Source organism: Magallana gigas, chromosome 8, assembly GCF_963853765.1.
Source record: "Magallana gigas chromosome 8, xbMagGiga1.1, whole genome shotgun sequence".
Lineage (NCBI taxonomy): Eukaryota > Metazoa > Mollusca > Bivalvia > Ostreida > Ostreidae > Magallana > Magallana gigas.
The window spans coordinates 35170617-35242705 of record NC_088860.1 but is presented as its reverse complement, the minus strand read 5'-3'; the positions used below and the strand labels follow the sequence as shown (position 1 = coordinate 35242705).

The window sequence follows — 72089 nt, the reverse complement described above, 5'->3', positions numbered from 1 at the left end:
TGCAAATGATTCAACATCTTCTGCTTCCGTGACGTAAAAAATGACGTATGATTGCAAACGACAAAATTAAAGCCAATCGAGATATAACTCCGGAATTGGTTAACAAATAAATTTTTCTGTAAGTCAGTCGGCAAAGGTTTGTTAAATAAATTTTATTTTTACAAGTATTTACTAATAAATGCATAAATATAGGTGAAAGTCATGAAAATGAATAATAAATTAAACATTTTTTTTTCGTGAATGTGTTCTTTTAAACATGTATTGAACATATATTATTTTACATATGTGTTAAACATATGTAAAAAACTCAACCTCTCTCGCCCAAAAATTCTTTGTTATGATCACAACGTTGACAATGGTGCAAGATATAATATGTGTAATTCTTGCTGCGCTTGCCCCAACGAAAGCACCGTAAAATAAAATTTCTTGTTTGTGTAAAGGGATTGATCTTTAATATTTTATGTGTTTAAATATTGTTAAGACTGTAAACATTGCAACATTTTAAATAACCCCCTACCAAAACTAAAGGAAAAAGGCAAGTTATATGAAATAACACACACCAAATATCACACAAATTCATAACAAATGACTTTGTTGAATCAAAGTTGAATAACGTTTACTAGATACATTTTTTGGTATCCGTTTTAGTTACTTGTTAAACTGACCGGAAATGTAATGTTTAGCATGCCTTGCCTTAACCAAGAACACATCCTTGTCTTTTCCTGTACAAGCATTTCAATAAACAAACTTTTAACATTTATATACATGTATACTATGTAACGTCTCTCTATTAACTACAAACTTTTCACCCAAGCAGTAGTGTCCAACAAAGGTAAGTTTCTTCACATTTCTTTTGTTTAAAAAAATATCTCCCCAAATGCATTATATACAAGTTTCAAAATTAAATATCTATATAATAAATATTTTCAAGCTAAAACCATTCAATTCATTTAGTGACACTCAACAAAGTGAATGTAAATAAAGTTGATCATGAAAGAAATGGTCTTTACCAGCTTGGTTTTCTCTTTGGTTCAGGCACGTAGCATCAGGGGGGGGGGGCAGGGGGGCCTGGCCCCCCCACTTTTTCTCGCAGCAACAAATTGTTGTTTTCTCTTTTCAAATTGTTTTGATTATCCCCAGCAAGAGAAATCCAAGTTAACAGCAACAATATTGGTTATCTAATATGTTACAGACTCACTGTGTCATGAACTGTATTTTTTCAAGCACAAACTATTGTATGTTTCACGGTGATAACGAATGAACGACCGTGTTAGGCTTCAGCGTTTGGAATCAAAGGCAGAAAATCAAATCTTAGAATAATACCAGTACTGGCGTAGACTAGACTTTCTTATTATCTGTTTGTTAAAAATTGTTTGGATACAATTTTCCACGAGTATATTGATTACTGATACGTAATACATCGTCGAGCTTGATTGCGTTATTTCTATCCTTCAACATGATTCATATGGGCTTTCATTACCGTATATAGCTCTTACTTCTTGTCGTAGAGGTCCAATAATTCAGATTAGAATAAAAATGTGCGTTATTATTCAAATACAGCTAAGAAAATACTTGCCAAGCTAATTTTTATCTCGTTGATATTAAAATAGATAAAGAATAAGTAATCATTCTTTGAGTATTATGAGGTCATCATTTGAGTTGGGGCGTGGTCAAATCCAATAAAGCCTGAAGGGCCTTATGAAAGATTTGACCACGCTCCGACCGAAATTATTATTTCATAATATTCAAAGAATGATTCCTTATTTCTTATATTCATAAAATTTCCAATTTCTTCACTTTAAAACAACATAAATTATAGCCACTATTTTTTAATGCAGCACATGCTATGTATTACTATGCGGCGCAGCTAATACCGTTTTTCGGCTATGCTTTAAGACACGCCCATTTTGTGGCACTCATCTTTTATGAAATTATTGGGTTTTCTGCTTCAAAATTAAATCGTAATGTTATCACAAACAAAGAAAGTGGAAGATGTAAATATTATTTACTAAAACCAACTCCCGTCAGTACTTCAGTACCTTGATAATTATTTACGACTACTTAGTCGTCCACTAATGATACAGTTTCAGAATTAAATCATTAAGGGTTAACATCCACATTCACTAATGAAATAAGAGAAAAAATTCAAAAGAAGTTTACATTTAATGATATAGTTTCTATAATTGCATTGGGATGAACTTCAACCAATAATGATACAATTAAGTATAAAATGGTACTTTTTAAAAAATTTACAGTTTTTTCATGTACCTCTTTATACATACATGTAATTGTATTATCAATAGTTGAAGTCCGACCATTAGGCAAGACCATACAAAAAAAAGATCTGTTCAAAACTCGTAAAAAACTTTACTGTATAATGCATAATTGTTTTATAAATGGATTTAATTCAATAATAATCGCAAACATATAACACAACTAGATATTAAGGATCAAAGTTAGCGTCTAAAAGAAAACAAATAAAAAAACAAAACAAGAAATCTGATGATTCTTCAGAATAATAGTAAGGTCTTCTGTTTCGAAACGGAAGACCTTAATATATTTCTGATGAAGAGGAATAACCAGCAAACTATTATATTACAAGCTTATCTTTTAAAAAAAAATGGTGAGCTAGCACTGTAGTCATAATATAACACAAAATTAGATTTCTTAGCCATTGGTTAAATTTTCTGAATCTATTTATTACTAATAGAAAGGCACAGTGGTGAACTGGAATTTTGTTGAGGATGGGAGTGGGAGGGGGAGGGTGTCTCAAATCATAATGGTGAATCTAGGAAAGCTTCACATCGGATCGGTAATGACATAACTCATTAACTGAGCTTAAATCATTCTGCATTTACAGTAACTTCAATTTTGAGATGGAAAAAAGACCAGTAGTACCAATGGTACTGTTTGATAACAAAATTTGTATCTTCTCGGACCTTTCCGGCAAGCTCGGAAAACATATCTGTGATTGTTTTACTAGCTTGAAGGTAGTTAAGAAAACTAGCTATTCATTATAATTTTAAAAATAACTTGGCATATAAGACTTAAACTACTGTTGTAGATGTAAAAGGAAATTGACATGGTACAGTTTATCTACAGTTACTGAAGTATTCCCAGAATCCCCAACCGTGAAGTCGAGCATGCGTATTCCAGTAAAAAAGGGCTAACGTAGTTGCTAGCGCTCGGAAGTGCAAGAAAAATGGACTTTAGATTCAGTATAACTAAAATGATTTAAGAGTTTTTTTCTGTTTTATTAAGTACAATTGAGAATGAGCAATGTCACAGATTACAACGAGGTTTCCAAGTCCTACGATACCGGAAGGAAGGCCGCTGATGCCCACGTGATCAAAAGCTTGATGGAACATTTTACAGGAAAGGATGTCAAGGTAGTTATGTTTTAAAATTATTACTTCCACAATGGACAAATATAAATGGGATATAAAAAATGCGCAAGTTGAGAAACCTTTGAGTTGATAAAACGCCATTTCCGGTGAAGTTATTAAATATAATCAAGGAATAAGGAATCATTTTTTGAGTATTATGATGTGATATGTTTTGGTCGGGGCGTGATCAAATCCAGTGGGCTTTATGATAGATTTGATCATGCACCGACTGAAATTATCACCTTATAATATTCATAGAATTATTCCTTATTACATATATTTATATAACTTTTGGCAATAGTACAATTAAATATTTAAATGTAATTGAGTAAACCCAGCTTGCATTTATTGGACTGTATTGTACAAAATTAATACGTAGTGTAAACATAGGTAAAGACACTGAAAACTCTAAAAAAAATTGTAAATTAAAGTTTTTCAAAACTTATCTTTGTATACATTATATCATTCATATTCTTTTACATCATCACGAATTTTTCATTTCCCCCCACGTTTGAGGCAACTCGTATTTGATACTAAATTTCATAATATCTAGGATATGGATCTCGTTGATATTGGCTGCGGGACAGGGAATTACTCGGAATACTTCATGCAGTTTGAACCGAATAGCTTGACTTTGTTTGACGCCAGTGAAGGTATGCTGAACAAGGCCAAAGGAAAGGTGACGACATCGGCATCATCTAAAACAAAGCTTTCCTTCCGTCACGTCGTCTTACCGGATATGCCTTTCCCTGAGAACTCTTTCGATGCTGGCATGATTAACTTGGTCAGTATCTTTGATTCTTAAAGACATAGACGTTTTTTCCCTTAATTCCAAATAAATTTTGTCATTAAAGTACAATTTTCATATGATGATTAGGTTTTACATCATTTGGAAGAAAATCCAGATGGAAAATCCTTCCCAAATGCAGCAAAAACCTTGAAAGAAGCATTCAGAGTCCTGAGGCCGGGTGGGGTATTGACTATCACTACCGAGACACCGGAAAATCTGGAAGGGAACTGGTTCGTGCACCTTGTCCCAGAAGCTACAAAGAGGTGGTACAAAAGGCTACCAACGCATGCGCACATTAAGAACATGCTCGAAGACGCAGGATTTTCGATGAAGTCGTCGTATAAAACATTAATGGCTTCATATTTCCCAGAACAGAGGGACCTTGAAGGTCCTTTGCATGAATCTTGGAGAAATTTAAATTCGTTTTGGGCAATTTGTACGCAGTCTGAAATTCAAGACATGGTTGAAAAAGTTACTCAGATGAAAAACGAGAACTCTCTTCGGGAATTCTTTCAAAAACACGACACAACATACAGCGTAGGCGCTCTTGAAATATTTGCAGCTCAAAAGTAACTTTCTTTTATTCCATCCGGAGCTCGAGGAACCAACGAGCTTGACATTTATTGATACATTTATAGTCTTGATAATTTCTTTTATTTTAGCATAGTGGTCAATTTTATTTATGTTTATTATATTATATCACTTGTTATTTCATTTATTGTAGTATTAAAAGTTGTTTAAAACAAACAATTGCTCCATTTTGACAGGTGAAATAAGTTATATTGTCTCTGGAAGATTGGCTATCGGAGAAGATATAAATTAGATATTAAGAAAATAAAAAATCGACGATATTAAGATTATTTTATTTATGATGTTCCTAGAAACCGAAGAAGGATTTTAAACATTAATAAACATAATAATATTAATCTTATCAGGAATTGGACAAACAAAATGTCTTCTAACATGCTACATATCTATTTTAGCATAATGTTATTAAAGAAATTGAACTCAAACGAGAAAAGAATTGCGAGAAAAGAGAGCAAATTGGGACAAAATATGGAATATCTTTTTTCCCACTGAAATTTTTTAGCAGCGCTATAATAAAAATACATGTAGTTCAATTTTAATCGATTAGCCTTCATGGTATCGTAGATTTAATTTTGTTTTATCTCACTTGCATGTTAAAAAATGTCTTATGCCATGCAGTTCAAAATAATTAAAAAAGCTGAAAACCATAATAAGGAACCTGTACAAAAATAAGTACCATTGACCTTATTTAAATGTCATGCCAGCATAAAAACCAATATAAGTGGTTTAAAATTATAAACTATTGTTTGTTGCCATCTTTAGGTTTTTTGATAATAATGATTTTATAAAAGAGAAAGTCTAGAAAATGGGTCGAGGTAATTCGATATCTTTTTTTTAAACATAACTCAAAACTTTCTAAAGATTTTGTTTAGCTACAATGCCCTTCCTAAACTGCGCTCCAATTTAAAAGTTTTATCATAAATTTATCATTCATTATAATAAATTTTCAATATGATGATAATCTGTCGAATTGTTTTGTGCTGTTATTTCTTTGGATAAAAGTGAATAAATAATCAAGGTATTGAAGAACTGACGGGATTTGAATATATAAATCACCATTTAAAAAAAACACCAAACGACGACATTTTATATTGATGGCAAATTGTTACATAGCTATATTTGAATAATTAAGCACACTTCTTCCAAATACAGACGGAAACTCCGTAAGAACTGCATGGTAAGGCGAGGCAAGCTACTGACAAACAAGTTGATAAAACAGTCTGGTTTGAAGTCATCCTTTCGTAAGATCTATGGTCGATACAAAGACCTTGTCAGCAAGTACAATCTTCCACCGGGTCGATTGCTGACTGACGTATTTCATATTACTTGTCAGTTTTTTCCCGATTACGACAAAGAGCACAAGGCAGGTGTGACCGGTCAGCAGAGGATGCTCATTCCTCCTAGGCATCTGATCCTACTGTGGTAGAACAGATTTATTACAATCTATTTCATATGTATTTATTCGTTTTTGGATTTTCGATTTTCGTTTTGTGCAGTATATTCTTAAATATTATTCATCTAAAGTTTTATTGCACGCGTATGGTTCTTTAATTTCATTAGTTCATAATATTATCCAATAAATTTGATTCTCTATTAGTATAAGTAACAGTTCAAACTAAGTAAAATTGGGCAGTATTTCATTTTCAACGACGTCGGACAATCCAGTGTATATCAGCTGCATCTTGTGGTATGTTAATATTATATTTAGTTACATAGTTCTTTCCTACCATGATAGTGATTGGGACATATTATTTTAATTGCAAGGTTTATACTTTATCGTATTTTTGCTGTAAACTTGCCATAGTAATTTCTGAAACTTGTTTGTAAGTTCTAATATTAAATTGTTACAAAACATGTTTTACAAATGAATACTGAAGTAACGGTTGCTTTTTATCAACGAAATATCGAAACTAAAACCTATTGAATGTACGTGCAAAATTGTATTTTGTCTGATGTATTTTTCTTTGTTTTTAGGTCAATGCTTTAAAACGTTTAATAAATATGTTAAACAAAACGGCTGTCTTTTGGATTTCCTTACTGCTCGGTTATGCTACCTCTGAGGTTTTCCAGAGGTGCGTGATTGCTTTTCTCTGGACTTTTGATTGAAAACCAAATTGTTCACGAATTTTTCTCCATTTTTTCCCGATCATGATATATTCCCCAAATAAAAACATTTTTCCAGATAATGATATTTTTACTGATATGACATTGGGCGCACGGCAGATATGACTTGTCAGCAGAAGATGCTTACTCCTCCTAAGCACATGATCCTACCTCTCTCTTTTTAGAGGTCGGTGTTGCTCTGCTTTGAATTTGTATTTCGTTTTATGGATTTTTGTGATGGTTGACAGTTTGTTATTGTTATTTTCTCATGATTTAATATTGAAGGATAGAATTTTACGCCCGCAATCACTGCGATACAATATGTATCAGTTATCAAAATATATCTGAAAATACTCTCGAAGCAATATTGAACTTTGGCGTAAGAATACATACATATTCGACCACAAAAATTATTCTCACCATTCAAGATAGTTGTAATTAGTTTTGAGATATTTATAAAGTAATACAATGTTTCTTAATATATTACATCGAATTTATAAATTATTTTCCAATATACTGATCGTTTGAGTATTGTTTCAATATCTGTTTCACTTCCGTTTTGCCAGAGTTACTGTATAGGAAAGTTGATTGAATTCAACTCACAAAAATGCAAATTTATCTGAAGTTTGCAATTTCGGTGCAGAGAAGTAATTTAAAATACACCATAGCCTCGAAAAACGCATATTTTGCTATTAAATGTTGATTTTACGTTAAACATTGATAAATATATGAAAAACACTTTGTAAAAAACAAATTACAATCCCCAAACATCTACCAACATCAGAACAGAGTCTTCAGATTGCAGGAATCAGCATCTCCTTTTTAAAACACTTTTCTTCTACTACTGGTCAAAGTAACTCATCAACATTTTACAGGCGAAAGAAGAAATCTATCTATCTATCTATCGATCTCTCGATCTCTCCATCTCTCTCTCTCTCTATCTATCTATCTATCTATCTATCTATCTATCTATCTATCTATCTATCTATCTATCTATCTATCTATCTATCTATCTATCTATCTATCTATCTATCTATCTATCTATCTATCTATCTATCTGTCTATCTATCTATCTATCTATCTATCTATCTATCTATCTATCTATCTCAAAGTGGGTAATGACACTAACAATTAATATTGTAAAAACTGTGTTATAGTATGCCTCCCTTGTAAGCAGCATATGAGCAACTTCGTACACCCAGTGTGTTCCTACAACGTGAAAGCGTTGAATCTAATAGATTACACCTTTTTAAATCTCTTGAAATTATATTTGTTTGTTATTTGACTTTTACAATCTATAATAATAAATGAAAATTTTGGACTCAACTTTAAGTGCTTTGACACTTTTGAATTTAAAATAAATATATTGAATAATTGACCTTGAGATAAAAGATAGGTCAAGAAAAATATTGAGAGACGTGTACTCCTTCTCAATATCATATCGTTTGAAGTCTTAATTTTAACGCTATTTAAGTTACGGCACTGAAGAAAAATGAAAAGGGAGACATAAGGTTAAAGGTCATTAAACTGAAAGTTTTAAAATCCGATTTTGTTCCTTTTTTCTTTTTTTCTTTTTTTTCTTTTTTTTTTCTTTTTTTTTTTATTGAGTTTTTCACTTTCACGACATATATACATACATACATGACTTATCTTGTACATGTATTTATATAATTATCTTGAAAAGCTTCTAAGCATATGATTATTCTATATTATACAGTTCTTATGTAGTGAAAGTAAATTTTGAGAGAGAGAGAGTGAGAGAGAGAGAGAGAGAATAAATGAAGGGGAGAGAGCAAGGAAAAGGTTTGGGGCATTGTTCATATACGAATATAAAACTTAAACCATAATCATGTGATAGATCCCTGTTCTACAGGGATACTTAAGAGAGGAAAAAAGGATAAAACACGAAAAAAGGACATCACAGTTCAAAACAAGATTGAGATGAGACACATTAAGAGACAATTTAACTATATATAGTACAGTGCTATAGCTTATCACATATATTTTGCCGATGGCTTTCATACTCCTTATATCTACAATTTTTCATTAGCATATATTTTTCAGTCAAGAGCCTTTCTATTACAACATTTTTTAATCCATGTATATTTGGATTTGTATTACTTTTGTATTTACAAGAAAAAATATATTGCTTCACAATAAGAACCAACAAGTTAAAAAATCTATAAATATCTCTATTTTTATATTTTCCAAAGAGAACTGATTGTTTATCAAATGTTATTAACAGATCAAACTGTCGCAAAATCCAGACTTCAACAGCAGACCATAATTCTTTTACAATAGTACATTCATAGAATAAATGTCCAATACTCTCTTCATCTCTTTTACAGAAAGTACATACAGGAGACTCTGCTTTTTTTATTTTGAAAAGATATTTATTTGTCGGAACAATCCTATGAAGAATTTGGAACTGTAACCTTTACGATTATTATTAAAAATTAGGATATGATTAGGGATAACAGGTCCATATTCTTTTATTATTTGTAAGTTTGGTATGTTTAAATCTTGTGTATTCAGTCTGGTCCTTACAGCAGTTCTTAAACTTGCATATTCAATAAAGTTTGTCATTGGATTTATTTGTTTCAATTTTTCAAAGCTTATAAAAGTTCCATTAATATTAAGTAAATCACTAACAAAAATAAATCTTGTATTGGCAAAGCTTTTAAAAAATACTGATTTATTGTCTACTGTGATTTTCGGATTGTACCATATATTATCATTTATAACCTGGGGTTTACTTATTAATACATTTTGCTCCTGTATTTTTAACCAGCTAATGAACACCTCTTTCCAGAATGAATTTCCCAAAGTTTTACATAAACTATATGAATAATCTGTGCCATTCCTCCATATTTCTGGGATTTTAATTTTCAGAATGGATTCTAGAAGCTTTACCCATTTTGTATCAGCCCTAATAAGTCTTTTTATCCAAGTGGATTTGAGTGCGGTAATAAAATCCCTATAATCAATCATTTTGAGACCTCCATGGCAGTAATCTTGTACAATTATACTCTTCTTTACTCTATGCACTTTACCACCCCATGAAAATTGAAAAATATCATTTTCGAAGTTTTTCAAGTAATCAGTACTTGGGTTGGGTAATGTTAGTATTAAATTATTTAATTTTGGTATTAATAATGTCTTAATGACTGTGATTCGCCCAATAGGGGTTAATTTTCTTGATTTCCATTGATTTATTAATTTTCTTATTTCTGAGAGTTTTGGTAAGTAGTTTAAATCTTCCACTTCATCTAGTGTTACTGAGAATTTAATACCTAGGAGCTCAAATGTTAAATTGTCCCAACTCAGTTTCCATCGTGAGTGATGAAATACATCTCTTGAAAATTTTTTACTACCGATCCAAACCATTTTTGTTTTTGTGAAATTTATTTGTTCCTTTTTTCTAATATTGCAAGAAAAGTTTTTAAAGCAAAAACAAGAAAAAATCAAACCGAAATTTTGCTTTTTAAAAAATCATAAATTTACCTTTGCGCTGCATATTATTTTAATTGAATAAAAAATGTAAGATTTAATTGGTATATATGTACAAGTATTATATTGTGTTTGCTGAATAATGATTGACTCAAATTTTAATCTATGTAAAAAGAACTCTACTTGGAGTCGAGGTAATCTTTATATGATGACGTAATTTGAAATTATAATTAAGAAGAACTAGGTACCGTCAGCGATTATGTATTGGATATTGAAGAATAATTACATATTCCAGTGACTTTGTATGTGATAACACTACAGACTTTGAAATGTATAGTTTAATATATTCCACTATTCTGAATATTCACTAGTAAGTTTGTTAAAAATATATAAATAAATGTGCTTAGAAATCATTTTTAAATATAATGTGGTAATCAAATACAGTTGGGGTTAATCAAATCTATCAAAAAGCTCTTCGGTCTTGATTGGATTTGATCACCACAACTAAATTCGATCACCTCATAATATTTAAAGAATACTATCTTATTTCTTACATATTTCGCCTAACACAAAATGTCAAATTATTTAAATTTTTGTGAATTGAGGGTTTTTTGTTATTTGTAAGAATGTAATTTCGTGGATGCATCGGTTTTTAGTCGGGGTCACGTGACCCCGTCTATTGGATTACTGTCAGCCGAAGTCTCAAACCGGATCGCACGCGTAGAACACATGAATTGAGTATACGCGTAAGAAAATAGTGCAGAAAGTTTTCATGCATTTCAGTAAATATGTATTATAAAACAAGCATGAACTATTTTTAAGTCCTCTGTGTATAAACAAAATTCTATTTAGAAAATAAACAAATAGTTTTATTGATCAAAATATTCTTGCTCGGGTTCAAATGTGGAATGAGTTACGTAACTAAATGCACAGCGCCGTTGACGATTCAGTTGGTGTACGAGCTCATTAATCAATAGAAGAGGTTGCTGGTGGAATCGAAATTAAAGTTTCCAAACGCAATGTGCCATTTTTGAAAAGTTGTGAATTTTATTTTGACAATTTTTCACCTTAATACTACCAAACTTAAATAGGTGTTTCATTGGCTTCCCGTCTACTTGCGGTATGACTGCTGTTCGTCTCGAAAGGAATTTTGTACAAAGAAAATAAAAACAAGTCTGAATTTGCCTTCTTGTTTGTTGGCTCTTTAGTTGATTAAACTGAATTTAAATTTTAAACAATGCATTGTAAGCAAAATCTATAATAGATTATACATTTTGGAAGCCTTATACATCATATAATATATACATATATTATATACAATCTTATCGATTGAAGAACCAAGTTAAATGTTAATGTTCATGTTTTCCGGCTTAGTTGGAATCAGGCTTGGGGTGAATCGCATTGTAAAATAACGCATTACACTACCATAACTTCATGAATTAGGGCATTAAATTACCATTACCATTACTTAATTTTCTTGAAGTAATGCATTATATTACCATTACATGAGTAAAGTAATGCATTACTATTACTTTGTAAAAAGTCAATAAGTTTTAAAAAAGTAATTTAAAACCTAAATAAAGAGTTTTTGTAAATATTTCATAAATAAAACATGCTTAAAATATTTACAGGTTCATGTTCATGTTCACTATCAGGTTCAAATTTAATAACTTATATACAAGATTGCTGTTGCACCTTGTAGATCTCAAAGTAAGGTTGGTCCCGTAATATTTACACGCTAATGGCGGAGTTGACAATCTCTGTTATTTATGTCTCTGATTTTTGGAGTATGATTTTTAATGAAAGGAACGGTTGTATCGTAATTCGTGTAGATGATGCACGAGTTTACACAAAAAAAATAATAAGTGGCGAACGGATTTATTTTTACCTATTAATTTTTAAATGAATCCTAAATGAAGAAAATCGTGTCAGATAAGTCGGTCTTAAAAATCAAAATGGCGACCGTGACAAATCTTTTTATTGTCAAAGTTCTTGGAATCTTAGGTGCCTGTGTTTGTTATTGGTATACAAATGTTCACTTTAATTGTTAATTCAGCAGTTTTAGAGTTTTCGGGGTTTTTCATAAAACCTTTATTACGGATACCTTCCGACTTGTGGATTTTCCCTTGGATCACAAAATTGAATAAATCTAATGATTAAAATTTTCTTCTTTGATATAGTTGTTTGATTTTCCCAGTTAGTAGTAATTTTAAAAAATGTTCCTTAGGGTCTTATTTTACATAATAATTACATTTATGCAAATAAATGCATTTTTGGCAATCATGAATTATCTCCCTTTAACCTTTTTAACCGGTAGGTAATTTGTACGGGTAGAGTTGTCTGCCCATTTCACCGCTAGGTGGCAGCTTGAATCAAAACAACGCACCCAAAATGAAAGTTTAAAAACATGTTCAATCTGTAAATAATTCAAGGAATTTGCTTGTGGAATTTAAGCCAGCAATATCAGTCAATCAAAGTACAGATAAGAACAGCTGGAGTGGTAGCTCTGCTGAACTGATCAACTAACCCAGTAACTGGCCTTTGATTGTGTATAACACAGGTATTTTTATCATTGATTAAAAAATTATCTCCACATTAAATTGTGGTTACAAGTTAAGATATTTGGTGCTAGCCAATTTTTAATGTGTATTACATTCCATTAGGAATGACTTAATATTTTAGTCCTTGTCCTGTACATGAATGTAACAGTGTTTACTGTTATAAATATGTTTAACAGTATTCAGGTAAACACTAGCTAACACTTGGTGTTAACCAAGTGCTATGTATTGAAGTACATAATAGTGTCTGGACAAAGTAATATTTTGTCATAGCATTATTGACAGTGCTCACTGTGTACGTTACTAGTATTACATGATTTAATGAATGACAGTGTTTACTATATAATACACATGGGATTGCTACTACTAGCTGGTGCTAACTGGCTAATTACTACGCAATATAATGCTGAGATCAGAATATATAATGCTAATGTTAATTATTTTGGAATTTCATCAGTGTTAACTGAATTTTCTGATAATCTAGCTGTGTTGGCAGTGTAACAATTATTAGCGGTAGCTAAGTAACTTGGGCACGTTGGTGTCTGTTTTGCCATATTTAGTGGTAAATGAATTTAATGAGAGGAAAGTATACTGTGTTAACAGTTATGTTTAATGTTTGTATTTTGCGTTAGCAATTTCAAAATTAAATTTTTTTTACAGCTCACCATGTCACAAGCGAGGAAAAGGAGAAGGACAGCAGAAAGTTTTAAGGATGAAGTGAAAGAAATCGTAAAAGAAATGGTAGCAGAGGCTATTCCAACAATTGCTAGTGCAGTGGTGGCTCAATTACAACAGAATACACCTGTGACAGGTCCAGTCAACGTCAACGTCAACGCAATCTGCCAAGCAACATCAGTTGGGGATGATGCGATTGAACAGCAGCAGCAGACATTAGACAATGCAAACCAAGTACAGTGGAGCCTCACTTATCCGGACACTTTTGTCCCCAGGCCAAATCGTCCGGATAGGTGAAGCGTCCGGATATCTGAATTGTGATATTTTTCTTTAATATTTAAGGAAACATAATTCATAAATTAATTATACATTTAAATATTTTATTTTGATAGCCATAAGCGCTACAAAAAAAGTTTAGATTTTTTTAAAATTAACAAAACAAAATATTGTTAAAAACATTATTTAAGGTATGTTTTTTCCACAGAAAACCAAGCACTACATTCTTCAAGGCAACACATGTACATGTACATAACAATCACTGTATTAAACCGATAATTTAATTACATTCTCATAACAAAGAAAGTCGGTGTTCCACTTTACGCTGACAAATCGTTTTCTTCAAGCTAGCGGTGATCGCAACTCTCGCTCTCTTGGTCGGTGGTGTTGACATGTTTGAAGCTGTTCAACATTTGATGATTGAATATGGGTGAAAATCTGTATATATTCCCTTATTGATAATTGTCCAAGCTATTTTTTCATTGACAGAACTTACCCAAGCTAATTTTACGTATGAGTTAATTGCACCCAAGCGATATTTACAAGTAGCGTAAACACTCATCCACGCCATGTTTGGCATAAATTATTATTACACTGTTAATTGAACACACGCTATAAAATTAATGTCGATACCCTGAACATCCCAAGCGGTCTTAATAACTATCGTAAACAGAACTCAAATTATCAAATATTTCATTTCAATTACGTTTTAAAATGAATAGGCGTACGAACGATCTAATCACACTACGATGAATAGAATTTTAATTCAATCAATAGATGACTTTTTTAAACACAAATTAAACAATTTTCATGACATTTTAATCAAACAATAACAGTTCATAAGTTAAATGGCGACAAATAAACGTCGCATCCATGGTTATCGTAATATCCTCGGGCGAGTACATAGCGTGACACAGGTGACCCCGATTACCGGACGAAGGCATTGTTTAAAACCAACAACCAGTGTCAGATGTTTTTACACCAATTTGCACTTGCGCATAAAAAACTTTTGTGCCCCCGAACACTCAAATGTGACTGTCCGGTTAAATGAGGTAAAATTTAAAGGAAAACTGTATTATGTGGTAAAATTTGACCGTCCGGATCCGGAACGCGGAATTCCGGATAAACGAGACAAATTATTGTGTAAAAATTCCGTTCCCAATAAAAATCGACCGGAAAGTGAAGCGTCCGGATATCTGGCGTCCGGATATCTGAGGCTCCACTGTACCTGATTCCGTCATCTCAACGCCCTCAAATGGTTATTTGCGCAATGTAACAGGTCCTCTGCATGCAGGCCGCCCATTAGGACAAGGTATCGATGTAAAAGTTAAGTCAAAAACCTGGGCTGAAGAATACATTCCCCTTGGTTCCCTCATTTTCAAACAGAGCTCTGCTAAACTTGAAGCAGTTCAAGGAAAAGATAATTCTTTTACTTTTCAGCAAAAGGAACATAAGTATTACTTCAGAAATCTACAGCAGTGGATGAATGCATTTCATATCTTTGTAGCGGTGTACTTCGAGAAATGCCCTGCGCAAGCGCCTTGTTTAATGAAATACATAGCAACAATTCAAAAACTTAGCAATGATGTAGGGGACAAGGCAGCTTTTTATTACGATGAACAATTCCGAATGTGGAGAGCTGAAAATCCAGCCCAAATGCCCTGGGAAAAAATAAATGCTGAATTACACATGGAGGCATTGCAGGTTGGGTTGAAAAGTCGGCTTGATGGTCAAGAAAAAACATCTAAACAAAAGTCATTTCAACAGCAGCCCTTTCGTGGCGAGTCCAAAAAACCATGCTTCAGCTACAACAACAACAATGGTAACTGTACCAGACCGAGCTGTGAATACTCACACATCTGCAGCAGATGTTTTGGGGAGCATTCCAAAAAAGACTGCCATGAACCATCAGAGTCAAACAACAGAATTTATGGAACCTCCAATAAACAACAGAACCCAACCAACCAAATCAGAAAATGAGGTCAGCCTGAATCCCAGTGTTGTAACTCCTGTTAATGTAAAAGCTTTCGAAATGTGGTTACAAGGTTATGATTCAGCAAAATCTAAATTTTTGTTAGATGGGTTTACATTTGGGTTTAAGATTCCTTATTGTGGGTCAAGACAGTTTAGAAGGGGGGGGGGGTATTACTTGTTAAGTAATACTTTGGCAAAAGTTGATCCCTCACCTTTGATTTTAAAGGACAAAATTTAACTATGTTCAAGTAGTAAGCATTGTTTTTTATATTATTTACATGTTGTATATAATTTGTATATATGTGATAAAGTTTATCGTCATTTTGTTATTAATGACCAATTTCGATTCAATTATGTGTTTTAGTTCATCAATTTAAAATCAAACAAAGCAGAAACATTCAGAGTTAAGAGTTGTAAAAAAATTACATTTATGCAAATAAATGCATTTTTGGCAATCATGAATTATCTCCCTTTAACCTTTTTAACCGGTAGGTGGCAATGTTGTAGTAATTTGTACGGGTAGAGTTGTCTGCCCATTTCACCGCTAGGTGGCAGCTTGAATCAAAACAACGCACCCAAAATGAAAGTTTAAAAAGATGTTCAATCTGTAAATCCCACCTCCCTCCCTAATCAACCGTAATTCGTTTATAATATATCGGTATAGGTACACATGTATTGGTCATTTACGTCATCAGTTTAATCCAATTTGTTTATTATGAGCTTTTACTTGCCTGAATTTTAGGAATATGTTTTTATTCCTTTAGTCACTTATATATGCCTGTAAATGTCTCTTTTTTCTTATTGTATGAATTTACCATTTTATTGTCTGGCCAAAATTTGTTCTAGTCAAACATTGCGTGTTGATTGGTCTACTGTGTCTTCATTGTCTGGATTTTCCATATTTGTCGTGCCAAACACTGTTTACCAATATGATTGTCAAAAATGGCAAAAGTTGATCCCTCACCTTTGATTTTAAAGGAAAAATTTTAACTATGTTCAAGTAGTAAGCATTGTTTTTTATATTATTTACATGTTGTATATAATTTGTATATGTGATAAAGTTTATCGTCATTTTATTATTAAATGACCAATTTCGATTCAGCTATGTGTTTTAGTTCATCAATTTAAAATCAAACAAAGCAGAAACATTCAGAGTTAAGAGTTGACAAAAATACCGTTGTTTCAATTTTCTATAATTATGAAGGCCGGGATTGAGTAAAATTTAGACAAAGTATCAGACAATTGCAAAAAAGCCGAACTAACATAGATTGTAACAACTAATTCAAACTCATAAATTTTGTACCATATTCGAGGAAATCCAGGACACTTTCAAGACCCCGTCTTTCAGTACTCTTAGTACTTTGATTAGTTTTAGTCAGAAAGATAACTCTTTATAAAATTATTTTTGTGGAGAATGTAAATTCGTGGGAAGGGCTACCAATAAATACCTTGAAAATTGAGCCATTATGAGTTTTCAAGATTCCACAGTATTATATATTAATATGTTGCAGATGTTAAAAAATTATACAACAACATTGGGGTTTTATAATACATTAGAGAGTAAAAATGTACAAGTAATATTATCCATATCTGGTTGCATCCAAATTTTAAAAGTACCGATAAACATCTGGGGTGTACAATGAACATTTTGTTTAAAACGGCCTAACTGATATTGGACACGTAGCCAAAACAACTTTATCCGGACCAAGAATTAGGTCTTAAAAATCATTTATCACTTTTCCAGCATTTTCAAAAAATATCACCATTCATAAGTTGGATAGTCCAGTTGATAAACATCTATGCCATCCATGTTTCTATTTTACGCAATGCTGTATGTAACACTATGCAAAATTGGAACTTGCAAATTTGACTTAAATCATCTTTTTGGCCTACTTATTCTTGTAGAGAGGATATAAGTACGGTAACGTGTAGGGGGGACAAATCTGTTTCGTAATTACTCACATACATGTTCTCCTTTATTGTGTTAACAACATTTAAAGTATATGCAAATATTTATTGTGAGTTTTTATGGATGTAAAGGTGTCGTCCTGGTTCTGGCAGAATTAAAAAGGTTAAGATATTTTATTAATCTTTTTCATTCATTCAGGTTATAACAACTAACTTAAAACAGATATCTTATTTAAATTATAAAATAAAGACTTATTTAGAAAACCACAATTTTTCAAGTCAATTTTGAATATCTACGTATCTGAATAACTGCTTTGTTGACGAGACTTGGAAACATTCGTTTGGATAAGTAACGTTTACGTTTTAATCAGATGATGATTTTATCTTTAAGCTAGACTTTGACCCGACCTATTCACATTAATTGTATGCATGTACAAATACATTTAATCCAGTTGCGTAGTAGTATGAAAAAATGTAGCAATGCGATTCGAGAGGTTATTTTTTCCTATATATTTCTGTGTTGAACTTTGTATCCCTTTTCGATCCCCATTATATTGGTCAGGGAGTACAATTTGAGCAATTTGAAAATGTTTCGTATATCTGGGTTCTTACACAAAATCTATCAAATCATAGCATTTCATTTCATACGCGGATTTGAGAAGATTTAAGCATATGTATTCCTTTACTGAACTTTGAACCCCTCCGTTTTGCAAGTATTTGTCCAGGAGTCAAGCTTTAAACACCAGATATACTTTTCTTGTCAAGGGTTGTTGAAAAGTAGATTCAGAAAACCAATTCATTCTAGTCATACACTGCACTTGAAAAACATTTAGTTTTTTTCTTTATTGTAAACATTTTTTCCTATCCAGAAGAATGTTTTGTCTTAAGTTTAGTTGAATTTGACTTACATAAGCTGCTAAGGAGGTAAAAAGGTAGATAATGAGCCGACATTAATCCTTATTAAACAAAGCTTTGATTCACACAATTAAATTTTACATAAAATTGTCAGTTTTTAATTGTTTAAGATTTTGTATGCATTTTTCCTTATTAAGAAAATGTACATTTTAAGCACATTAAAAAAAAAACGACATTTCGTAGGTGATCACAATAAATAATGAAGGTCATTTTGTGAAAGTTTCGATTAAATTGAAGAATTTCTGTCCGTTTTATCGCCAAATATAGACGACCAACGCTAGTAAAATGAGTCAAAAACGTTAACGTAAATGGACATCTAATGGGCATCTTGGAGCACCGGCCGCGGGTCGTCATTAAACTTTGTGTGCACGCAGAAAATCTCCTATAGAGACTAAAAGGTTCTTATGGGCTCCCACTTTTATAGGAAAAAGGTTTACAACAAGAAATCATATTGACGCAAGCGTCAAATGGGCCGCAAAAAATATGAATCATTGGTTGTTTACATAAAAACACACCACATAGAAGAAAATAAGAGTTGGTTGTACTAATTTTTATGGTAATTTTAATATACTTTCAGCAACTTGTTTTGAAGTTTAACATTTTACTATTATCATAAAGAATCGAGTTCGTTACTGTAAGCATTTCTAATGGTAATTGTATGATCATTGCCATAGTATGAGGTAATGGAGAACACATTGATTTGTACATTACTCTAATACAAAGTTCAAATCATCATGCATTTTTCTCTTGGAGATTATGTATTTCAAACCATTTTGGGGATTTTTGTTGCATTGTATTGAATGAAAACTTAATGCGTTAGTTTTATGATTTCAAGGGACCACATGAAAAATAAAAAATGGGTTAGTTCAAATTTTCCAGTCAATTCAAATTTTCATTTCTGTCATATTTTTGCGTAAATAATTGATATGAATGTCATTTCATGATATTTTCTACCACATTTTACAGGGAAATATAATAAATACACACACAAAGTCATTTTCTTTGACACGGCACATAGAAATTCAAATAATCATTTATTAGTATTTAATGACATTCAGGTCTTTAGTATTTTCAGGTCTTTAGTATGCCCCGCATACCGATCCCGATGCATTGTTTTGTTAGAATGAAGAACTCCGAAATTTTCCGTATAGATTATAGTCTCGATAAAAACGCGCCAAACACGACAATCTACTAAGTATGACCTATTTTTCATTTACGAGTAAAACAAAAAAATGTTATATTTTTTTAAAGGCATAACAGATATTTCTACATGCAAATTTACTTTAAATTCATAAAAATAAGCATAATATTAATTCTATTAAAAAAGAACTATCCCGCAGAAACGCAGTAACAATATTTAAATGTTTATCAAATAACGGACCGCCTTCCGGCGGCCCGTAATAATTTGAATCACAATTGGATTTGGAGATTTAATCAAAGTACTGAAGTACTGACGGAAGTTGATTTTATCGATTATCATTTATTTTAAAATCAACTTATCTTGCATGGCAATTAGTTTCTAGTCTGTATTTGAATTACGCACTATTTTATTATATGAATTTTTAGACTTTTCCGACAAGAATTTCGAGAAATCCCATATGAATCATGTTGTGTAATATTTAAAGATAGAATTAGTAGTCGAAACAATTCTAAAAATCGTATCACTCAAAGCACTATTGATATTAAACTCTAGTCTCGTTCAACCAGACGCTCGACTGTCTCCGTTAATCTCCGACAAGCAAGAGAGCCTCTCTGCTTGTCGGAGATTTACGGAGACAGCCGAGCGTCTGGTTGAAGGAGACTTTATTAAACTGTGGTGTAGGACCACATGAGACTACAAAAATATCTAAATTGTTCGTATTTTATAAAATCTGACTATTTTCAAAGTGTTCATAGATAAATTCCCTTGAAAAACAATGCTTTTGCATACACTACATCGAATTTTTCTATTTTTTTCAAGTACTAAGTCTTGTCAGCGGTGATGATTTGTGCTTAGGTCCAAACACCGTTTCAGTTTCGGTTTGCCAGAGTAACTGCATAGGGGAGTTGATTAAAATCAACTCCCAAAAATGGAAATACTGATATCTTAAGCACTCGCAGCACCCCAACCCCACAAATAGTCCGGATCTAGCACCAATGGATTTCGCTTTATTTCCTTATCTTAAGTCGAAACTGCGTTGACAGAGATTTCCGGACCAAAATGATCTTCGATTTGACACAAAAGACATTATACAAAAGTTTTACAAATAATGGTGTGAAAGTGCATTTTATAAATGGGGTAATGGCATGAAAATGTAGAACTTAAAGATGATTAACAAGAGTAAGGTTTAAATTTCCTTTTAGTAGTTAAAGGTACCTCACTACACCAAGATTTATACTTTTTAAGACACTACGTCACAAGATGGCGGTTTAAATATTTTGTGAAATAGTTTATTTCGTTCGATTTGGTTGTATATCGTTGTAGCTCAGTGGCTAAAGTATAGGGCTTCTGAACCGCAGATCATAAGTTCGAATCCGCCTGGAGCTTTTGTTCATATTTTCTGAATTAAATATTTTGAAAATGCAATTTTTTTTTTATCTAAAATTGCACATTTTAGCCTATTTGACTTAGATACTTCTTATCCATCATGATATCTATCATAATCAAGTAATTTTTTTGCTGATTTGAGAAAATATTTCAAGGTGTAGTGAGCCACCTTAACGTCACCTGACGTCGTGGAAATATAAAATGGTGCTCCGTAAATCCAATTCATGCAAAATGAAAATCGCTGTATCTTTCGAAAACAACTTCTAAATCATGATTTTTTGCATACTTATTTTCAACTGGTAGTCATTTAATAAAACATACGTCATCCTACAAAGTACACAGCGAAAATCACGTTGTCCGCGAACTTTTCTAACAACCCGTGTATATTTGCAATTTTATTGAAAAAATATTTTTATACATCAGTCAACATCAGTCAAATTCGATATCCAATTCAATATCCTTCATTTTGTCTGCATATATCTTGTCAAATGTTTCACTCATGGCCACTGTGAAATAGTTCTTCCAGTCTCCAATTTCACCTGAAATTCAATGTCTTTAATCAAAGTTTATTTTATTTAAGGAATTTTAATTTGTTTAAAAAAATGATATTATATAGAAATAAAGATGAAACTTTTGCTGTTAAATTCAGTTAAGTTATTGAAATATTTATGGACAGTTCAAAGTATAAAAATTTATATCGTTTTACAACAACGCACAGATTTTTGTCACATTGAATATTAATAAATACCAAATATCTATCCTCAATTAAGACAGAAAAAAGAATTTTTAAGAAACATAAAAAACTTTATCTATATATTTTAGCATATAATGGTACAATCCTTATAAAATATACCTTTCCTATAAATCTCAGGATGTTCCTTTAAATGCATAGCTCGCATGATCTCGGACAATGCAGCGTCATTTCTTACTGTTTTATCAGCAGCTTGTAGGTTCTTAAAGCTACACTTTTCTGCTATTTCTTGCAACAATGGATCCACATCATTTATGCCTAAAAAATCGGCCAATCTTTTGAGTTCGTCGATTGTATTCTGTTTAAAATACAGTTAAGTTGAGATCAAAATATTCAAATGACGCTTCAGTCATGTTTGTTTACAATGCTTCTCTCCATAATAAGACTTAAGGTAGAATAACACATCATGAAAAAATGGCTGACCTCCGATTGAAACAATGTTTCGTTTCATGAAAAGGATATTATTAAGCACATTATTTAGTTCATAGCCAAGTAGATAAAGTGTTTTGATTGTGATCCTTACATCTCCAGTTCGAATCCAGCAAAGGCTTTTGTTGTTACTAATTGTATTTTTAGATATTCATATTTTATCCCCAAAATGTGAATTTTCGCTTATTTAACATATAAAAATATAGCACAAGTTTCGACACACGCGTTTTGATATCAATTAGCCTTATAGCGGAATTGTGTAATCTAGTCAAATGACAAATCTATATACCAGTACATAGGCCATGCACATATATTGCAATAAAATAAAATGTTTACTATTGATAGATTAATTGAAAAATATCATTTTTAATTTTTGTCTTTTGCCATTTTTTCAACAACTAGATATTTTTAGCAATTTATTTGTACTTAATCAAGAATATTACCAAGTCTAACTTATTTTTTTTAGCTCACATGAGCTGACACAGGATGAATGACCATCTTTAAGTCCTCCTTAAAGATAGCTTAAAGGTGTTTAAAGGTAGCTTAAAGACGATATTTAAGCCACCTTTAAGCTACCTTTAAGCTATAAGTATTGCTTAAAGGTGGCGTAAAGAAAGCGTAAAGATGGCTTAAAGGCAGCTTAAAGACTATCTTTAAGCCACCTTTAAGCCACCTTTAAGGACAACTTATAGGTCCTTAATGTCCAAACTTCTTTAAGCCACCTTTAAGCCACCTTTAAGCTACCTTTAAGCCACCTTTAAGCCATTAAAAAAAATTTAATTCAATATTGTGCTTAATGTCCAACAAAATGTATTAACTTTATGAAAGAAAAGGTATTAAAACGGTTTTTGTTCTAGAAAGAAAAATGAAAAAAAAAACACCACAAAAAAACCGGCCACGGCGAGAATTGAACCCGGGACCCTTAGTTTACTAGCACCACCAAACATCCTCTGCACCACGGCAACTTACATATGCAAATGAATGTTTTTATATCCTATATATCAGTGGATATTGAATCACTGTATTGAATGTGTTTACTTGAAAAGATTTTGACAAACCATTCAGTTTGTAACAATCAATTATATCTAATTTATAAATTACATGCATACATGTATTTAGAATGAAATACGGAACTTGGTCTTCAGTGAACAAAAATATATTATACCTAAATGGAAACCGTTAGGTTCACTATAGGCTAGTAGGCTTTCTTAGTTAATAAATTTAAACCGAGTAGATATACGTTCATCTAATTTATAGCTATAAAAATGTAAGAAAGAAAATGAAATCATTTCTTTTATTAAATGCATTGATACTATTAGGGTATTTGTTCAATTTCCCGCAATTTCCCGGTTTTCATGATCGCGGCGCCGTTCCAATATGTTTAAATATTTACATGTAATTGTATGTACATGATTTTTAAACTATCAATTCTATAACAAACAAAATTACAAATTACCGGTGACGTATTTACTGCATGTGGCAATTGCAAATGACTTGTACATACAATTGTATGATGTGCCAGGCCGGGTATATTTGACATATTTACCCTTATACATATATTTAAATAATCAACCCCTATTTATGATCACCGGTACATTAATTAATCAGCCTCAAGATTTTACTCTTACATACATGTATCGTTAATTTGTAGACGTAACCTCTTTGAAACCCAGAGCTAGGAAATAATACTTTGAAAATGAATTACAAATGTAAATTAACTTTTATTCACTAGACTTATCGTATACTCGTACATACTAAGATTCAACGCCTTTAGAAACCCTGACGTGCACCTGGGCACACGACACACCTGTTGTGTATATCTTGTATATTCTGTGTTTGTTCCAGGGGTTTTCTTAAGTTGGAAAAACAATAGACTTTAATTAGATATACACAAACATGCACCTGGGCACACGACACAACTGCTATGTATATCTTGTATATTCTGTGTTAGTTCCAGGGGTTTTCTTAAGTTGGACAAACAATAGACTCTAATTAGATATACACAAACGAACAAAACTATGTCTAGACAAACAAAGCAGTAATATCCTGCCCGATATAACAAAGGCAGTTGAGAGTCTTTTCATCTTTAACATGTATCTAGCAGATCTAGATGTTAGAAATAATGAAAATTGAAAAAAAATACAAACCTTAAACCGATTAACAAATTAAATCATGCATTTTTGGTTCATTATCTTTATTTTGTTTAACAACCGGATGAACTGAGAGAGAGAGAGAGAGAGAGAGAGAGAGAGAGAGAGAGAGAAAAACATACTTTAATTAGTTTTATGCACATATTAAGATACAGAGACTGCGCTCATACCTACAATAATTTTGAAACCCCCAAAAAATTATAAAGAATTTTATAACGGCAATCTGTGTCCATCAGAGCGGTGCTGATGATAGCGATCTGTGTTTAATGGAGCGACGATTAAAACCGCCTGGAACACCCCCCCTTCCTTGGAAATTATATTATCACTCGGATGACCCCCTCCCATCTCTATAAAAGAGCTTTTGCATTTAATATATTTTTTTATTGTTCAGCTTGATCAATATTGACTTTAAGGCCACTTAAAGACAGTGTAAAGGCAGTGTAAAGAGAGCGTAAATGCCACTTAAAGATGCTTAAAGGTGGCTTAAAGGTGGCTTAAAGGTAGCTTAAAGAAGTTTGGACATTAAGGACCTATAAGCACTTGCTTAAAGGTGACTTAAAGGCGGCTTAAAGGTTGTATAGCCTTTAAGCTCCTTTAAGTCACCTTTAAGCCACCTTTAAGGACTTGCTTAAAGATGGTTTTTCGCCCTGTGTGAAAACTCAAATGAGCTATTCTGATCACATTTTGTCCGTCGTCCGTCTGTCCATTCGCCCGTCTGTAATTTTTTTTAACATTTTGAACTTGACCAATTTCAACCAAATTTGTCACAAAACATCCCTATGGGAAGGCAATTAAAATTTTCAAAAATGAAAGACCGATCTTTTATAAAAGCAGAGAAAACCTCGAAACTGTAGAAAAAAGGGTGCATTTTGAAAAAAATTCTTTTCTTAAAAACCACTGGGTCAAATTCAACGTAATTTAGCATAAAAATCCTTATGGAAAGGTAAATATAAATTGCTAAAATTATGGGCTAATTTTGTTTCAAATCTGAGTTATTACGAAAATTATAATATAGGAAACTCGTGTTTTGATCAGTTTATAACTTCGGGTTCGGTATTCCATACTTCTAAAAGGAGATTCTTTTTTAAAGCAGCCATGTTGGGCGTATGATGAACAGATCAATCGGAAACGGATGAATTTGTTTGTTGTGCAACCGTTCGCGCGCGAAGGGAATCTTTGAAGCATGCAAGATACATTATCAATGGTGCCGAATTTGTGAAGTAAATTGAGGATAAATATTTTAAGGGTTAACAGTTTTCACAGTTGACAGTAGTATTATATTAGCGTGTTTTCATTTTCGCTCAATTTCTATTATAAATGCTTTGTAATCTGGGAAACTATCGCCTGTATTTTTTATCTTTTTTTACTTTAGGCCAACAATCCCTTTTTACATTTTGGTTAGGTATTATTAGATATACAAAATTTTCATATTATCGACATTACAAAGTGCTGAAAAATAAAATTCGATAATTTTCAGGTTGCATTGTGGTAATATATCCCAATTAACTAACCTGCATAAAATATTTTTTTTCTATAAAGGAAGAGTTTTTTGAATTCATTTATAGATACGCATTAAAATAAACAGTGAGATGTTGCATGTTATTGCTTACTCTTTTCAGTCTTTCATATTGAATCATGATGATTTGGTCTTTTCGTGTTTGTGCCTCTCTGATGAACACTCTGTTGTAATTGAACCAGCCCCCGTACATTGAATCTAAATTTTATATAAATATAAATATATATATATATATATATATATATATATATATATATATATATATATATATATATATATATATATATATATATATATATATAAATCAAAAGTTTTTCAGAATGTTTGAAGACTTAACAACCAAGAAAATATTTAGGAATTAATAATATAAGTATTTTGATATGAGTACCTATCATCAGTCGGAACGAATTTGGATTAACCGATTATCAATGCAGCAATAGATTGTCATCCCCAAATAAAACACAACTAATTTTTTGGATGAGAAAGCGCGTGCATAAAATATCAACTTGTTTTTCATTTTAGCATAATATAGTGGTTAATCATTTGAAAGTATATGTGTACGAGTACGTGTAACTAGGGGAACCCCCTAATTTTATGTGTATTGCCTCATAATTTCTGCATACCGCGTAATTCTACAAGTTGTACAAAACATTTGGAAATTAGGAATCCAAAGTACACGGAGGTAAATAGTTGTAGCATTTTTGATAGAATTTCAGAATTTGTTTATACCAAACGTTGCTTTATGTAAAGCAAACGATAGATTTAAGACGACTGTTCTTTCGGTTTCATCAAATTCATAGATTTTTACATAAACAGAGGGAGTGCAATGAACATGTTGAATCTAATTATTCTACATGTTCACTTACACGTACAGTTTTTTAACATGAGTCAAATTTTGGTATATGTACGTGTAAATATAATTGAAGCTCTACACGTACCCGTAGACGTACACGTTCAAATGCTTAACCTTTCAATTAATCTAGAGTATAAGAAAAATAGTGAAGAATATCTTTTGAATTTAGAATTTAAATCATTTGTGTAAAGAGGGTTAATGAAATGATTAAATGATATTTAACTCACCTTTTCCTAAATAGTATTGTAAGAAATCTTCAAATGTTTCCTCGCGTAAATAGCCACTGGAATACAATAATTCGAACAGCGAAACTACACTATCCTTAGGATTTCTTATGACGTATATAATTTTGCCACCAGTCTCCAGGTGCTGTTTTGGCAACCACTGGAATGGAAGGTGTGTGCTGACGATATGATTATAAGACTGTAGAGGGCCAAGGTCTGAAAACCCTTCTAAGTAAGCGGCCTCTCTAGACACTTTGGAATAATCCGTGTTTCTCGAAAGCAACATGTGAGTAAGTTCGTACACCCAGTGTGTTCCTACAATGTGAAAGTGTTTTAGCTAACAGGTTGTCCCTTTATTTTAATCTCATATTTTTTGGATCGTTTAAGGTGAGTTGTTCGATGCATAACACATCAAGAAAATATTTAATTGTGCTTAATTCTTTCATATCACATAAATTAGACCCCAAATTTCACAATCTTAATCAAACATAAATTGCTTTTTCTTTATCTATGTTTTCTTTATCGTTGATAAGCCAGAGGTGCTCATTGAAAGTTCACGAGACTTCTCCAAGATTTGTTCGGTTTATGTGAAATTTTGATCGGAAGCATAAGTGTTCGGAAAATTTACTTAAAATAGGTAGGTAATGGTCGTTTTTCATATCATTTTCTACTTTTATAAATGTTAAAACATAAATATCTATAAAGACATATGTCTAATTCATCATCTAGCGGATATTTATACGATGATATTCAGAAAAGACACGTGGTTGAAAATGTAAACATCGGGTTGCTTGATAAAGTCATTGCCATGTTTTATGCTTTTGGTGTGCAATACCATGTTTTAAAACAAAAAGGATGGGGTGTGACTGTCTGTTTCACTATTGATGCTGTTACTAGGTCATACTAGCGGATTGAAAATTAGTCCATGGGGGGTATCGCTAACAAGCATGTCAATTGTTGCAACAACAGAAGAAAACTTGTATATTTTCTATGGTTACATTTATTTCTAGAACTCATTTTATCCACATATTAATGGAAATAAGGTTTAAAACCAATAAACGTCTAGATTATATATTTGATTACAAGTACCTAAATTTAGAAAATAGACTATCAAACATGGTTATGACTTTTTAAAGAAACCCAATGTTTATAAATTCAACCACATGTAGAGTGATTGAACACGAACAATAACTCTGTTCTAAATATCATCATTTAGTTTAAATAACCACCGGATGATAAAATAAGACGAAAAACGACTAGTAGTTACGTATTTTGAGAATGTTATCCGAGCACTTATACTTCGGCACGAAATTCTACAGGAACTGACCAAATCTCGGGGAAGTCTCGTGAACTTTCATTCGAGCACCTCAGGATTTATTACATACTTAGCAGCGATAAAGAAAACATTTCGAACACACTCGCAAGACTGTATATGTATCTAACAAATCATGTCCAGTAAAGTTAATAAGACGCTTCATTTTAGTAATAAAATATTATTTATGAAAATAAAAAAAAATTCATTTTTTCATATTTTTCAAACCTATGGATAATATATGGATAAAATCTTTTAAAGAGACATGCCTTATAGAAATGAAGTACGTGACAGTTACTTTTGAAAAAGAAACTGAATCAAATTGGTGATTTTTTTTAAAGATATGGCGAATTTGACCGATCCAGATAAAAAACAAACTGATCCCGAACTAAATTAAAACAAAGGTGAAAATTATCATTTTTTTTTATTTTAAGTAAATAAACTAACGATAGTACAACCCAACATCGTAGTTTGTGTGAAATTGTTATTCATTTATATTTAAATATTTTTCTAACAATTGAGTCGGGGTCATACTGATAACGATCGGATGTGGTTCAATTTTGAACTTTGCAAATGTGTCGTTAAATGTTTTGCAAAAAATATCACTTTATATCACAATTCCGTGTTGTTATTTGTTCGAACAAGAATACTCAAGTATAAGGTTTTCAATATGACTGGAATAAAGTACGACTTAATTACCTGCTCTAGGATACGTAGCAAGTAGTACTGCATCCGCACCAAGCTTCAAGTCTTGGATATTCTGTATCACTTTCCCAGCATTTTCAAAAAATGTTGCCATCTTTGGTAAACCAACTCCTTCATAAACCGGATAGTCCAGATAATAAACATCTGTATCCTCCATATTTTACCGGAACTGAACACGACTTATGAATATACCACGCTCGTTTCCCATGTAAACCGTAAGCATTCGTTTCATCTAATATCAACGTCGGTATCTTAGGTTTTTTATCTCGTTTTATATGGAACGTCATAGCTGCCTTCGGGTCAATTTATTATATAATATAAAATGGTATATCTTTTGAATGCAATAGTAACATCATTATATGCAATACAATCATCATTGTATTTTGTGATTACATCATTATATTCAGAGATATCATCTTTATAAGAAATAGTAATATCATTACGTTATGTTGAGAGATCATTTTATATATATTAGTTTTTGCATTTTATTTTGCTGTTCAAGTGCAAATCCTGTATTGTGGTGATCTTTTTCTTTTATGCATTCATGAAAAATATATTTTATCTCTACCGGGGGATGAAAGCTGAACATCCATTAAGGCAAGGTCCAGGAGTTACTGTCACCTATTATCTGTACTACTATATCAAAATAATAGACTCGAATTTTTGGTCTTTAATACCGAGAAATCGAAAGAATACTGTCTTTTGTTTTATATATTTTAAACATCATTGGTACTTGAAGATTACTAATTTGCTTTTATTTTTTCTCAGTTAAGCTTCGCTAATTAATAATCAACGAAAAATCCTCAAAAAATCCCGGAAATCACCTTGATTTTTTCGGATTTTACAATCTTGCGCAATACATTCACGGGATCTTTAGTTTATGAATACAAATACGGGTAAATTTTCATTGGATTTTTGCTATATAATCTGTATATTTATATTTATGATTTCTCATGAGAGAAAGTATAAAATAACAAATAAACAGTTCAACTAAGTGCTTACTTTTGTGTCTGTGATGACAAAAATATTTGATTACATGCAAAAAAGTTACATTATATTTGTTAGGAGAGTGAATATAGAATATGTTTTATCGTAAAAATGAATAATGTCATACGGACCCACTTTTACAAAGAAAATACGTATACTTTGGTGAAAAGGTGTTGAATTCTTCCCTTTAATGGATAAAATTTTTTAGTTGAAAGGTATTTGCAGTCTCAAAAATGTTTGTTGTGATGAATTTGACTGTTATTTTCAAGGCAACTTCATTAACTTTCTCCAAAATCGTTCCGGAGCGATTCTGTAATTTTCTGCTACATTACGGGTATAAGGGAGACATCCTCACTGTGGTGAGGGCCTTTCCCGAGACACAGTTACATTATTCAAACTAAGAAAAGTTTAGTGAAATTAATAGCATTAGTGTAGGCTTATAGCTTTGTTATGAAAATGTCAATAATAAGGTGTGTCGATGTACCTATTTCGTAAATGTCCGATATGCAATGTCTTGTTGTATTATACGGTGTGATGTGACGTTCCATTACAGACTACTAATCCACGCCGAAAAATTTCTTTGACAATATGTTTTGCAAAATGTTGCACAGAAATAAAAATATATACCAATATAACTTGAGTGCATGCATTTTAGTCTTTCCTTGTTTTCTTACATCTTATTTGATTATAAAAATTAAATATCATGATAAGATTAATATTTCAAAAACAAGAAATGAACACATGTACATCAATATTCCTCATATATATATAAATATATATATATATATATATATATATATATATATATATATATATATATATATATATATATATATATATATATACAAACACAGTCCTACATACGTTACTCTCCAAGACTTGTGACCTTGATTAAACACTCTATAAGTTCAGTTAAGTAGGATCTGACACGAGGACCTAAATAGGACGGGGCCCAGATATTAACGTAAAGGTGAAACGTGTATTGTATAGATAATGACTTATCTAACCTATTTTGAGTATGCAAATATTTGTTTATGAATCTCTTGTTTATTTACAAGAGAGGGTTTCTCACAGTGTGTCATAGTATAATGTGCCTTTTAGTGCTTACAGTGTTGGTTAAATAATACTAATATTTTCTTATTAAAGTGCTTGTAAATAGTTCAAAAACAGTTCAAATTTGGCCCTACAAAAACCGAAGATTATCCTGCATGCAGAGGTTTGTGGTTAACAAAATGTATTACATTGAGCTTTGTTTTCTTTAACGTGTTTTATAAGTTTTATAAAGGAACTTTGCTCATCATTGACTTTTGGCTAAATCAAGTAATAGTCCACAGTAAATGCGTTATGTCATTATATATTGACGCAGTAAATATAAGTAATATTCTCAAAAGGTTAAGTCTTGTATTCCACCAGATTTGAAGTTGAAGTCTACTCCTTTATTTTCTACGATCAAACATTGACCATTGCTTCCAAACATTTTTAATCACAAAAAATCTCTCCAATGCCTTGACATCAAGCATCTGAAAAGTAATCTTCCAAAGTGTTCGTGTTCATCTTCGCCTTTCAACTATGGTTCTGCTGGACACGTCATTTCTAGTGACTTTAATAAAGTAATTGATGGCCTTAAATCACATATTCTTAATGGTCAAAAATTTAGGAACACAGATATGGCATCATTATTTTATAAAGGGTGTTAAGAAAGTTCGATCTGGTTGTAAATTGACAAAAATAAATTGATAAAAGCAATATTTCTGTTTCAAATTCACACTGGTTATACTAGAGAATTTTCTCTCAACATATCATCAGTTATCTTCCCCTATGTGCACTCTCTGGTGGTGTCATAGAGTGATGTAAACATTTATGTCTATTATGTCATCAAACATAATGATGAGTTCGGTGAAAAAGCAGACGTCTTGCACAAGTGTCGATACTATCAACGAACGAGCCCAGGCTTTGGCTTTATTAGATGCAGGAATCGGTGTGAAGGATGTGGCTAAACAACTGTGTAAAAGTGAGCGATGGGTAACAAAGTGGAGACGCAGGCGAGAGCAAAATAAACAGCTCACCGACCACCGAGATCGGGCCGACCATCGAAAATAGTAGGCGTAGTTAAAAGGAAAGTCGAGAACATAAAATACAAAAGAGGAAAATCAACAAGAAAATGCAGTAAGGAACTCAAGAACTCGGGCTTTAATGTAAGTCATGTGACTGTGTTTAATTATTTACGGAAAGTAAAAAAATGGAAGGCATTTAAGCGATCAAGAAATCAGCTTCTGACGAAAACACAACAACAAAAAAGATTGAAATTTGCTCGTGATCACAAGCACTTGACAGCTGAGGACTGGGAGAACTACATCTTCAGTGACGAATCTTCAAAATATCTGTTTCATGTTCCGAACCGACAAGACGATGTTGTGTGGGGGTCCCAGTCAGATGAGGTACCCGACGTCAGCTGCGTCAAGTCAAGCGCCAAAGTCATGATCTGGGGTGCAATGGGAGTAAACGGTTTGTCAAAGCTACACATTGTTCCATCCGGCAAAACTATAAATGCAAAATATTATGTGGATAAAATTCTTCAAAAAGAACTTAAACCTGCACTGAATCGACAAAAAAACACTGGCAGGATTGATGAACGAAAGTTGGTTCGATATCCAGGACACGCTACGTTTGTTCAAGATGGTGCGACACCTCACACTGCCCTAGTAACACAGAATTGGTGTAAAGATAATTTACCAAACTTTATTTCGAAAGAAGAATGGCCGGGCAATTCCCCAGATCTAAACTGCATAGAAAATCTCTGGAGTATTCTGGACAGTGAGGCCTACAAGGATCCGCGCCCGACATCCATGGACCAATTACGCCGCCGTCTTCAACGAGCATGGAGGGAGATACCTCAGAAACATTTGATTTCTTTAATTCATTCAATGCCTAACAGAATTAAAAATGTACTGAAAAACAAAGGTGGTCTATCTGGTTATTAAAAATAAAAAAAACTTACAAACGAGTTGTTTATTAATGAATCTAGGCTAAAGTAAATCACGGAACGAACTTTCTTAACACCCTTTACATATTATGATTTCTATAGACGAATACGCCAAACGATGGGCAAAACATGAATAAAGTATCATTGACACGTTGCCAGAATGGAATACAAGTGTTCGATGCGTGTTAAAATCTCGCATTCAGCGATTGATGCGCTGTGTGACAACCAATTTTCCATTTATATTTAATAATTTAGAAATGAAAAAAGGACCTAGAAAAATAACACGATCAGTTTGTTCTGGTACCTGCTAATAAAACAGGAAACAACATTCTCTTTGTAAGGCTTATTATGAAAAATGTAATTTATAAGAACTTGAATTTAATTATGCAAGTTTCAAACCAACTTATACTCATAGTAAGAACTTCTTCAAAATCATATGTCAGTTTTTAATATTTTCAATATTCAGAACAACCAAAGTGAATTTGAGTTTCCTTATTCATATTGGATGCCTAAGCTTCATAAAAATCCTTATAAACAAAGATGCATAGCTGGTTCCAGTTAATGATCTACGAAGCCTCTTTCTTTACTCCTTACTAAAATATTAACAGCAGTAAAGGAGAGACTACAGAGTACTGTGCAACAGTATATTCAAGGAGCGGTGTTTATCAGATGTAGATGCTTAAACATTCCAAGGAACTTCAAGAACATTTGAAATCACTAAATTTTACCAGAATTGATAGCATCAAACCTTACGATTTTTCTACACTTTATACCACCATCCCGCAAAATAAATAAAAGTCTTGACATTATTGGTAGCTGCTTTTTCAATAAAAATGGATCTTGTAAATTACACTTACCTTGTCATTGGTCATCTACAAAACTATTTTGTTAAAAGCCAATCGGATTGCATATACAAGTACTCTTAAGATGATTTAAAAAAAAGATGCTTGCGTTATGATTGACAAAATCTAAGTAGGTTTTGGAATGCAGGTTTCCTAACAATCTGTTGGAATTCCGATGGAGATAAATTGAGTTCAATTGTTGGCAGGCCTATTTTTATATTCATATGAAGCAGAATTTATTCACAGAACTGAACATGAAAAACAGAAATCACTCGAAGTGGCCTTTAAGGTTGTCCATCCATAACTATCATATTTAATATCTGATAATAGATTGCAAGTTTGATAACTAAAATCTTAATGTGATTTTAAGGAGTTTATTAAATAATAACGTTTCAACTTTGAAATCTTAAAAAAAAATAATTTTAATAAATCTATCATATGTTGAAGTTGATATTGAAGTCTATGGGAAAAATGCATATTTAAATATATTTCTTTTGTACAAGTAATTTTCTCACATTTCTCTTGGTAAAAAGTTGCAAAAGCTTTCTCCGTCCTCGAATATGCTAAAATAATTCATAGTTTACCATACATATTTTCAGGAAATGATTTTTTTAAATTTTCCTCAAGGGCAGACAACTCTAAAAAATGTTTTAAGTGCAAAGAGTTCCTTAATCGACTACATACTTACACCCAAGTATGGTTAATGTCAGCCTCATAATAGCTTTAAAATATGTATTTGATGTCGAATAGATCAATCAAAATTGTTAAATTCACCTTAGTCATTTATGGGCTACCTTAACTCGACATTTAGGAAAATTGATTTTGGAACACTGTTCATTATCACCAGATTTCATATATAGCATAAAGAGCATAAAAAATTGCTCAATTATCAGATTATATTTACCTAGTTAGACAACCAATTTCCCCGTACTATAGAATACGCTTGATATAGTACATCTAAATACATAACTGTTCGCACACAATAAACTTAATGCTTTTAACCTTACAGGGGTTAGTCCCAAGGTCCATGACATTGACGTTAAATGATTTTATCAGTTTTCAATGAATGATATGCTACCTTGTCTAAAATTAATTGATTAAATAAAACCACCCGATTTTTTGTTGATAGAAATTCATGTCAAAAGAGTAACCAATTAGAGTTACTGTACTTATTTATCGGGAAAAAAACAATCAGAAGATTAATATATAATACTCTTCTTTGACGTAGCATTGCAAAATCAACTTATACAATTATCCGTACATTATATTATATTTGATGTAGCATAACGATTGTTATAGATTAAATTCTCCTTCGACAAACTACTGTAAAATGTCACAATCTTAAATATAAGATATACACATAAAAGGAAAAAATCATTTTATTGCGTTTAAAGGTCGGTTATCAAACCGCGCGAGAATCATCAGTCTTTCAAGCTAAGAATTCGAGTAAATTGGGACTTTGCATAACCTGTTAAAGTTAAAGATGAACACCGTCGTAAATAGATCTTGTCCGCCATATTTCTGTTTCACCAACGTTACGGTTATCCCTACAACCCCTAAATATGCTGCAGACTTTCCATAGTTTATTTTTTTTTTGCTGTAGAGGTCTTACCTGTATGGAAGTAGATCTTGCCTCGCCGTATTACTCGGTCACGATGAAATTTGAAAATATTAAGTTTTACGCACTTATTTCAAGCAAGGAGAATGCTAGCATCAAATAAACTGGTTAAAATGTAATTTACAAACAGAATATGCACATAAAAATAAAAATTAAAAGCATAAAATTCAAAGATCCCGAAAGGAATAATACACGTCAACCACGAGTTTCAGGTGTGCAATCGGGTGTTACGAAATCGAAGGGTTTATATACAAGATATCTGTGTGACGGTGCCTATTTACGAGCGGTGTTCGGCTTTAATGTCTGTTACATCATGTATACTTGATAAACGTGTTCGATGTGTATATTGTAGACATGGAGTACATTACGGTGTTTTCTTTTTAATTTTAACTTTAGGAAATAAATGTCCGCGAACATTATATAACATCGAAATTATTGTGCATAAGTGTAAGAATAATTTTCTTCGACGTTGAAATTAGAAGAGGATTTGAGAGACTTTTCTGCTAAGAAACTTTTCGTTTCTATGCATCTAGTTAAAAGATAATTAAGGGAAAGAAAAATAATGCTAATTATTTCCCTTGTTTACTAATATAAGAGAAATATTGACAACATCATGATTATTTAATATAAAAACATAAAACCACCGTGAAATTAAAACTACCGTAAAAGTTACCAATTCATCAAACCGTGAAATTTTTCTCTCCAGGAGTAAAAGACGTGTACAGAATGCATAATTACATGTAAATTTGTTTTATTTTTATAGGCTTTATTTCTTGATGTTGACATTTTCCATTACTTATGATACTTTAGAAATAAACATGGTCTCGTGATATTTATCTTTAGAGTAATGCATATTTTTTTGTATTGCATTTTTCCGTTTTGTTCTAGTGAAGACTTTTTTCATAAAAAGAGGTACCTTTAATATATAGATATTCTTAGAAGAGAGAATGAAATTCTATTTTAGAGAAAAAAAAACCTGGAATCTTAAATATTTTTATAACCATAGGAGGACATCAATTCTTGAAATGTAAATGGCCTAAATTGTCTTTATTTTCTTGTGTAATAAAAACCATCGGTTTATGACACAATTACAAGCAAAATATTTTTTTTTTATTTCATTGAATATAAACAATAGATATTTAGATAAATCTTGTTCACTAAGAGTTGAATGATAATGCATAAATATGATACATATATCAATTTCTGATTTGTACTCTACTCAAATTCGAATTCCAATCCAATATCGTCCATATTGTCTGCATTTGTTTTGTCAAATGCTTCACTCATCGCTACTGTGAAATAATTTTTCCAGTCTCCAATTTCACCTAAAATAAAATTCCTTTCAATGTATCATTCCTTCAATATTGACAGTGTTTTAAAGTAATAAATTGCATATTTTGATTTTTGTATTTAAACCAATGGTAATTTTTTCCAAAAATGTTTCATATATCTAATGAGGAATATTGAATAAACTTTTGATTGGTTAAAGAAAACAAAACTATTATAAAGATTATATATATATATTTGAAATTGAACAAATAAGTGAGCTGTAGATTAAATTTTCAAACTAAGCTAACACATTTATTAAAGTATTCTTAGTTACCTTTCCTATAAATGGTAGGATGTTCATTGAGACTCACAGCTCGCATGATCTTGGACAATGCTTCATCATTTCGCACGATTTTATCAGCTGTCTTTAAATTGTCAAATTGACACTTCCCAGCTATTTCTTTCAATAACGGGTCCGCTATTTTCACTTCTAAGAACTCCGCTAATCGTTTTAGTTCCTTTAGTGTGTTCTATTTAAAATATTGTTTTCAATATGAATGATGTGTACATTTGAGTAAAACAGGACACAATTTTTCACATTTTCTATGTTCTCACTTTTAGCTTTACCTGCTTAACTAAAATTTAGATGTCAGCGATAAAACACACAGCTCTGTTAGTTGTCATATGAACAAGGCTAATTTTATTTTTTTGTTGTTTTTTTTTTTTTTGCTGAATTTAAATTTGCTTCTACATTTTGTGATTTTCAATCATATTTGACTGGAGTTCAAATTTTAGCTAAGCAACAGAGTTACAAAATTATGCTTTGTGAATATCAAACAATGCAAAGCTATTAATATCTTTTAAATCAAATCAATTAGGACGGAAATTCTAAAAACATATTAATATCTAATTTTTCCTTAGAATTCAGTATAAAAAGAACGTAAAATTCTGTTCTTGCCAACAGTAACACACTTACTTTTTTCACTGTTTCGTATTGCAGCATGATGATTTGGTCTTTTCGTGCCTTTGCCTCTCTAATGAAGGTTTGATTGTATTGAAACCAACCCCCATAAATTGCCCCTAAATATCAAGAAAATCATATTATATGATGACAAAGTCCCGAATTAGCATTAAACAATTAACCGTCGTTAAAAGCTTTCTGGATATAACTAGTTACTTCTTTAGTCGCGTAATAACATTCCTTAATCACCTTGGGTTAATGGCTCTAGTTTTGAATACGTAGCAATTAAGTATATGTTAAAAAGTTTATGGTGATGAAAAACTTTTAAACTCATGAATAAATTCTTTTTTGAACGTGTTTTTTTTAATCAGAATCTTCTAAATTCTTATAAAAAGAGTTTGATCTTTGATAACATTATAGCACATAAAAAACTGTAAAAATTGTACTTATTTTTTTCTCAATACATTTTATTCCTATTTTCCCCTACAAGGTTAAGGAAATACTTAAATTAATTCTTAAGATGATAGGAAAGCATCCAAAGAATTAACTTATTAGCTCACCTGAGCTGAAAGCTCAAGTGAGCTATTCTGATCACATTTTGTCTGTCGTCTGTCTGTCCGTCCGTCCGTCTGTCCGTCCGTCCGTCCGTAAACTTTTCACATTTTCAACATCTTCTCAAGAACTACTTGGCCAATTTCAACCAAACTTGCCACAAATCATCCTTAGGCAAAGGGGATTCAAAGTTGTGAAAATTAAGGGCCACACCCGTTTTCAAGGGGAGATAATTAGAAATTAATGAAAAATTTCGTGAAATTTTCAAAAATCTTCTTCTCAAGAACCAGAAAGCCAGGAAAGCTGAAACTTGTGTGGAAGCATCCTCAGGTAGTGTAGATTCAAAGTTGTGAAATTCATGACCCCCGGGGGTAGGGTGGGGCCACAATGGGGGGGGGGTCGAAGTTTTACATAGGAATATATAGAGTAAATCTTTAAAAATCTTCTACTCAGAAACTAAACAGCCAGCAAAGCTGAAACTTGTGTGGAAACATCCTCAGGTAATGTATATTCAAAGTTGTGAAATTCATGACCCCGGGGGTAAGGTGGGGCCACAATGGGGGGTCGAAGTTTTACATAGGAATATATAGAGTAAATCTTTAAAAATCATCTGCTCAGAAACTAAACAGCCAGGAAAGCTGAAACTTGTGTGGAAGCATCCTCAGGTAGTTTAAATTCAAAGTTGTGAAAATCATGATCCCTGGGGGTAATGTGGGGCCACAATGGGGGGTCGAAGTTTTACATAGGAATATATAGAGTAAATCTTTAAAAATCATCTGCTCAGAAACTAAACAGCCAGGAAAGCTGAAACTTGTGTGGAAGCATCCTCAGGTAGTGTAGATTCAAAGTTGTGAAAATCATGATCCCTGGGGGTAGGGTGAGGCCACATTGGGGGGGGGGGTGTTAAAGTTTTACATAGGAATATATAAAGTAAATCTTTAAAAATCTTCTTCTCAGAAACTAATCAGCAAGATGATTCTTTATAATTGTTAAAACTTTGGCTCCAGGACAATTCTTCGGCCTCACAAGCAGGTTCAGAGTTTGATGTAGCTAAATATCCCATATATAAACAATTGTAAAGGATCTTTTTGAGAACTGCAATACTCAACATGTGATATGACTATAAAATTGAAGCAGGCAGCTATTTTTTCATTAGAATCTTTTTGTATTACTGTATTGAGTTATTGCCCTTGATTTATTGATTCTTGATTATTTTAATTAATGCATCCACTGTTAACCAATTATTGTGATGATTATTTTTATACAATAATAAATATTCAATGTATATAAGTTGTTCTGCATTAGAAGTTTTGGGTAAGGCCGGATTAGTTTGTTTATTTTTGATTTCCAATTTTTAGATACTATGAATTATTTTAGGTTGGCACATATATAGGAACAGTGTCTATTGCATTTCGATGAGCGACTGTTTGGGGTTAAACTTGTACAGGAATGGATAGATAGAGTGTGTGAACATCCTTGCTCTATCTAATCTACGTATTTTCTAATCGTCGATACAAAGTGTGCAGTCATTCCTGCCCTGTATCGCATTAATACAAGTGTGCAGTCATATCTGCTTGTATTGGTGGTAGTTGCGGTGGAGCACTAATGTATGGTCATCCCTGCTGGTGTTCAGGCCTTTCTAGCGCAAGTGTGCGGCACTCCCTGCTTGCGTTAGGTTGAGCTGTTGGCGCAAGTGTGCGGTCATCCCTGCCTGCGTAAACGTTGGTACCTGTTGAGTTGCGTAGGTGTGCGGTCATCCATGCCTGCGTAACGTTGAGTCCCTATATATGTGCAGGAGCGGTGACTAAAGTCTGCTCTTGTAAATATTGGCAGCAATCAGGGCTATCCAAGTTCCAAGGGGGAAAAATGGATTTTATTTATACAGGATCTATATGTATTATTGTACATTGTCCAGATTGTTTGTATTATGACCCCATTAAGCTGACTTTATCATACCTATTGTTCCTCTGGTGAGCGATGTGGCCCATGGGCCTCTTGTTTTTATCTTGGTTTCAATCAAGATTATTTGAATAATAATCGATTGTGACATTTCCTGTAGATTTTTCTCATCAAATAGCAAATAGCACTACGATATTATATTGTAAAGTCAGAACTATTCTGCGCTCAGAGAGAGAGAGAGAGAGAGAGAGAGAGAGAGAGAGTCGTTAAATACTCACTTTTCCCTAAATAAAATTCAGATAAAAAATATTCAAATGTTTCTTCTCGCAATAAACCACAGGAGCGCATCACTTCAAAGAATGAAACCGCAACATCTTTAGGATTTCGTATGACGTATATGATTTTGCCACCTCTCTCTACGTGCTGTTTTGGTAGCCACTTGAATTGAAGGTGTGTGCTGACGATATGATTATAAAACTGTAGAGGACCAAGGTCTGGCAACCCTTCCAAGAAAGTGGCCTCTCTAGAAACTGTATTGTAGTTTGCATTCCTCGTAAGCAACATATGAGTAATTTCGTACACCCAGTGTGTTCCTACAATGTTAAAGCTTTGAATCTAATTGGGCTTTTTAAAAAAGCCTTTTGAAATATATTTGTTATAAATTTGACTGTCACAATCTATATTAATAAATTAAATGTTGTACTCAATTTCAAGTGCTTAGACTTCTTTGAATTGGAAGAGAAGTAGATTAGTGACCCAACAACTTTTTTTTATAAATGGTCCAGACAATATTTTTATTAAACAATTGACCTTGAGATAAAAAATAGGACAAGTTAAATATTTTAAATAAAATATTATATATATTATCTAAACATTTAAGAGACGTGGTTTCCTTCTCAGTATCATATCAAGTTTGAAGTCTTAAAGTCCGACCCGGACAAAGTTAAGATAAAGAAGAAAAAGAATGAAAAGGAAGGCATATGTTTTAAGTTTCTTAAAACTGAAAATTGCAAAAAACACGAATTTTTTGTAATATATATTAGCACAGTTTTTAAAGCAGAAGAAGAGAAAAAAATTAACCAAATATCTGCTGTTCCGGATACAAATCCACATTTGTGTAACATATAATTTTTCCAAAATAAAAAAAAATTTAAGTTTTAATTTAAAAAAAAAACCAGTATAATATTGATTTTTTTCATTGTTAAATAAATATTGACTCAATTTTTTTTTGGTAAAAAAACCCAGACTTTGAGTTAAGGTGACTTTATATGTTTATGTTGAAATGTATTGTGTAATTTGAAATTAATTTTTTTAGTACCGTCAGCGGTTCTGTAATGTGCATTGAAAAATATTTACATTTACATTGCCTTTGTCTGTGATAACACTACGAACTCGATTTTTTAATGTATAGTTTATTTTATTAATGACCATTTAAATATTAAATCGAACGTTTGTTGAAAATATATAAATATATGTTCTTAGAAATCATCTCTAAGTATTATGTAGTAATCAGATATTGTCGGAGTAATTAAATCTATCATCAAGCTCTTCGGTCTTAATTGGATTTGAACACCACGACAAAATTCGATCAATTTAATACAATTTTAATATACATTTCTAAAAATGGCCACGACCATTAAGCCTTCCTAATACTTCAGATGTTTATCGGTATAACAGTCTAAAAATGGCCACGACCATTAAGCCTTCCTAACACTTCAGATGTTTATCAGTATATGTATAATTTAAAATATCTCCTTTAGAACAAAAACTATATATAAACATATAGAAATTACCCAAATTTAAAGGGTTTATTAGGTAGATTTCTTTCGTTTTAAAAATAATTAATAGCTGAACAAATCATATCTTAAAATTCTAGGCCGATCGGAAGGTTATTATATATCGACAATCCAGCCACCTTAGAGTAGAATGGACATGTTATTAAATTTGGCTTACCTGATCTAGGAAACGTAGCCAGAATAACTGCTTCCGAACCAAGCTTTAAATCTTGAATATCATTTATCACTTTTCCAGCATCTCTAAGAAGTGGTTCAACTTTGGCTAACCTGACTCCTTCATAAGTTGGATAGTCCAGTTCGTAAACATCTATGCCATCCATTTTTCTATTTTACGCAATGCTGTATATAACACAACACTAATTTTGACGTGGCGAGTTTGTCTGAAGTAATCTTTTTTTTTTACCTACTTATTCATATAAATACGGAGACGTGTAGGGGAACAAATTTGTTTCGTATTTCCTTAGATACATGTCCTTTATTGTGTTATGTCAACATTTAAAGTATATGCAGATATGTATTGTGAGTTCTAATGGATGCAAAGGCAAAATTAAATCGTTTGGATATTTTATCATTTCTTTGGATTCATTTATGGTATAACGACTAAACTTAAAACAGGTATCTTTTTTAAATAAAAAAAAGATACTTTCATAGGAGAGCGACAATTTTCGAGTAAATTTTGAATATCTGAGTAGCTCAATAGGTTGTTTGTTTTAGATGAGACTTGGGATCATTAGTTTGGCTCTATAACGTCAACGTTTAACTGTGGAATCATTTTAATTCACGGGGGCCAATTTTCGTGGACTGTTAATTTTTTTGTCATTCTTGGGGATTAATTTCGTGGAACGGTTACTGTCCCATATCTCTTTCTTTAATTGTATTCGTTGAGGATTAAAATTAGTGGGGGAGGGCTACCCACAAATACCACAAAAATTGAGCCACCACGAATTGTAATGATTCCACGGTATTCAGATGATGATTTTATCTTTAAGTTAGACTTTGACCAAACATATCCAATATATTCGTATACATTTAAAGCGGTTGCATAGTAGTATGAAACAATGTAGCATTGCGATTAGAGAGGCTATTTTTCCTATATATTTCAATGTTGAATTTTGTATCCCTTTTGGGGCTCCATTATTCGTCAGTAGATTTCAATTGGAATAATTTCAAAATGTTTCATATATCAGGATTCTAACACAGAAATTCATCAAATCATACCATTTCATACCAGAAAATTTTAGTTTTTGTAATCCTTAATTGCACTTTGTACCCCTCCGTTGCGCAAGTATTGTCCCAGGAGTCAAACTTTAAACAACATAGCATCTACACTATACATATATGTAGATGTTTTGGATTGAGTTTTAGACTTATCTGGTGCGGTGGTTTGTTAAAAAGCAGATTAAGGAATTTCATGCATTCTAGTCATAAACTTCACCTAAAAAAATATCCTATTTTTCTTTATTGTAAACATTTTTCCCTATCCATAAGGATATTCTATCCCATGTTAAGTTAAATTTGGCCCAGTTTTGCTTAAGAGGAAAAAGAGATAGACGATCGTCGAACAACTACAGATCATAAAAAGTTTTTGCGTCAGGTAAGTTAACTTCTTAACTTATACATGAATCTCTCTCTCTCTCTCTCTCTCTCTCTCTCTCTCTCTCTCTCTCTCTCTCTCTCTATATCATTTAGAAAAAAGGGTAAATCAATCCATATTGGCTTTCACCATTGTGTAAAGTTGTTATTACCGTGATTATCAATGTATAAAATATTTTAAAGAAAATTTCATTTAGCAGTCGACAACCAAATCACAATTAGATATTGTTGAACGATTTGTCTACGCATGAATAATTAAATATATATACATATTGATTTCGTTTTAGCTCACCTGAGCTGCAAGATAAAGTGAGCTTTTCTGATCACATTTAGTCTGTCGTCTGTCTGTCCGTCTGTCTGTCTGTAAACTTTTCACATTTTGCAACATCTTCTCAAGAAGTACTGGGCTAAATTCAACCAAACTTGGCACAAATCATTCTTAGGCAAAGGGTATTCAAAGTTGTGAAAATTAAGGATCATGCCCTTTTTCAAAGGGAGGTAATTAGAAATTATTGAAAAATTTTGAGAAAATATAAAAAATCTTTTAAAAAAACCATTAGGCTGGGAAAGCTGAAACTTGTGTGGAAGCATCCTCAGGTAGTGTAGAATCAAAGTTGTGTAAATCATGATCCCCAGGGGTAGGGTGGGGCCACAATGGGGGGGGGGTCGACGTTTTACATATGAATATATAGAGTAAATCTATAGAAATCTTCTTCTCATTAACTTATCGGCCAGGAAAGCTGAAAATTGTGTAGAAGCATCCTAAGATATGGTACATTCAAAATTATGAAAATCATGAGCCATGGGGGTAGGGTGGGGTCACAATCGGGGGGTCAATGTTTTACAAAAGAATATATAAGGTAAATATTTAAAAAATCTTCTTCTAAAAAACTAATCAGACAGGAAAGCTGAAACTTGTGTGGAAGCATCCTCAGGTAGTGTAAAATCAAAGTTGTGAAAATCATGATCGCCAGGCGATAGGGTGGGGCCACAATGGAGGGTCAATGTTTTGCATAGAAATGTAACAGAGACACTTATTGCCTCTGCTGGGGTTTGAACCCGGGTCTTCTGGCACGCCAGTCCAGCACTCTACCGATCGAGCTAAAGGGTTAACCCACTAGGTAGAGCTAGTAGGAATGCCATATACTTGACTCTACCACTTGTCCCCCTCTAAGGAAAGAGGCGTCCCGACTCTCCTGGAGTGCCAGCATCTATAGGGCGAAGCACTAGAGACAATCTCTTTCACCCGCCAGAGAATACCCAGGTCCTAACGTGGGCGCCAAATGTAAGAGATACACTTATTGCCTCTGCTGGGGTTTGAACCCGGGTCCTCTGGCACGGCAGTCCTCCAGCACTCTACCGATCGAGCTAAAAGGCTAACCCAATAGCTAGAGCTAGTAGGAATGCCATACACTTGACTCTACCACAGAAATATATAGGGTAAATATTTGAAAATCTTCTTCTCAGAAACAAATCAGTCAGGAAAGCTGAAACTTGTGTGGAAGAATCCTCAGGTAGGCCCCAATGGGGGTGTCGAAGTTTTACATAGGACTATATAGAGAAAATCTTTAAAAATCATCTTCTTAGAAACTAAACAGCCAGGAAAGCTGAAATTTGTGAAAAAGCATCATCAGGTAGTGTGTATTCAAAGTTATGAAAATCATGACCCATTGGGGTAGGTTGGGGCCACAATGGGGGGTCAAAGTTTAACATAGGATTATATAAGGTAAATCTTTAAAAATCTTCTTGTCATTAACTAATCAGCAAGGAAAGCTGAAACTTGTGTGGGAGCATCCTCATGTATTGTTGATTCTAAGTTGTGAAAATCATGATCCCCAGGGGATAGGGTGGGGCCACAATGGGGGATCAAAGTTTTACATAGGAATATATAGAGTAAATCTTTAAAAATCTTTTACTAAAACACTAAACAGCAAGGAAAGCTGAAATTCGTGTGGAAGCTTCCCCAGGTGGTGTAGATTCACAGTTGTGTAAATCATGATCCCTGGGGTAGGGTGGGGCCACAATAGGGGGGGGGTGTCGAAGTTTTACATAGAAATTTATAGAGTCAATCTTTAAAAATCTTCTTCTCAGAAACTAATCAGCCAGAAAAGCAGAAATTTGTGTGGAAGCGTCCTAAGGTAATGTACTTTCAAAATTGTGAAAATAATGACACCTCCTGGAGTAGAGTGGGGCCACAATGGGGGGGGGGATCAAAGTTTTACATAGGAATATGTAGAGAAAGTCTTTAAAAATCTTCTTCTCAGAATTATTTATAATTGTTAAGACTTTGGCCCCATGACAATTCTTCGGCCTCACAGAAGGTTCAGAGTTTGATGTAGGTTTATATCCCATATATAAACAATTGTTAAGGATCTTTTTGAGAACCGCAATACTCAACATGTGATATGACTATAAAAGCATCCATTTAGAAAAGGGACTAATGATTATAAACATAAGAATATCCAGTGGGAAATAGACTTTATTTATACAGGATCTATGTATCATTGTACATTGTCCGAATAGTTTGTATTATGACTCCATTAAGCTGATTTTATCATACCTATTGTTCGTCAGGTAAGCGATGTGGCCCATGGGCCTTTTCTTGTAGACTTGTGAGAATCTGAAAAACAATGATGATGTAAAAAAGTTCAGCCTGATGTACTTAATATCCAGGTTTTACTTTTTTGCCTCATGGAGTAATTTCCAAAAAATTTTCTGTTGTTATGGGGTGGTAGAATATATAAACGGATTCGCAATCGATCAATATTAAACATATCTTTACTTCATAGAATTCATTTGTACATAACAATTTTAATGAAAATAAAATAATTGTTTAAATCTCTATATTAAAGCATTACAACAGTTTATATAATTCATAAATGATTTTTTATTATTGATATGATAAGCGATTGTGTGTTTTTAACGTTATGGATGCAAATAATCTGCTTATGAATTTAACATCGGTCAAACTCGATTTCAAATTCAATATTTTTCATTTTGTCTGCATTAATCTTGTCAAATGTTTCACTCATGGCTACTTTTAATTAGTTCTTCCAGTCTCAAATTCCACTTTTAAATCAATTTCTTTTTTTTTTTGTTTCAGGAACCTTCGTTGAAATTTTCTGATTAAGTTTAATGCATGAAATGTTCTGACAAAAGGTTGAATAAATTTGGTTCTGGGAAATAATTTAATAATATATAAATAAAAATGAAACTTTTGCTATTAAATTTTTGCAAAACTATCAAACTTTTTATAGACATTATAATTATAAAAATCTATATCATTTTAAAACAACGTAAATACATTGAATATTCATAAATATACATGTAATAGAGCAGAGCAACACGAACCTCTAAAAAGATAGAGGTGGGATCAGGCGCCGAGGAAGAGTAAGCATTCCCTGTTGGCCGATTGCACCCGCCTGGCTCATCGTCACAATTGGACATGTTATGATCGAGGTAAATGTCATAATAGGGAAAATATAAAACGTTGATGACTTGGTTTGTTAGTGGTGGTCAAAATAAAAACCTTGAGCAAACACAGGAGGTGGGATCATGTGCCTAGGAGGAGTTAGCATCCCCTGCCGATCGGTCGCACCCGCCGTGTGCTTATATTCAATATCATAGAAATGGGAGAAACCATAGTCAGTCGGATGTATAAAGAATCGTTTAACAATTATGAAAAATGTCAGTCAGCATGTGTCTTAATAAAACATTGAACTTGCTGACAAGGTCATTATATCGACCGTAGAACTTCCGTAAAGATGATTTTAATCGAGATTCTTGACTTCTTGATATTCTTGTTTCAACAACTTGTTAAATAGCAGTTTACCTCGTTTAAGAAATTGTTCACATGTAGGCCATGTTCTTGCATAACGAATATGCTGAGAGACATAAACCCCATAAGCAGGTGATGATATTGTATTGCTTCGTAAGTAAGGGAAATTGATGATGAAAGAAAAGATGAAAATCATTCTGTTGATTTTATAGGTTTTTTTTATTAGGTTACCGCTAACGTCTTAAATATCTTAATGTCTCACAATATGCGGTATCTTTTCATTTCAAGTTTACTGGGATATACAAATTTAGTATTAGAGTGAAAGTAACTGTTGTTAATAAATAAAACATGATTAAAATATTTAAATGTCAGGATATGGTCACAGTGAGTGTTTTATTATTTTCTTGCACAAACTTTTGAATAGTTTCTGTTTCTTATGAATATAAAAATAAGTCAGCCAAACGAGGAGCACAATTTGTGCCCATGGAAATTCCTACTGATTGTTGGAAGACCTGGTCTCCAAAAGCTACATAGATGGTGTCTATCTAAAATTACAGCTTCCTTTTAATGTCAACTTCAGAGTACTTGTGCAATCAGAATGGCTTTTTAACAAAATAATTTTTTAGACTTTCAATAACAAGTAAGAAATTGGTTGTATAAATCGTTGAGAAATCGTAAGAAAGATGTTAATAATACCAATAAAATCATTTTTTGATGATTCATACGAGTTGTGTTATGAATAAATAAATAACTTCAGAACCCACTTACACGCATGCATTGCATGACGAAGAGGTCATTTTACTTTCAATATTGATAAGACATTTTAAAAAAGGTAAGACAGTGAATGAGTTATAACACAACAAGCATAGGTAACTATAGGCTTTCGTAATAGAATCCTCAGTTGTTATAATTCAAACTTTTATTGCCTTATTTAAAGTCTTCCGTTTCCAACGGACCTTATTTTTTTCGTACTGTTTCTTCTTCTTCTTCTTCTTCTTCTTCTTCTTCTTCTTCTTCTTCTTCTTCTTCTTCTTCTTCTTCTTCTTCTTCTTCTTCATCTTCTTCTTCATCTTCTTCTTCTTCTTCTTCTTCTTCTTCTTCTTCTTCTTATTTTCTTTTCCACAAATTTTGTGCACGCGATATCTCGAAAACTTTTCGGCCGATATCGACCATTTTTTCACAGATGATTGCCAGAGGTGTTGCAACCACTTTTGAAATAAAACCACTATTGAGATAAATTTCAATAGTGGTTGCAACACAGAGGTCATAAATCTAGAATTTTTTTGAAATTTTGAGATCGTCACTTCCGGTTCCGATTTACGGCCGATATTGTAAGTTTTTACGACCAATTTTGTGCAGATATAATCCCAAAGACTAATAGAGATATGAATATGAAATTTTCAGGATAGGTAGACTATAGTTCGAAGGTGTGCAGAATGTAGTTAAATTGGGTACGAATTTCGAATCAAAATTTTCATACGTTTTGATCTGTATCTTTTTATGAGTTGATATTTTGTAAAGACATATATTATAAAAGAGGTAGAGAATCAAAAGTTCCTTCCAACAAAATTAAGAAATAGGGACTGGCTCCTTTAATTAGGGGCCAAGACACTCGTAAACTCTTTTACAAATAACTTTAAAACAATAAAGATTTTGTAATGCATTAAAAAAGCAAAGTTGTTGATCGTTACAATATTTAGCAGGTAAAATCATTGCCACGCCCATTTATTACGTAATTAGGGATTTTTAGGGACCAAAATACATAAACTTGGACGCAATATATCTAGAGAAGGAGACATATTTTGTTAAGCATTGTAAACGATTCCATTAATTAAAACACCAATGCCTGTGCCCATTAACGATCCAGAGGGCTGGCCCCTAAAATATTCAATCATTTGTATCTCAAAAATGATCAACAATTTTAGATAGGTGTAAGAACAAACAATGTTATTATATGGAAGACCTTTCAAATGAACTCAAGAAATAATGGCTGGCCCCTTAAATTAAAGGTCAAGACACTCGTAAAGTCTATTGCACATACCTTAAAAACGATCAAGTTTTTTAATGCATTATAGAAACAAAGTTTTTGATCGTAACAATATCAGTTTGTAAAACTCATTTCCAAACCCATTGATGACGTAATTAGGGATTTTAGGAAACTAAAATCTTAAATTTTTAATGTGCTGTATGTGAAAAAGCAAAACTCTTTGTTAAGCATTTTAAAGGATAATGACAATTGTATACATTATCTGAAAGGGAGTGGTTGAGGAGGAATTCTGAAATTCATTGATATTTAATCGTAAAAATTGAACGGAAGATCTACTCGTAACGAGATCGTATCTAGTTACTTTATATATTTTGACATACTACAGTCTAGAAATATATAAAATATTATCGTTTAATTTTTTTTATTAGTGTTCAGTGGTCGTTTCTTCAAAAAATTCCAAGAAAAATATACTGTTTCCTTTTAAATATAGAGATCTGACAAATAGAAAAACAAATATATACAAAATCAAAAGTCCAAGAGAAAAATACAAAACAAGAGCAGAACAAACACGGATCTCTAAAAAAAAATTGGATGTAGGACCAGGTGCAAGGGAAGAGTGGGCATCCCTTGCTGACCGGTCATACACGACATGTGCTTTTTGGTGTAATCGGGAAAACGAAAAGATCCGTAGACAATTAAGTGATTAATTATGGTCTAATAATAAGTATGAAAAACGTCATTCAGTGGACGATTGTTTTTTTTAGAAGGTTGTTGTACATGTATCCTGTTTTATCAACTTGGTGGTCAGTAGCCTGTCTTGCCTTAGAAACTGTTAATGCAAAGAGCATGTCCTTGTGTATCGAATTAATTGAGAGACAAAAACTCAATATTCAGGTGTAGAAGTATATAGTTACATAAACAAGGAAAGTTGACTTTTGAAAAATTGAAGTCATCACGATTATCGTAAAGTTTTGTTTTAAGGATACAATCAATGTCCCTTTCCAGTAAAATATCCAAATATGAAACAAATGACGCAGACTGTGGTATCTTTTAGAACAAGTTTACATGGATATATCGAATAGAAGCAGAGACATAAATAACAGAGATTGGCAACTGATTGGTAACTTGCGGTCCCTATTGTCAAGTATTTCCAGTTTAAATCAGTGTGTCTTTCTAATAAACAATTATATCAAAACATAAACAGCTAAAACCTATTACCAAAACATTCAAAATATTATATTTTTGTGAGTTCATATCTAGTAAACAACATAAAAAGAGGAGTTTACGGAGGCAGTTGGCTACCCATCATCCGAAAGTTTGCCGATGTTTTATAGCTGGTCAATATATTTTCTATATATTTAACTTATTTTTCAATTTTTTGTTTCAAAATGTGTAAAACCTATGCCATTTTTCGTAAAAACAATATATTTTTTGTTTAAGATCATTATCTCAGTTTACTTTTATGTAGTTCTCAATGTTTGGTTGGTCCCGTAATATTTTCCAACAACAAACCACGCTAATGGCGGAGTTGCCTATCTGTGTTAGATGATGGTAGACGTAAGTATTGAAGTAACAATTGTTAGTACATAAAACGTTGTCGATATACCTCAATTATTATATCTTACGTCTAGAAAAATGCTAATTTTATTTTAAAAATAAAATAAGAATTGATAATATATACGATTTTAAAAGGGCTGCAATTAAATGGGCTCGAATTTGTGCTCTTGTTTCCTTTCTTGTATATTTATTGTTGGAATTTTTATTTTTAGAATTTGGATATGTAGATGAAGTTAAATATGGATTTAACCTAATCGATGTTGTCGGGAGTGGAATGTTTGGAAAGCCAATACTTGAGATCCGCTGAGACCTGTAATTGATTTAACATATCATATTGATTAAAAAATAATCTTGCATTTTTTCGCTTGTATATCTTGGCAATTCCAATTCAATCAACAGCATAATTTAATTACAATCTATTTTTTCTGACATTTTTTCCTGAATCCATTTCATATCAGTGATAAACGAGTAAGCATGATTTAAAACACGAATGGTGTACCTTCTATCAAATGTTTATTTTTGTGGTGACATTGGTTCTTTACTGCTGATTAATACTTTGAATCTAATCAATTGTGTGACGTTGATCACCTATAACATATAGCTTTTAGGGCGAAATCTATATGGTACATACAATACATTGCAAATATTTCAATCGATTCCACCTAAATATTAAGTTCTGGTAAAGCCTCGAATTCGCTGATGTGATAGAAGTGTACAATTTTATTTTAAACAGTATTAAAGGAAGCTGGTGTCAACCTTTTACCCATCAGATATGCTTTAAACTTTTAAATATGATATTTTGCCATAACTCTATTTATTAAGGGGGAGATAAAGCTAAAAGATAAATACATTTCTCTAATTTTTTTCACATACCTTTTTGTCTAAAGGATAAGTATAACCTTTTAAAAGCGGCAACCATTTGGCTCTCTTTAAGGTATTTTTGTCAAATGCACAATTTAGAACATTAAAATGATGTAGCGGAAAAAGTTAAGTGCAAACATTGATATCAAGAAGTTCTTTTATTTTTAGATTGTTAAAATAAACATATTTTTCAGTGAATTTCCCAGTACATGAATAAGAAAACTTCGGTGAGCTTAAAAATGACATGTATTATTGTTTTTTTTAAATAAATTATCGTACATCATTAAAGGGGCATGGTCACAATTTTGATCAAAAATTGTTTTGTTTTTTTTTTCTTCAAATTTTAATGTTTACAATGCTCAAGTAAGGTATTTTCAATAATCAACAACAATTTGAGTGTCTATTGTTGAGTTATAAGGGAGTTACAGAGCCTACACTTCTTTGCTATGTAAACAAAGCATTTGTTTACATTTTGAATGTTGAAGTAAAAATTTCAGTTTTAGACCTAAAACAAATGTGTTATGTTAGAAACAGTTTATTCATGCTTAAAATGAATAAGAAGATTAACAAATTGGCTAGAGAAAGATTTTTTACTGGAATATTGAACCATTGTATACAAAAACAGGGCACGGGCCTTGTTTACATGACAAAGAATTGTGAGCCCTGTATCTTGCTTATAACACTACAACTGACTCTCAAATTTTATTGGATCATTAGAAATGTCTTCTAAACGCATTGTAAATAATAAAAGTGACCAAAATCGTGACCAGCCCCTTTAAATTCAAAATGGAAATGATTTGGCGTTATATCTAAATTTAGGAATCATGCAAAGCCTTTTCCGATTACCACAAAGAGCACACGGCGGATGTGACGTTGCTCGCTTATCCATGGTGCCTGATTCTCCCTCAAGTTTTTGTAGAGACCCATGTGTATTCTGCTCCTGTTTTGTATTTTTCTTTTGAACTTTTGATTTAGAGCACTGTTCCCTACCGCCACATTTCGTTTCAGTCTTAATAAAGCACACATGTCTATTTCCCCAGCTCAGCTAGAATAGAACGGGTTTCTAAACATTTTAGGAGTGTGTAGAGTTGCTTTTGGATATTAACAGAAAATCTTATCACTATTGTCTACTGTATTATTGATCTATAAACAGTGTATACATCAACACTGGTGTTAAATTACAAGATTAAACTAATAACTACCTTAGCTTTAGATACACACTTAAGAGGTAATGCATAAATATTTAGCCAATACTTTAGATATAATCGATTAATACAATACACACTTAAGAGGTAATGCATAAATATTTAGCCAATACTTTAGATATAATCGATTAATACAATACAAATGTTATATGATTCATTTCGGATTAAACACTAGACAAAATCGATATCAACTGCAACATTCTTCATGTTATCTGCGTATATCTTGTCAAATGTTTCGTTCATTGCTACTGTGAAATAATTTTTCCAATCTCCAACTTTACCTGAAAATAAATTGTTGTTTCTTTAGTCTTCAGTTGCTTCATTTGCGTAAAATTCAATTGAAAATGGGTTTTACATACACATTTTTTATTTAATCATTACAGGAAACCTTTTTCAAAATTTAAATATCTTTCAGTAAATGTTAAGGCTCTTTCTTAAAAAGAAATATTTGATATTTTGCATATTTTCATAAAACATTAGATATTAAAGTAATATGCTTCATAACTATATAAAAATATACATGTACATCCTTATCAAGGCATTAAAAGCATACTAAGTATCTGATTATTTTCGCGACGATGTTTTTGCAATTCAAAAAACTAACGACCAAAAAAATATAATAAAACGCAGATATTATTTTCGATATTGATTGATATAAGAAACATTTTGAATAGCAAAAAATTATGGACGTCAATTAAAACAATGTCACGCTAATCCCCCCTCCCCCCCCCCCCCCTTGGAGATACGTTATTATCTGCTCACCTTTTCTATACAAGGTAGGAATTTTCTTGAGATTCATAGACTTTATGATTTCTGCCATAGTGGAATCATTTCGCACTCTTTCATCAGCTGCTTTAAGATTGTCGAAGCCACACTTCTCTGCTATTTCTGGGAACAATTGGTCAGCATCTTTTACGTCTAAGAACTTTGCCAATCGTTTGAGTTCCCCGATAGTATTCTGTTTAAAATGGTGATCGTTTGAACTTAAAATTCTTAAATTTTGAATTGCACCTTTAAGTTTTTATGTTTCTATTGAATTAATTTTACATTTTATTGTTTTGTATTTGCAAAGTTGGATGAATGCGATCCATTATGATTAACTTTGTAATTTTCAAAAGGAATGAATTTGAATTTTAGAGTATGATACATGTATGTGCTTGATTTTACCTAAGGAGTATATTATTTGATATTTATTCATATATAGATATATTGAAATGGATTGAACAATTAGAAATATGTCTATACATTTATATGTTACTAATTTTTGTAAACAGATAGCCATGCTATGACCTTGAATTGCTAGTATTACATAATGGTCACTATGATATTTATGTGTACCTAGATGCTGCGCACTGAATGGTGTTAATGATAATTGACAGAATGAACTCTGTGACTCTTGTAGCAATGCGTAGTATTCCTAAATGATGTTATGAAACCAGGTGCATAATATGGGCAGAATAATATCCAAATTGAGAGTTTAACAACATGTGACCTATTTGGCGATTCTGTGTCTGCAACGAATGCTCTAGTATTCTATATTGAGTCATGTATTGTGTATTCTATATATTAACCTTTGTAACCTTTTATGCCGTGTATGAATGAACGTATTGTGAGTAAGTGATGCCTCATACTAGGTGGGGGAGGGGGCTCCGAGACCCAGGACTCGGAGACCCACATCCTGCGTCCAGACTCTTTGATTGGCAATTTTGACGGTTTTGTTACTTTATTTAGAAATAAAATATTAATCTTAATTTTGAACACTAAATGTTCACTCATGATCGTCGTATATGGGCCGAACTAGTCAAAACTGTCCATCGTAAGTAAAACCTTATATATACCCATATGAAATGAGATTGTGCAGACTCCTGATTTGGGCTGCTTTAGATTGTTGTAATCTTAACTATACGATCACGCTTAATAAAACCGCTTGAGAAAGAAATACTGGACTTGTCATCCATAAGCTTGAGCTGACCCTCAATAGGATCCTGTAAGACAGAAGGCTTACATGAACTTTCTTGGTGCCAGTGACCAGGACTGAGCGAAGTTCAATACAGAGTAAGGTAAGAACCATTTCTATATGTCTCTTATAGCTATCTCGAAGTAAACAACTTTGTCTAAGCAACCAATATGGCGACAGGTGATGGGTTTGATAAAAAAGAATTTAAAAATCAAATGGAGCAATTAGAAAAACAATTCGCGGGGTTGGGTCAGAACAATGAAAATAAAGGGCAAGAAACAGGTCAAAAATCCCCAGAAAAAGAGCAGATTAAACAAAATACTTTTGAAACATATCATGATGCTAGGCCGTATGAAACTCGTGAAACTCGACACCGAGTCTCAGATCAGGATGATGAAAAAGATTTTTTTATTGGTCAAGTAAAAGCTATAACAGCCGCACTCTCAGTGCCCCTATCTTCTGTGATAACTCCTTTTGAGGGAGATGCTCAAAAATTTAAACAGTGGATAAAGGAAGTTGAAAAGTACAGTGTTATGTCTGGAAAACAAGGTCATGAGATCCCCAGGCTTGCATACATAACGAGTAAGGGTTCAGTTGGGGATTATATTAAAAGGTATTTAGATGAAACAGATGCGTCTGAAGAAATCCCATCTTGGAACGATCTTAAGGAATCCCTTAAAAATAGATTTGCAGAAATAACAGATCCCCAACACGCGTTGGCAGTAATGCGTAAGACTCGACAACATTCAAATGAAAGTGTTCAGTTGTTCGCCGAGAGACTATTGCAAATCGCGGAAGACGCCTACAGTAATGACAGACTAAAAGACCCTTTGATACAACAACAGTTAGTAGATATCTTTTGTGACGGGTTGACATTCGACTACCTCAGAATGAAAATTTTGCGAGAAAACCCTAAAGATTTAGAATCCGCAATTCAAATAGCAATGCGAGAACAAAATCTGAGACAAAGGCTAGCGATAAGAGGGTCAAATATGACAGAAATTGTACAAAGTAATGACAACAGACGAACTCCTTCAAATTTTGATACTACTCTTCCCTTATTAAAGGATAGAGCAGATAATCTTACCTCAGTAGAAACAAGGCATGTAGAACCAATGGAAATTGACCATGCGCGTAATAGTAGGTGTTTTAAATGTAAACAGACGGGTCATAGGGCTCGATTTTGTACTCAAAATAAATCCCAAGTCAGGTCCCGTCCTCAAATAGATAAACGACCCAGTCAAAACAAACCCGTCCATAATATAGAGCAGAAACCCCGTTCGCCTGTGGAATGTTGGAATTGTGGTAAAGTAGGTCATGTGCGTGCAGATTGTTGGGGCTCGCATATGTATCAAAGAACGCAGCAAAATCGGGGCAGACCATCAAATCGTCAAGGCCGAACATATAAATCTAGCGACCAAGTAAATAGGGGATCGTCTCAAAATTTCAAATCGCGCTCTTATTTTGACAAACAAAAACAGGAAAACTAAGACGTTCTTCCTTCGTTGAAGCCCGAAGAAAGAACTTTAAACAAAGACCTACATATGAAATTAATTTTACTAACAACCCCAGTAGCTGTTTATTAAAAGTAGGTAAAAATAAATTTAGAGCTTTGGTAGATACAGGTGCAGCCGTATCTCTAATTAGTAAGAAAATGTATGATAATCTATTTCCCCGCCCCAAGTTGTTTAAAAATGACATCCCCTCTTTACAAGCAGCAAATGGCAATTCTTTAATTGCGGTAGGGTATGTAAATATTTCCTTTAAGATTTCAGGGTTAACTTTAGACCACAAACTTTATGTGACAAAGGGACTCAACCGAAACATGATTCTCGGTCGTGATTGGCTCAAGAAAAACAATGTTCGTTTATACTTTGATCTTGGACTCATGCGTATTGATGGCAAAGTATACGCGGAACTTAAAGAAGATTTACATATCTCAACTATTGTAAGAACTCCTAAGAAACTTATTATGAGACCAAACACGGTGACTGTATTCTATGGAAAAATAAATAACAATTTTCCTCTGGAAAAAAATGACTTGGTTGAAGTGAACAGCATAGACAATAACTGCATTATGGAAGACCCAGGACTATATTTAAAAGACGCCGTTTGTATAGTTCGGAAGGATAAGAAAGTTCCAATGATCTTCGTTAACCAAACTAACAAAAATTATAAAATTCCAAGAGGCTACATAGTAGGACGAATTACCGCATTAAAACAGAAGGAAATCTCAGAAATACAGACTACTCAAGACACAAAAGAAGAAATTGATGTACCTAGAAGATTTGAACACTCAATCAAAAGACTTGTGAGCAAAAACAATGATTTATTTGCAAAGAAAGACAGTGACCTTGGAGTGACTGATACTGTTAAAATGAAGATAGAAACTGGAGATCACCACCCAATAAAGAACAGACCCTACCGTGTACCCTTAAATAAAAGACAGATAATTGACAAGGCCATACTGGAAATGATGGACGCAAAGATAATTGAGAGATCACAATCGCCTTGGTCATTTCCCTTAGTAGTGGTGAAGAAAAACGACGGATCAGACCGAATGTGCGTTGACTTTAGAAGCTTGAATAAGATAGTGAAACCCGTATCATTCCCGCTACCGTTGATTGATGACATCCTATGTTTACTAGGTAAGGCAAAATATTTCACTGCACTAGACTTAAAGAGTGGATATTGGCAAGTGAAATTAGAAGATTCAAGTAAAGAAAAAACGGCCTTTGCATGTCACAAAGGACTATTCCAATTCAACCGGATGCCATTTGGGTTGAGTAATGCACCAGCAGTCTTTCAAGAGCTGATGAACATAGTTCTTCAAGGACAAGAGGAGTTTGCCATCGCATACCTGGATGACATTCTTATATTCTCAGAGACACCGGAAGATCATCTTCGTTATATTCAAGACGTTTTCAACCGCCTAAGGAAGCATGGACTTAAAATGAAGCTAAAGAAATGTAGTTTCTTCAAGGAACAGACAGAATATCTTGGTTTCATCATTGATGAACATGGCGTTACACCTGATCCAAAGAAAGTCGAAGCTATAAGAAAGTTACCAGCGCCCACTACAGTCCGAGAAGTTCGTGGCTTTATAGGTATGTGTAGTTATTACAGGAGATTTATACCGAACTTCTCTAAGATTGCAGAACCATTGATTGACTTAACCAGAAAATATGCAAGATTCAAATGGACACCATGTTGTAAAAAAGCGTTTGACTTTATTAAAGAAAGTTTAACGATAGTGCCTTTACTAGCATATCCAGATACTAATAAGCCTTACATCCTGTACACCGATGCCAGCGACAATTGTATTGGAGCGTGCCTTACTCAAAAGACAGATGAGGGAGAAGATAAGCCAATATATTACTTATCCCACAAGCTGAGTAAAACTCAAGAAAAGTGGTCAACCATAGAAAAGGAGGCATTTGCAATCCATTACGCCCTTCAGAAGTTAGACCATTATTTACACGGTGCTCAGTTTACTATAAGAACAGACCATAAGCCGCTCAAGTATATCTTAGAATCTCCAATGCAAAATAAGAAAATTCAACTATGGGCATTAAGTATTGCAGGATATAACTGTAAGGTAGAGTACATAGAAGGAAGATTTAACTGCTGTGCAGATCTCTTATCCCGATTACCGACAGTCAACCTCGAGTGTGAAGAGGAAGAACAATCAGAGCATGATGAACCAGATGTTAAGGACAATTTCTTTGAAGTGAACGTACTTAACTCCAATGCCTTTTCGCCTAAGAGATTAGCCAGATGTGAAGTTAAACAACACGACGAATTGGTCAAACCCTTTATTGATCTACCAGAAGAAATCAACATCAAAGAAAGTCAACAACACGATGAGCAGATCAAGAAACTGAAGAATCGGTTAAATAAGGGAACAGCAACGGCAACCGAAGAAAGGAAGTTTTTGGAAATTGATGGTTTAATGTACTATCTTTCAGATGGAGACTCAGAAGGCCCAAAACTTCGCCTGTATGTACCACGTGAGTTAGAACTTTTAGTAGTGCAGCAATATCATGACGGGCTTGGACATATGGGAGTGGACAAAACATATGACGTAATCAGACAAAAGTACTAGATACCAAATTTGTACAAAAGGTTATACTCTTATATAGAAGGATGTGTAGTATGCCAAACGAGGAGCAATAAGAAAAATCAGCCTCCACTTCAAGAGACAGATACACCACCTTTTCCAATGGCTAAAGTAGGACTTGATCTATCAGGACCATATCCAACATCCTTGTCGGGAAACAAGTACATAGTTTCTTTTATTGACATTTACTCTGGTTGGCCAGAGGCTTTTCCCGTTCCTGATAAGTCAGCTGACAACATAGTACAGTGCTGCTATCGTGAAAGTTGACAAAACTATCCTATCCTATCCTATATCCTGTATCCTGCATCCTATCCTGCAAATAAGCTCTATCCTATCCTATCCTATCCCATACTTTCAAAATATAGGAATGCAAGTTAAATGAAACGAAATTTAAAGATAAAATGATTTTATTAATTAATGTAGTACTCAAAATGAATAATTAAATCTTAAAATCGAATATTCATCGAGCGGGATAACTTACTTACCTGTACTACAGTAAAATTAAATCGTACGCGGGATGGACACAATAACGTAAACAAACAGGTAAGCGATTAGATTTTTGATTTAAATTATATTTATGCATAAAAACAGATAAATAACTTCGATGCACTTATTGAGGAACTGTTTAGTCACACTTTTTTTTCAAATTATTTTCTTATCACATACAACTGAGCGTCATTCTCACTATTCGAGCGATTCGTTCGGCGATAAATATAAACACGATCTGAAAATAAGTAATTCCTTTAGGAAGTTTATATCGTTTATAGTTTAAACAACTCGGAGGTATCTTTAAAGTATAAATTCTTAAGCATTTATAGCTAGCTAACATTTATTAATTCGATATGTTCAGGTTAATATTGGACTAAAATATGCGTCCCTGTTACTGGGCTTCGAAGAAATTATATTAAACGTGAATCAATGTCTGATTCTTGTATACATGTTTATCTTTTAAAATGCCAAATTAGTCGTTTATAAATTCAAGCTTTTATTAATTTGCAGACTTTAAATGAAGTAAATACAGAAATATATTTCTGACGTTGTCAAATGTTGCAACGAATTTTCGCAGTAACTCCGTACTTGCGTACGAATTGACAAAGATGTAGCGCCGACATTTTAGCGCGCATTAATGTTATGCACCGCGTTCTTGATATAATAATTATTCTTAAATGGTTTAACTTGTTAAACGTTTTAAATTGACGTTGAAAATACATTGTTTAGCCAATTTTCGTTTCGCAAAATAACTCTGAAATTTATACTCGAATCTGATTGGCTACAGGATGCAGGATAGGATAGGATAGGATAGGATAGGATAGAACTTAATTTTTATATTTCTATCCTGTATCGTGCATCCTGCATCCTATCCTATCCTATCCTTGTCAACTTTCAGGATAGCAGCACTGTACATCTTATCTTAGAAGAAATATATCCAAGATATGGCTGTCCTCTTCAAATCCTCACAGACAACGGAACAGAAAATGTGAATAAGAAAGTGGAAGAAACTTTAAAAGAATTGAATATCAACCATATCAAAACATCTTATTACAGCCCTCAAGGTAATGGTAAAGTAGAACGATTTCATAGAACTCTACATGACGTGATGGCTAAGAAAACAACAGACAACGCTCAAACATGGGATATTCATCTTAATCAGACGTTGGCAGCCATTCGTTTCCATCCTAACGACTCGTCAAAGTTTTCTCCATATTACCTTATGTACAACAGAGATGTCGTATTACCTCTTGATACGTTGATGAAACTTCGAAGGAGATACGCGGGAGAAGATCAACACAAGATCGCCCTTCAAGAACAGCATAAAGCTTTCCTGCTAGTACATCGTAATATGAAGGAAGCCAAGAAGAAACAGAAAGCTCAGGCCGATAAGAGAAGCAAAGATGAAAATTTTCAGGTAGGTGACCCTGTCTACCTTAAGAACAACAGAAGACAAAATAAATTAGATAAAAAGTGGCTATCGTATTATCGAATCATAGAGCAGAAAGGACCAGTTAGTTTCGTGGTGAGAGATCAATTGACTGGATTAACCACCAAATGCCATGCGCGACAATTAAGACTGGCAGATATTTCGCACTGGCCCCTTTCACAAACTACTGAAGATGGTGGAAGAACTCTAAGAAAAACTAACTATGTGGTGCCACCGGAAGATGAATCGTCGTCAGAAAATGAAGACATGCAACCAGAACCATTGGAAAGAGCTATACAGTCCAAACAATGGGAAAGAGAAGGATCTTCAGACGAAGAGGATATTCCCCTAGCAGAACTTCAAAGACGTATAAGAGCTAAGACGATCATGGATGATCAGCAGTATAAACACGAGAATGATCAGACCGTAGATTCAGAATCGGATGAGACCCATGAGTCAAATCAATGTGGTGAAAATAGTGGTCAAGACTATGAAATACCCTTAGATAACCCAAATGTACCCTTAGAAGAAAATTTGGAAATAGATGAAATAGCCCCTAAAGTAGGTCTAGGCTTCAAACCAATCCCTAAACCCCGTAAATCTAATAAACAAAAATTTAAAGAGGATTGTTTAGTTGTCTTAAAACAGTTAGTAATAGGGTAGATAAAGTATCCTTTATTTTCAGATGTCAGAATCTGAGTTATTGGAACTGAGATTGACGCCCCCTAGTGAACTTTATATCAAAATAAAGTTTGGAGGAGTCACATTGACAGCAACCTTGAACACATACAGCCATTATTTGAGTGATACAGAGCCATACTCTGATATGGTTATGCTAATCATTAGAGGAGAAATCACCTCCGCGAGCGTTAGGAGGGAGGGGGTCACTCGAAACCGAATGTAGATGTAAATAATCTCGGATGAGCTTTGCTTTGTACATATATCATGCTTATTAATAATTAAAAAAAAAAAAAAAAAATAGGGATATAGCAATTTAGCTTTTCTCTTGTTCATGGGTGGATGTTCCTGATGTCTTGCATTTCTTGCAGAAAATGGCAAGTGCAAGATCGGAACATCCATCAGGGAGAGAGGAAGAGGAAATGGAAAGCACTGACAACCTTGAGGAAAGAGCTATGAGGATCAACTCATTATATACCCCTGGGAACATTTACCCTGACCAGCTACCTTATCCTGTTATCGATCAAATTATGAAGTATCACCGTCTAGCAAACGCGGAATTGACCCCAAAGAAATATGTCAATGTAGAGTTAAGGCGATTTAACGTATATTCTAAGTACCTAAACAGGAGGTTAAGTCCGGAAACACTGAGACCTAGCTTTATTCGAAACCTAAAATTGATGATGAGAATTCTAAGGGATTGTGAACGCTTAGGACCTGAAGAATTAGAGTATCTGTCGGCAATGGTCCTAGATCTAGTTGATATGGGGAGTATTCAAAATGACGCAGCCGGGTTGAATATGCAGTTCAGAGATCTTAATGAACCACATTAAATGGGGAGCCTTATTAAACTTATGTACTAAATAAGGTAATAATTCATTTATTTTACAGAAATGGCCGAAAGTCAGAAAACTCCCAGGGAATTATTCACTGGAGAAGATATTTATCCAGATTTGCCCCCATTAATCTTGGATAAAATCATGACATACCATCGCTTGGCAAACGCGGAAATCGAACCAAAGAGAACAGTTTTGTTAGAGTTAAAGAGAATGGATGAATATGCTGATGCATTTATTAGAAAATTTGGTCCAACTTTCATAACGAACATAAACAGGTTATTGAAAATTAAGAAAAAATTCGATGAAATTTATCATCTTTTTGATACCATTGGTCACGAAGAGACTAGGTATTTACAATTCATCCTAGCAAACGAGGTCGTCCCAAACTCGTTTAGAGTAGGTGAAAATGGGGTGATAATGGATTTCAATCCAATCGAAAACGAATTAGTACTTCTTGACATAAATGGTGAACCTTTTAGGTTGGGTTAATCCAAGGTCTTAATATATCGAACGTTCTTTTCAGATGTCCGATCCACGACCGTCGCCCCGCTCACTTACATCATTTTCACAATCGGGGAAGAAATTTTCAGACAAATCAAGACTTAGACCCGACCCAAAACGTGAATGGTCAATGAAGCTAGAAATGCCGAAGCAGGGAACAAATACTAACTCACAACAATTACACTCTAGTTTGGGCTCCTTACAACCCGGCTTCGAAAGAAATAAATTTGTAAAACTTCCAAGCGTTTCAAATCCTAAGGTAGAAATTCCTCAGGCATTAGTCCCAATGACCGCTGACGATGAAGATATACCGTTAAGTAAAATCTGTGAATTGATCCGTGATTTACCCGAATTGGTTAAGGCTCAAATAATGAAGTATCAGAGAATCGCGGAACAAAATCGCCCTACTAGGCTTAAGATAAATTCAGAATTTCAAAGAATAGTAACCCTACAAGCCATAGTGATAGGAAATAATGAAACGCTGCTGCTATACCCCTCTTTCATCAAATTTATGAAAAAACACTTTCCACTTGATTTAGTAGAAACTCATTCAAAAATGATAGAAATGTCAGAAACGAGAAGGAATGTAATTGGCTGGATGTACCAATTTGAAAGAACTTTCTGCAAACACCCTTGTATTAGAAGTTTCAATTATTAATTGCAGGATGAAGTGGGTCTTGACAGTATTCCTCCTAGCTGGAGTGTTTGGGATACCTTTCGCAAACAATATCGTCAGGAAAAATGTAATTTTTGAAAAAGTTAAGGATATTTCTCTGGTGCAAGGAAAATGGACAGCAATCACGACAATAAGCTTAAATCCTTATTATACCATTCTTAATTTGTTACAAACGGAATTAGTAACTGTCAAAAATACTTTAGTTCAAGCCATTGGGGATGAATCAAAGAAACTATCAGTCACTGATACTAATCAAACTATTCGCATGACGCCCATCTTTCGGCTTTATCAAATGAGCGAAAGGTTTTCAGTTGAGATAAACAATTTTAAGGTAAACAGAAGATATTTGGAACAAGAGGTACAAGAAATTCGTTTTATGCACCGTAGAAATACTAGAGCTGTAATACCAATTGTAGGGAAAGTCCTATCTTTTCTTTTCGGTACATTAGACGAAGAAGATTTAAACAGTATTAGAAGCAATGTTAGGCAGCTTGCCAATAATCAACAGCAAATAAAACATGTATTAACCGAAAGTATGACTTTTGTTAAAGATAATCAGCAAAATATAATGGACAACCGCAGGACAATAAATGAAATTATTACTAGTCTTAAGGAATCAATGACAGAACAATCAACACTGGGCAGAAAATTGCATGACATGCAAAGATTTAATGACATTTACATACGTTTCGACAGGACATTAAGTAGTTTATCCGAAATCGTCTCAGTAACTAGAAATCATTTACAACAACTTCGTTTACGTCTCAATATGCTTTCTTTAGGACATCTCTCTCCAACCGTTATCCCCCCAGGAGATCTCAGGCGCCTGTTGTTAGAAATCTCAGATCAGTTACCTTCGTATCTTAAATTACCTTATGATATAACCACCGACCTTTGGTCTTATTATAGGATTTTACCATGTACGACATTAATTGGGGAGGAAAATCTCATAATTGCAATGACTATACCCCTGTTAGATACAAACAAACGATTTGAGTTATTCAAGGTCCATAACCTCCCGGTGCCAAATTTAAAAACGAATCAATCAAATCTGTTGGCTAGATATGATATCGAAACTGAAGCAATCGCTATAGATGATGTTCGGGGAACATACACTACCTTATCTAAAATAGAAACCAACGCATGTAAAAGACAACACGGGAACTTTTGTTCTATAAATAAACCCTTTTACCCCGTAAGCTCGAGCGATTTATGCATAGTAAAAATATTTATAAATAATCTGCTAGAAATAGAAAAACATTGTTCGGTATTAGTGGAAAATAAGTTACTTGATCCAAATGCGGTCAACTTGCGTGAAGGAAAGTGGTTAATCACTTCTTCAAAGCCATTGGAAATAAATGTAAAATGTGGACAAAATACACAAAGTACAAAGGTTAAGAGCCCGATAGACATTCTGAGTTTGGGACAAGGTTGCTCGGGTTTTCACGGTTCATTATTATTACCACCATTTTTTAATAGAGAAAGTCAGTTCAACATGACCAATTCTTTCCAAAAATTTATCAATGAGATCGATACATGCACCCTTTGGGACCCTCTAAACACCCGACACCCCGAAATTAGCCAAATAAAAATTCCTGACAAATTAAAAGATATTAAAATTTTCCCTATGAATGCACTAATGGCGGAATTGCCAGTAATTAATTTGCAACCCATGAAATCCTCGTCTTGGGTGGGAAGCCCCTGGTTTTATGTGTGTTTAACTTTGGCAGTAACAATAACGATAGGACTTTGTATTAAGAAACGTAAAACTATTAAAAAGTGGGGTGGTATATGCTGTAGTGGTTGCTGGACAGGTTGTCGAAAAAGGGGTAGTGACGGAGATAAGAAAGGTTCTTCCAAAGACACTGTATTTTGTTGTGAGAATCCAGAGAAAAGGACCTCTAGCGACATTATTGAACTTGAACCAATCCCGAAAGTCACTAGGATCCAAGAGAAACCCCGACGAAGCGGAGGAATCGGAACTCACAAATTGGCCAGTAACACGGGGACCATTTCGACTAAACTAGCACAACAATTTCGTGGAGAGGAGGAAAATGAAGACTATCCATATACCAAATACTATCGACCGGACCCAGAGCTGGCACGTAAATACCTGGAAGAGAAGGCCGCGATGTCTACGCAACAGAGGAACGCAGGAGACGCTCCGCGAGAAGTCGCCTCGCCATCCGCGCCGACCCTCTACCCACGGGTGCCGATGATGGATGAATAATTGAGCTACAGCCGCGAAGAAGTTGTGTATTCTTTATGAAAGGATTGTGATTTTAGCGAAAATTAACAAAATGTGAAATGTGTTAAAGTAGAAATGTGCGTTATCTTGTGCTAATGTAAATCTTGTATTTGTTGATTCACTCTGGAGAAATTCAGGAAGAAACCGATGGACTCCGAACTTATGACGCGAACCTCGCCCCTAGGAAGGAAGAGATATTTTTGTGAACTTATAAGCATGCACTGACTTTGTATATGTATGTGACATCAAGCTTAACCATACTTAGTATTACTTTGATGATGAATTACGATTATATTCAACTATGGTTATTTCATCTTGGTCATTATTATCATACTTTATTCATTTTTGTTTTCATGATTGTAATGCGATATAATCAAGCTATATGATTTTATGAACATGTATACATCCTGGGTATAGATTTGTTTTTATAGATGAATGGTGTTCCAAGCCGGAGGTGGAAACATGTCACTTGTTACTATCTCTTAATATAGATGTTCTGACTGGTATGTCACTAGGAAGTTCGTCTGATCAAGGGTAGATCAAGGACGCTTTCCTATTCCGGGCGCCAGGCATGAGAAATCTCCCTTCGGGATATTTCTTTTGTTTGGGGGACGTATGTAAACAGATAGCCATGCTATGACCTTGAATTGCTAGTATTACATAATGGTCACTATGATATTTATGTGTACCTAGATGCTGCGCACTGAATGGTGTTAATGATAATTGACAGAATGAACTCTGTGACTCTTGTAGCAATGCGTAGTATTCCTAAATGATGTTATGAAACCAGGTGCATAATATGGGCAGAATAATATCCAAATTGAGAGTTTAACAACATGTGACCTATTTGGCGATTCTGTGTCTGCAACGAATGCTCTAGTATTCTATATTGAGTCATGTATTGTGTATTCTATATATTAACCTTTGTAACCTTTTATGCCGTGTATGAATGAACGTATTGTGAGTAAGTGATGCCTCATACTAGGTGGGGGGGCTCCGAGACCCAGGACTCGGAGACCCACATCCTGCATCCAGACTCTTTGATTGGCAGTTTTGACGGTTTTGTTACTTTATTTAGAAATAAAATATTAATCTTAATTTTGAACACTAAATGTTCACTCATGATCGTCGTATATGGGCCGAACTAGTCAAAACTGTCCATCGTAAGTAAAACCTTATATATACCCATATGAAATGAGATTGTGCAGACTCCTGATTTGGGCTGCTATTAGCTGATGTTATTGTAACTATACGATCACGCTTAATAAAACCGCTTGAGAAAGAAATACTGGACTTGTCATCCATAAGCTTGAGCTGACCCTCAATAGGATCCTGTAAGACAGAAGGCTTACATTTTTCTTTACTGTGAAATAAATGAATTTTGCTTTTATTAATACACAGTTTGCTAACCAACTGTACCTTTGGTTTTATTACTTACTCTTTGCAGTTTTTCGTATTGCAACATGATGATTTGGTCTTTCCGCACTTCCGATTCTCTGATGAACGCCTTGTTGTAATTAAACCAACCGCCAAACATCACCTCTTAACAAAAGAAAGTAGACACATTATATGCAAAGAAACAAACATTTAAAAAAATCTAATCCAGCAAGATTAAAATATGTAATAAAGCGACACATACCAACTAAATTTTACATGCCACAATTCTTACAAAAAACTCTTATATTGATGGATGCGTGAAGATTTTTTAATATTGAAGGGCCCTCATACATTTTAATATAATCATATCAAATTAAGAGGTGATATATTATATATTAAAAATAATTTATAGTTTGAGAATGTTTAAATGTATAAACGTATTCTATAGCCTCCTCTTGATCTTCTCTTTTGTAAAATCACTCGTTTTAAGCTTTGAATTGTAGGATACGTTTTCATTCACATTAAAGGCTAGTTATTGCAATATTTAAACTTTTTCCATTACACAACTGATTTAAAACTCACTGTTCTTTAAAAAATATTCAAAAAAGAATTCTTCAAATGTGTTCTCAGGGATACCGTCGCATGAGTCCGCAAATTTATACAATGAAACAGCAACATCTTTCGGGTTCCTTATGACATGAATGATTTTGCCACCTGTCTCCAAGTGCTGTTGTGGTAGCCACTGGAATGGAAGGTGTGTGCTGACGATATGATTATAAGACTGTAGAGGGCCCAGGTCTGGCAACCCTTCCAAGTAAACAGCCTCTCTGGACTTTGTAGCATACTCTGCCTTTTTTGTAAGCAACATATGAGTAATTTCGTACACCCAGTGTGTTCCTACAATGTAAAAACTTTTATCTTATAGATTATCCCCAGATCAAATCTTTTGTTTTATTCTGTCTGTGAATTAAATGATAAATATATTTTTGATAAGATAATAGAATATTAAATCTAAAGTTGACTGTTTTATATCTGAGGTAGACTTTAAAGTTGTCTGATTCAGTTTGTAATCAATAACATTTATCAGAACCAAGAGAGGTGTTTTGATATTTATATGAACAATTGTTAAAGATCTTTTTGAAAATTGCAATGCTCAATATGCAATGTGACTATGAAGATCATCTATTTATTAAAAAAAAAGCTCAATGTATAATATAAAAACAAAAACTGGCAAAAATTCAGATTTTTTTTAATGCAGAATATATTTTATTTAATTTTCCTGTTATTTCATTAATGACTCCTTAAAGCTTGTCCAATTATGTCAATTATATCAATCTCAAATTATCTTAATATATATACATATACAATGTAAAGTAACTTTTTCAAAACATATTCAGGAATAAATAATGTCTATCGGACAATCGTTGTATCATAATGATGTATTTTCCTAGGGAGCAGGGAGGAAATCCTAAAAAATATATCTACTTTTGTACACGAGCACATACATACATTCATCGCCTTATGTAAATTTTATAACTGTAGATTCCTTAATTTACTCAAAATACTTTATTTTTGCGATGCCACTATTTTGTAGTTCTAAGTTATAAACTTCCAAGTGTTGACCCTGATAAATAGAATAATTTGAAAACTACACAATGATATAATGTAAAATTTTCTTACATTTCTTGAATGATATGTCTTGTCATTAATATCATAGATAAAATAAGAACATATATTGAAATCAATTTCCCGTGACGAAACGTCACATCATATAATATGTTTGTCTTTTTTGTGATTGATATAAGTATTGGGTGACAGTTTAAAAAGAATACAATTAACGTTGCCGAACGATCATTTGAGAAACAGATCATTGAAAAAATTTTGTCTGCATTGATTCTAGCACAAATTGTACTCAATTTAAATTTGCTGTTTCTTTTGTCCTCGACAATGTTTTGAATATAGAGCGATCCGAGGAAAATGTTATTTTGATATTATTTTTCTTTCCCTAATTTAAACGCCATTTCCATCAACAACTTAAAATAGCCATAAAGCTCCGAGAAAAATTCAACCAGGGGTCAATGCATCGTTCTTAAGTACTTGAAATACAGTTGAAGTCAGTCGTCCCGACGACAAGAACATCACATGTGCATCAGATGTTGTTCATAAAGTAAATACATTATACAGTGGTAACAACGTTATTGTTCACAAGTCAAATAGTTCTTCCACCATGGGTGATCGTTCGTGTAACGTGCGGGATCGTGCGTGTATCAGAAAATTGGTTTGCGTTTTTTACCGTGCTTGATTGTGCGATTTTATTTAATCTTTTGATCGGTCGAGTTAGTTTTGCATGATTAGGTTTTCTATATTAAGCATATATCGTATCTTGACATATACTTTTGATCATATAAGCCTCAATCAAGAGAGACACGTTGAATGAAAGCGATCAATCTTGCCCATACAAGTTTTCTTTCAAATGAAAATACGATATTCATTCCTCTCTTTTACATTGCGTAAACATTTATTAGAACTGAAATATATTTAGATGCTTTAAAATTACGAATAAATAAAATTCAATCAACTAATACCGTATAATATGAAAATATGGCATGAGTAAAATCAAAATTCTTTGGAACAAGATAACAAATTTACCTGTTTCTCGCACAATTAAATCATCACATAAGGGAATCAGATTGCATTAACATTAACTTGTATATAAATAATTTTGTGAAGAGTATGCATTTCTGTTTTTTCTTTTACACCTTAGTTTCATTAACTTCTACCCTTTAACTTCTGGTAGAAGTTAATATACGTTGTGGAGTTAAAACAATTTAATTGGTGTATGGATCCTATCGCACCGTTTACTTGTAAATATAAAACAGTGCATGGCTACTGTAAATGCCGATTTTTTAATTAACACAGCATATTGTAATACAAATTAAAGCAATAAGTTTTCTTAATTCTTAATAATTAATATAAAAAATCAATTCAACTTTGAGTTTTAATAGACTGGCAATGCCCTTCTGATATGCGGGATTGCTTCTTTTCCTTTGTTCATTGGCTCGAGAAGAAGCGACCCTCTTCCCTCTAGATAGACAGCTACAGCTAGGAGTTTTTTTGACACAAATCGTAGAACTACCGACACTTTTTTCCAAGTTTATTAATTTTTGAAAACAATTCCTGCAAAGTATTCCGCTTTCAACACAAATACCGCCATGATTTTTAAAAAGTTCTTTGAAACCAATATCAGTATTTGCGTAAGATTCAATCAATCTAACACGGTCACTTTTATCTATTACTACATACAATACAAACATTCCTTTTTATCAGATTTTTGTTTCACAGGATTATTAAACATTTCATACGCACAAAATTATCTACATTTTCACACATAATGCTATTTTATTTTTGGGACGTTCACCTGTTCCCTTACATGTATATTGCAAATTATTCATTAATTAAGTAAAACAAAACTTGAAACAGCGGTGTAAAATGGTTTTGTTTATTAAGACTGACATATTTTAATCAAATCGGCCGAGTATGGTGTTATAGACTCGGCAGATCGCGTAATTACTAGATTATTTCCAATACTGTGTATAAGCAGCACCGACAGAGGGCGCGCGTCAATCAAGCCAGGAATCCCTGGCTTCGATGTGTCTCTTTTGTACGATAGAGACAGAGGACCAGTCAATAGTTTAAAATGGTGTAGAATCGTTTGTTTGCGGTTTTTTTTATCGTTATCTTTCATGTATTGTGAAAATTCTGTAAGTTAGAAATCGTTCGTGTATCATGCGTGATCGTTCTTGTATCAGAATCGTGCGTGTTCTTTGTCAACAATAACTTTGTTACAACTGTATTTGGTGAACACTTATAATTTTTTTTTCGAGTGTATATACATGTACTCTGTACAACACGAGAAGTTCATGCCTATATAGGTTAATGCCACGTTGTATGAGAAAAAGTGCAGTAACAAACAGATGCTTATAGCAGTTACTAACTTTTGATTTATGTGCACATTTAATATAAAACATTAATCAATCTACACAAAAATGTGTATAAGTCGTGCTCTAAGGTATAAGTTTCAAAATTATTCAGTTTCTTTGCTCGACAAATATTTGCACACTTTATCAATATACAATTAAACATATAGTAACCATCCATTAAAATTTAATTATAACTTGAAAATAGAACCTTATCCAATTCCTGGATATAACCATAAAAGATGTAATTTAAGATTACTCTTTAAATACGACTTACCCGATCGAGGAAACGTAGCCAGAATAACTGAATCTGGACCGAGCTTTAAGTCTTTGATATTTTGTATTGTTTGTCCAGCGTTTTCTAAACAATTTGGAAACTTTAGTAAACCAATTCCTTCATATACTGGATAGTCCAGTTTGCGAATATCGAGGCCCGCCATCTTATCGTTTTTATCTTTTGTTACGACCATTAAAACGTTACATCAACATGCAATTGACCTATTTTTTTGAAAGATTAACCAGTGAGAGCTAACTCTCATTTATTTATACGTATTACATGTATTTTCATTTCCTTCCGCCTACAGACCGCTAAATTTTAATCAAGAAACTGTTTATTCAGTGAGCTGAGAATGCAATGAGTTATTTTTGTATGAGCTAAACAAGGTTAAAACAATCATTTATTGTATATAAAAGTATCTAATATTATTGCTTAACCCTGGGCCGTTTTTTTCAAAGTGCGTTTATATCGACGATATGTACTCTGCAATACGTCACCTGAGTTTATTCACGTGACCTAAAAAATTTGAATGTCTCAAAAACA

General features: G+C 33.1%; 4 protein-coding genes and 1 long non-coding RNA gene across 10 annotated transcripts in view; 1 reads left to right on the top strand and 4 right to left on the bottom strand.

Moving 5' to 3' along the window:
* The window catches only part of LOC117692810 (uncharacterized), a 3237-nt gene extending 3109 nt beyond the window's left edge, over positions 1–128 (bottom strand). The window contains exon 1 of one of the 2 annotated variants that reach the window (XR_010708944.1): positions 1–128. This exon is cut by the window's left edge and continues 22 nt beyond it. This is a non-coding gene — a long non-coding RNA (uncharacterized lncRNA). The other variant, XR_010708943.1, reaches the window with a different exon arrangement.
* A 604-nt stretch (positions 129–732) lies between these two features.
* LOC105344577 (demethylmenaquinone methyltransferase-like) lies at positions 733–6711 on the top strand. Its single transcript, XM_011452366.4, has 4 exons — positions 733–832; positions 3262–3389; positions 3940–4170; positions 4264–6711. Exons 2-4 carry the CDS (start codon positions 3273–3275, stop codon positions 4747–4749), a joined length of 834 nt encoding a protein of 277 aa, XP_011450668.3. The 5' UTR covers positions 733–832; positions 3262–3272; the 3' UTR covers positions 4750–6711.
* Positions 6712–21557: 14846 nt separating this feature from the next.
* Positions 21558–29358, bottom strand: LOC105318023 (sulfotransferase 1E1). The gene is made up of 5 exons (XM_034472703.2): positions 29085–29358; positions 27077–27388; positions 26091–26194; positions 22004–22199; positions 21558–21689 (listed from the first exon to the last, which is right to left on the bottom strand). Exons 1-5 carry the CDS (start codon positions 29245–29247, stop codon positions 21580–21582), a joined length of 885 nt encoding a protein of 294 aa, XP_034328594.2. The 5' UTR covers positions 29248–29358; the 3' UTR covers positions 21558–21579.
* A 6854-nt stretch (positions 29359–36212) lies between these two features.
* On the bottom strand, positions 36213–42458 carry LOC136269644 (sulfotransferase 1B1-like). Of its 2 annotated transcripts, XM_066068118.1 has the most exons (5): positions 42155–42453; positions 40480–40794; positions 37766–37869; positions 37124–37319; positions 36235–36845 (listed from the first exon to the last, which is right to left on the bottom strand). In XM_066068118.1, the coding sequence occupies exons 1-5, from the start codon at positions 42315–42317 to the stop codon at positions 36736–36738; spliced, it is 888 nt and encodes a 295-aa protein (XP_065924190.1). In that variant the 5' UTR covers positions 42318–42453; the 3' UTR covers positions 36235–36735. The 2 variants fall into 2 exon arrangements, with proteins under 2 accessions (XP_065924191.1, XP_065924190.1); XM_066068119.1 differs by lacking the exon at positions 40480–40794 and having other exon boundaries at positions 36213–36845; positions 42155–42458.
* Positions 42459–49759: 7301 nt separating this feature from the next.
* LOC105340600 (sulfotransferase 1E1) lies at positions 49760–71785 on the bottom strand. 4 transcript variants are annotated; one of them, XR_010708257.1, is made up of 6 exons: positions 71547–71778; positions 67875–68189; positions 67354–67457; positions 53741–53936; positions 53066–53259; positions 49760–53001 (listed from the first exon to the last, which is right to left on the bottom strand). XR_010708257.1 is itself a non-coding variant. In XM_034472692.2 (5 exons), exons 1-5 carry the CDS (start codon positions 71737–71739, stop codon positions 52802–52804), a joined length of 825 nt encoding a protein of 274 aa, XP_034328583.1. In that variant the 5' UTR covers positions 71740–71781; the 3' UTR covers positions 49760–52801. The 4 variants fall into 4 exon arrangements, 3 of the variants coding, with proteins under 3 accessions (XP_034328583.1, XP_034328580.1, XP_065924187.1); XM_034472692.2 differs by lacking the exon at positions 53066–53259 and having other exon boundaries at positions 49760–52818; positions 71547–71781; XM_034472689.2 differs by having other exon boundaries at positions 49760–53259.
* Positions 71786–72089: the final 304 nt, after the last annotated feature.

What these genes read in the sequence shown, in the direction of transcription:
- LOC105344577 (XM_011452366.4), top strand. Translation starts at nt 3,273, where the DNA reads ATGAGCAATGTCACAGATTACAACGAGGTTTCCAAGTCCTACGATACC. An exon ending in TTACAGGAAAGGATGTCAAG is followed by an intron (nt 3,390 to 3,939) that starts GTAGTTATGTTT and finishes CATAATATCTAG; the next exon opens with GATATGGATCTCGTTGATAT. An exon ending in ATGCTGGCATGATTAACTTG is followed by an intron (nt 4,171 to 4,263) that starts GTCAGTATCTTT and finishes TATGATGATTAG; the next exon opens with GTTTTACATCATTTGGAAGA.
- LOC105318023 (XM_034472703.2), bottom strand. Translation starts at nt 29,247, where the DNA reads ATGGAGGATACAGATGTTTATTATCTGGACTATCCGGTTTATGAAGGA. An exon ending in ACAATACTATTTAGGAAAAG is followed by an intron (nt 26,195 to 27,076) that starts GTGAGTTAAATA and finishes TATAAAATTTAG; the next exon opens with ATTCAATGTACGGGGGCTGG. An exon ending in AATATGAAAGACTGAAAAGA is followed by an intron (nt 22,200 to 26,090) that starts GTAAGCAATAAC and finishes TATTTTAAACAG; the next exon opens with AATACAATCGACGAACTCAA.
- LOC136269644 (XM_066068118.1), bottom strand. Translation starts at nt 42,317, where the DNA reads ATGGATGGCATAGATGTTTACGAACTGGACTATCCAACTTATGAAGGA. An exon ending in TGAATTTTATTTAGGGAAAA is followed by an intron (nt 37,870 to 40,479) that starts GTGAGTATTTAA and finishes CTTGATATTTAG; the next exon opens with GGGCAATTTATGGGGGTTGG. An exon ending in TCCTACCATTTATAGGAAAG is followed by an intron (nt 36,846 to 37,123) that starts GTAACTAAGAAT and finishes ATTTTATTTTAG; the next exon opens with GTGAAATTGGAGACTGGAAA.
- LOC105340600 (XM_034472689.2), bottom strand. Translation starts at nt 71,739, where the DNA reads ATGGTCGTAACAAAAGATAAAAACGATAAGATGGCGGGCCTCGATATT. An exon ending in GGCTACGTTTCCTCGATCGG is followed by an intron (nt 68,190 to 71,546) that starts GTAAGTCGTATT and finishes TTTACATTGTAG; the next exon opens with GAACACACTGGGTGTACGAA. An exon ending in AATACGAAAAACTGCAAAGA is followed by an intron (nt 53,937 to 67,353) that starts GTAAGTAATAAA and finishes CATTTTAAACAG; the next exon opens with AATACTATCGGGGAACTCAA.